This window comes from Somniosus microcephalus, chromosome 9 (assembly GCF_052327205.1).
Source record: "Somniosus microcephalus isolate GS21.2 chromosome 9, FLI_Smic_1.0, whole genome shotgun sequence".
Taxonomy (NCBI): Eukaryota; Metazoa; Chordata; class Chondrichthyes; order Squaliformes; family Somniosidae; genus Somniosus; species Somniosus microcephalus.
Window position 1 is genome coordinate 88,350,155 of NC_140995.1, and position 72,089 is coordinate 88,422,243.

Sequence of the window (72,089 nt, forward strand, 5' to 3'; positions counted from 1 at the left end):
ACTCTCGCTCTGTTACCTCTTCAAAAAATTCAATAAGGTTGGTCAAGCAAGACTTTCCCTTTTGAAATCCATGTTGACTATTAATTATTTTATTTTTGGTTTCTAGATATTCTTCTATTTTCTCCTTCAGTAGGGATTCCATTATTTTTCCTACCGCTGATGTTAAGCTGACTGGTCTATAATTCCCTGGACATGTTCTATCCCCCTTCTTAAATATCGGTATTAAGTTAGCTATCTGCCAGTCCTCTAGCACTACATCTTTTTCTAACAAATTATTAAATATCCGTAGTAATGCCTCTACTATCTCTTCCCTAGATTCTTTTAAAATGCATGGATGCAATCCATCTGGACCAGGGATTTTATCCTCTTTGAGTTTGATTAATTTATTTAATATATCCCCTTTTTAAATTTTAAATGCACTTATCTCATTACTAATCTCATCATCCAATGTCATGTCCACCTGTTCTATCTCCCTGGTAAATACTGAAGCAAAATAATTGTTTAGTATTTCTGCCATCTCTCTAGCGTTACCTGTGGTATTATCCTGACTATCCCTGAATGGCCCTATTCCCAACCTTCATTTTTTTATTGCTGTACCTATAAAATATTTTACTATTTTGTTTTATGTACCTTAATAATTGAATTTCATAGTTCCTCTTTGCCTCCCTAATTGTTTTTTTGACTTCTCTCCAAATCTTTTTGTATTTTCTCTGATCATGCACGCCCCTGCTGTCTATGAGACACATTTCTCTACTTTCCATGTCCTTGGGCTTACTAGGACATTATTTCTGATTTAATTACATTAAAAACATTATATATAGATATGACAGTCACACACTTCACCAGAGTTAAATATATTAATTTATAAACTTGCCCAAACTTATTGCAGTTAATTCAATCCCAATGAATACATTTTAAATTTGTATCATGCAATCAAAAATTTGTTGAGCAAAAGAGTAGCCAAGTGAACCAACTAAGTTACTCAAAAAAATTCTGAATAATTTTGTCTGACATTTCTTTCCTGAAATTTCTAATGCTTAAAATACGGTTTTTAAAACTTGCATATTTCATAATAACATGACTAAAATTACCTTTAAAGGGGTAATTTTCTCATCTAATGAGAGTGTGATTCTAGGATCTGGGAGTGGTGTTTGAGCTCCAGCAGTGTTGAGAAGGGGTTATGGAAGTGCTAGGAGAATAATCTTGGGGTCTGGGAAACTGGTGGAAAGGGTCAGGGTCTAGGAGTAATGCGAGGTGGATTGTAGACTATGGAGACAGCGGGCAGGAGTCAAGGAATGTGGGGGCAGGAGAGGGTAAGTACTGTGGCCCGTCATTAATGGGAGGGAGAGTCCTGGGGTGTGACAACAGTAAACCAAGTCAGGTGGGGGTTCCCCATTGCCAGGGAACCTTGGATGTCAAGGGATATACGAGAATGGATTAGGAAAAAAAGGGGGGCTTTTGGCAGATACAAAGGACTAAAGGCAGAGGAAGCCCTAGAGAGTATAAAAAGTGCAGGGGGATACTTAAAGAAATTAGGAGAGCGAGGAGGGGCCATGAAATAACACTGGCAAGCAAAATAAAGGAAAATCCTAAAAGGTGTTTTATAAGTATAATAAGGGCAAGAGGATAACTACGGAAAGAGTAGGGCCCATTAGGAACCAAAGTGGCAAACTGTGTGTAGAGCCAGAGGATGTAGGTGGGGTTTTAAATGAATTTTTTGCATCTGTGTTCACTATGGAGAAGGACGATGTGGACATAGAAATCGGGCAGGGGGACTGTGATATACTTGAACATATTAGCATCGAGAGGGAGGAGGTACTAGTGGTTTTAGCAGGCTTAAAAGTGGATAAATCCCCAGGCCCGGACGAGATGTATCCCAGGCTACTATGATTCTGTGATTCACAGAAACCCCACAGTGCAGATAGAGGCCATTTCGGCCCATCGAGCCTGCACCGACACATATCCCATCCGATCCCCGTAACCCCTACACCAACACATATCCCACCCTATCCCCGTAACCCCACGTATTTAATCCCCCTAACACTAAGGGTCAATTTTTATTTTTTAATTTTTTACCATAGCCAATCAACCTAACCCGCACATCTTTGGACTGTGGGAGGAAACCGGAGCACCCGGAGGAAACCCACGCAAACACGGAGAATGTGCAAACTCCACACAGTCACCCGAGGCCGGATTCGAACCCGGGTCCCTGGCGCTATGAGGCAACAGTGCTAACCACTATGCCACCGTGCTGCTGTGTGAGGCAAAGGAGGAGATTACAGGGGCTCTGACACAAATTTTCAGAACCTCTCTGGCCACAGGGGATGTGCCAGAGGACTGGAGAACAGCTAACTTAGTACCATTATTCAAGAAGGGTAGTAGGGATAAACCAGGGAATTACAGGCCAGTGAGCCTAACATCAGTGGTAGGGAAATTATTGGAAAAAATTCTGAGGGACAGAATTGGTCTCCACTTGGAGGCGCAGGGATTAGTTAGGGATAGCCAGCATGGCTTTGTCAAGGGAAGATCATGTCTGACCAATTTGATTGAATTTTGAGGGGTTGACTAGGTGTGTGGATGAGGGTAGTGCAGTGGATGTGGTTTACATGGATTTCAGTAATGCTTTTGATAAAGTCCTGCATAGGAGACTGGTCAGGAAGGTAAGAGCCCATGGGATCCAGGGTGCCTTGGCACATTCGATCCAAAACTGGCTTAGTGGCAGAAGGCAGAGGGTGATGGTGGAAGGTTGTTTTTGTGACTGGAAGCCTGTGTCCGGTGGGGTACCGCAGGGATCGGTGCTGGGTCCCTTGCTGTTTGTGGTCTATATTAATGATTTGGAGGTGAATGTAAAAGGTATGATCAGTAAGTTCGCAGATGACACGAAAATTGGTGGAGTAGTAAATAGCGAGGCGGGAAGCCTCAGGCTACAGGACGATATAGATGGGTTGGTCAGATGGGCGGAACAGTGGCAAATGGAATTTAACCCTGAAAAGTGTGAGGATGCATTTTGGACGGACTAACAAGGCAAGGGAATACACAATGAATGGTAAGACCCTAGGAAAGACAGAGGATCAGAGAGACCTTGGTGTGCATGTACATAGATCCCTGAAGGCAGCAGAACAGGTGGATAAGGTGGTTAAAAAGGCATATGGGATACTTATATTCTATGCCTCGGCTAATGAAGGCAAGAGCAGGGAGGTTATGATGGAGCTGTACAAAACGCTGGTAAGGCCACAGCTGGAGTACTGTGTGCAGTTCTGGTCGCCACACTATAGGAAGGATGTGATTGCTTTGGAGAGGGTGCAGAGGAGATTTACCAGGATGTTACCTGGGCTGGAGCGCTTCAGCTATGAAGAAAGACTGGACAGGCTGGGGTTGTTTTCCTTGGAGCAGAGAAGGCTGAGGGGGGACCTGATTGAGGTATACAAAATTATGAGGGGCATAGATAGGGTGGATAGAAAGGAACTTTTCCCCTTAGTAGAGGGGTCAATAACAAGGGGGCATAGATTCAAGGTAAGGGGCAGGAGGTTTAGAGGGGATTTGAGGAAAAACTTCTTCACCCAGAGGGTGGTTGGAATCTGGAACTCACTCCCTGAAAGGGTGGTAGAGGCAGGAACCCTCACAGCATTCAAGAAGCATTTGGATGAGCACTTGAAATGCCATAGCATACAAGGCTACGGACCAAATGCTGGAAAATGGGATTATATTAGACAGGACTTGATGGCTAGCGTGGACGCGATAGGCCGAAGGGCCTCTTTCTGTGCTGTATAACTCTATGACTCTATGACATTTTGAAGGTCATCCTAGAAGCTGGGAATCATAGAAAAAGGGTCAACAGTCTGGGGGCTCTGGAAACAGGTTCCAGGGAGCTGGGGAATCGACCCAGGTGAAGGAGTACTGGAGTGGGAGGACTGGGGAGGAGGCTCTGGGAGGAGAAAGGAGGGGGAAAAGAGAAAAAAAGAGAAAGACCATCAGCCTACATTTTGCAGTTTTTAACCAAAAAAAAAAAATGATCACCAAAATAATAAAGATCCTGGAAAATCCCCAATTCCATTTAATAAAAATTTAATTTGACAATCACTGGGCCTAATTATAAGGAAATAGTATATCATAATGTGTTCTCCCAAACATCTTGGAATGCCATCTAATAAAACTTAAATTTGACTATTTAATTATTGTAAATCAGTGGCCCCGATCATCATCATGTTAGCATTTGAAGCAGAGCTGAGCCATCGGTATTAGAAGTGTGATCAAGTACAACTTGTCAACTAATAAAACACACTGAATAGGTGATGCAAGGTGCTTTTGTTCTCTTAGTAAGAATGAGCCGAACCCTCTTCATGTGCCAAGCAAGATATAATAGACCTACCAATGTAAAAGTTTGCAGCCCTTATATGGCAATAATAAAGACAAGCTGTCATTTTAAATGAGAAATTTAAGATTACCTGAACACATGGGCAAATAATTTTCACATTAGCTTGCTCAAATCTAGATTCAATACCATGTCGAGACAATCTGAGGAACTAATTTTTTTGAGGCCCCCCTTCATAAAAACGTAGTTATTGTTGTATTACTTCATCCATCAAAAGGAAGGTGATGAGCAGAAAGAACAATTATTAGATGAAATTGTAATGAGATACTTATCAAGCACTATTTAATATATCAAAGACGTGTTAGCACATGACACATTTAAGAGTTAATGGGGCAGAATTTGCAGTGGGCATGACAGCATACTGAGTACGCCGTCATACTGCCTTCGAAATTGACCGCAAGTTCGGGGTTTGCGCATGCGCTAAATCCCGAACTTGCTATCGGTCAAGTTCTGACTTGACAGATCATCCGCTGCAACTGTGAAATCCTTATTACTGGTGCAGAGTTGGGCTAACTGCCCACCAACTGCCTAGCAATTATGCAGGAAAATGTTACAGCTGGTGCGAACAGGCGCAAGTGCAAACAGGTGCAGATGCCTGTTTGCACGCATAAGGGGAGGGGGGATATGCAGCAACTTGAAATATACACCTATCATGATAAAAAAAATTCAAAATAAATAGCTATATCCACCTAACTATCTCCTGATTGGAACACAACTCGTGGAAACAAACAGGCAAAGGGTGAAAACAATCTACCAAGAATGAGACACTGATTTATTTATTAATATAATAACTGGGGTGAGTGAGAGACTGATTTATTTAATATAACTGGGGCGAGTGAGACTAAAAAATTATGAATGGGCATTGGACATTTCAGTTTCCTGATTGAAGCACTGCCCCACGTGATCCCAGGTACGTTTATGCACACTGTGTGCCCCTGGGATCCGTGGGCCTCTACGCTGAAACATTGCAAGTTTTCGAAGGGGGCCTCGCACCAGCTAAGTGTGGATTTCTTTTGGAGGTCGACAGCGTACTCATTAGCTACACTGTGGACCACAATTTCAGGGCCATTGTGGTGCTCTTGATAACAATTGATGAAACAGTCATAAAATAATATTTGCTTGAAGGGTGTAAGTTTTCCTGACAGTAAGCAGAAGAATTAGTATCAATTGTACTGAGCCAGTTCTCTCCAGAGCCAAGTCATCAAATGGAAGTTCTGTGAGTCACTGTGCCACAATTGGCTCTTCGTCTGTGTCTTAGATGTTATGCAACAATGAAAAGGTGTCAACAGGGGCTGTCACTGGGAATGACTCATTGCATTTAGTGCAATTTTTAAAGCCAAGTGATCATACTGCCAAAGGTGTCTCTCTGTGAATTCTGGGCTCTGGAAGAAGTTCTGAATGTTATTTTAATAAACTGAGAATAATGATGAATTATGTATTAACCAACTTGATTTCAAAGTTTGATAAAATTTGGCACTGATACGACAACACAAATCCAGTTTATCCTGAGTGGATAAAAATCATAAAAAGTATTTCACCATCCCTACAGACTAATCTTTCACAAAGTTGAAACAACTACAAATTACAAACCAGGGTAATTGGCCTATTACACAATATGCTTTTTGTTTAATGCAGATGAAAAGTTTCATTTAGCAAAGTTGTTTTTTCAAACACCAGGATTTTAACAAGTACAGCCAATGATGATTTCCCCCCTTTTGTTGCCTGAAGAAAAAAAGTGCAATAAAAATTAGGCAAATAGCCTATACAAGTACACTTGTTAGTAAGCTATAAACATTGAAAAAATGTTTTAAATCTTCTGGAGTACAGTATGTCCCATTATGAAATATTAACTCATGACATTCTATTTCTTGATTACTACTCTTTCATGTAATTTATTCCAAAAAGCAGATCACTAGTTAGCCGGTTCTATAGAACTCTGGTTCAAAAAAAATTACTTTGAGAGCCAAAATTTGCAGAATGGCAATGGTACAAGACACAAGCCAGTTTAAATAATTTAATATTTCTCAAGAGAATGTTGTATACTGAAATAAAAGTACCCATTTACTGAAACAATTACATGCTAAATTTCTCAAACTTTGATCCTGTTTTGAGTAAGCCTACCTAAATACTGCATGAGAGAACACAACAGACATAAATGATCTACTTCATTATGAATATTCTTTCTTAGCACAAGCCTGTCCAGACCGACTGTCAGCCGACCATTATATTCTCGTCCTTACAAACGGTGCTTTCAGGCCACATAGATTTAATAAAAACATCCATCAAGTATTTGACAATAGTATTCTGGCCAACGGCACAGCAACCAGTCAAGCTGAGCATAGTAAAGTCCTAGGAGGAAAATTCTCAGGTGCTCTAATGTGATGTTGCCCCACTTCATTTGTGTAACCAACTGACTCGCCACCCGATTTGATATCTTGACATTGTTGTTTCTTTAAAGTTTTTCAAGGCCTATTTCCAAAGAATTAATGTACTTTACAAGGGAAAATGTATCTCAACAGTAATAATGGACTCCACCTGGTTTTCAAGCCAGCTTAAGGGGTCAGTCTGCAGTCTATTTCTTCAGATCAATCCACCTATCCAACTACCTAGAATAGGTCATTATACATTGTAAATAGGTCATTATACATTGTAAAAAGGTTACCCATTCAAATCGACAAAATATAGGAAACAAAGAGATTAAGAGCAGTTTAAGAATAACGGAGGTTGGCAAGGAGGGCAATGGTGAAGTCAAGTGTGAGGTAACAAAATTAAGGATAAGGGTTCAGTAGTGTTGGGAGTGAGGTAGCTGTGGGGGGACAGAATCTTTTATGGCTTGAATATAATGTTTGAAGCTCAGCTCAGGGTCAAAGTTGCATACAGGTGATCACCGAGGGGAGAGGATGGAGTTGGGAGCAATGGTACAGAGATTTTGGCAGCAGCCAAATTAAGAAACTTCAGTTTTCCCTATGTTCAACTTGAGGGACTTCTGGCTTACTGTCAGATAGGCAGTCTGTCAACACAGGGGTGGCTTGTGAAGGTGGCAGTGAAAAGGTAGGATTGGTATTGTTTAAAAAGGCTGGAAATATTTTTAATGCTTTTTTGAGCTTTTCCAAAGGCAAGTGTCAACTTGGCTCAGTGGTATCACGCTTCTCAGTTAAAAAAATTGTAGGTTCAATCCCCACATCTGAATTTGAGCACATAATCTAGGCCAACACTTTCATAGAATCCTACAGCACAGGAGGTGGCCATTTGGCCCATTGTGCTTGTACTGGTTCTTTGAAAGAGCTGTCCAAATTATTCCCAGACCTTGGCTTTTTCCTCCCATTGCCCTGCAAATTAGCCCTCTTCAAGTACATGTCCATTTGCCTTTCTGTGCAATTTTGAAGGAGCTCCCACAATATTGAGATTTCAGACTGGATGTTAAACCAATGCTTCATCTGCCCAAGTGGGTAGACATAGAATACTCACTACATCGCCTCCACAGTAGCATCAACTAACTCCATTGAGAAAATAACTGAACTGGATGTGAATTGTAAAATACATGTGCCAAGATCTGCCATAGCTAACTCAAAAAACAAGTTGCCTAGAGAGCATTAGAATTATTCAAAGAAAGTGGAGGTGAAAACATGACTACTATCCTATGTCTATTTAATTTAGTGTTGGGGGGTGGGGGGAAGCAACACTAAAAGTTTGGACAATAAGGAAGACAGAAGTGATTACATTTCTGGCATGGTATTACATCACTCTCTATCCCTGGTAAACTCTTCTGTACCGTTACCTTCAACAGAGTTAAGGTAGCCATTGATGGCAGACTCCAAGAATAGCAAGATAATTTTCGTCAAAACAGATCTTACACTGACCAGATCTTTAGGCTTTGTAATATGAATGAGCAAAGTAAATAATGGCAATTACCAGTGGTGCTAAATTTTGTTGACATGATCAACTGCCTTCAGAAAGTCAACAAAAATTCACTGACAGATTCTGCAAATGTATGGGTTACCTAGGAAAGTCATTAGCAGCAAGATTCTGTATCAAGAAACAGTGTGCAGTGAAAACAAACATTGAGGCACAATGTTGCAGCTTTTATTGCTGACCATGGCTAGCTACTGGGCAGCCACATCATGCTCTTATTACTACTCAGCAGGAAAGCAGATGAAACAGCCAGCTATGCTTCAGTTGGTTGTTTCACACATCTATGGGCATCATATTGATTGATAGCATGGAGGATACAGAAGCAAGCCTGGATGGAGGCAGAACCAAAGAAACTGAGTGCACTGGAAACCTTGCATATAGAACAGGTTGGCTGCAGGTGTCTTTGCAGCGTAATTTGATCACAGCCACCCTGGGTAATCAGCTTATGCAGACACGCTTGGACTAATCCAGTCCACCGCTTTCCATGTCTATAATTAGGAACGTGATAGCAGGTGCTCATAGTTCTCTGGTGCAATCTCATTAGTCTTGCATCACTCCTCCTGTAGAAAGCATAAATATAGCATGTTCCCATGGGGAAGCCTCGTCATGATTTGTGGGGCCTAATCAAAATATGACATTACCAGAACCTGTAGCACTAAACCTCATCACCAACTCCGTGTCAGACATGAAAGGTGTGGTTGGTTTCTCTTACTATGCCTGACCTTAAGATCATTAAACTTTATACTGCACTGACTAGTTATACTTGGGGCTTGGCACTCACTGCCCTGGCCAACTGGACATGAGCAGATCCATTTGGGACCTCCGTCACTCTGCCCGAATGAGGGCCTCTCTCTTCTGCTTCACTTGGTCCAGCAGCACTTGGATCATTTCCTCCAAGAAATAAAAAGACTGAAATTTAAATAGCACTTTTCACAACCTCAGGACGTTCCAAAGTGCATTACAGTATTTTTGAAGTGTAGTCACTGTTGTAATGTAGGAAATGCAGCAACTAATTTGCCCACAGCAACCTCCCACAAACAAGTGTTAGTTGAGAGATAACTTTTGGCAAGCCACCAGGAGAACTCCCCTGTTTTTTTTTTGAATAGCGTCCAGGGATTTTTACATCCACCAGAGGGCAGATGAGGCCTCAGATTAACCGAAAGACGGCACCTCTGGCAGTGCAACACACTCGCTCAGTACTGTAGCCAAACTTATGTACTCAATTCTTTGGAATGAGACTTGAAACCATGCCCTTCTGATTAAGAGGCAAGAGTGACTCAAGGCTGAAACCTGGGAATGTAGGGCAGTAGTCTGTCACAAATCTTCAGCCTCTGCTTGTAAGCGGCTTGTCAGTGTGCTTGGCCCTTTAAAGTTGCTCCAGTGTACACCTGGAGCAGACTATTAATTCCCACAAATTGTTGAGCTCCCAAATGAGAAGTATTTACAATTCTGGGAGCTCAACCGTATTATAATTAAATTATCCCATCAGGAAATCCAAGTTCAACAGTTTATTGCTTCAAAACAAACTTTTCTTCAAATCAAATGTGGTGTGGCACAGGGAAGTGACACCATCTACAAAGAGCCACTAGATGGCAGTGTCTGTTAAATTTTCAAAAGATCCATTTTAAAATGCTATAGGCCTTCAGCGGTAAGCATCTGATTGCAAATTCACCTTTTTTGCCTTATGGTAACTACACTTTAAAATAAGCAAAGGGAACCTGGATGATGCTCTTACTTGTGATTGGGCTGCTTAGATTCTTTCTGACTGCCTTAAGTTCATATCAGTCACATCAAACCACTACCTCAGCCAAAGTGTTCTTACTTTTGTGCTCCACTGTCATGTCATAAATTCAGCTGGGGCTCCTCTGCCATAGCCACCCCAGATCTCTCTTTAAATAGAGGGTCAGCAGAGGCTAATAGATGTTAGATGAAGTCAGTTGAAAAGTTTTAAGAACCACTCAATGAGATTGTTTTTCTAATATTTGTCACAGAAATCATAGAAGGTTGGAAAGAAAAAAAGACCTGCATTTATACAGCACCTTTCACGAACACTGAACATCTCAAGGCACTTTACAGCCAATGAAGTACCTTTTGAAATTTAGTCACTGTTGTAATGTAGGAAACGCAGCAGCCAATTTGCACACAAGCTCCCACAAACAGCAATGTGATAATGACTAGATAATGTTTTTTTTAGTGATGTTGATTGAGGGATAAATATTGGCCAGGAGACCAGGCATAATTCCCCTGCTCTTCTTTGAAATAGTGCCACGGGATCTATTACATCCACCTGAAAGAGCAGACGAGGCCTCAGTTTAACGTTTCATCCTCCAACAGTGCAGCACTCCCTCAGTACTGCACTGGAGTGTCAGCCTAGATTTTTGTGTTCAAGTCTCTGGAGTGGAACCTGAACCCACAACCTTCTGACTTCGAGGCGCGGGTGCGCCAACTGAGCCACAGAACACAAAACAGGCCATTCGACCCATCAAGTCTGTGCTTATTTAATTTATGGACTCTGCTTCAACAATGATGTGCGGTGGAGAATTCCATATTCTAATCACTATGTAAAGACACCCCTTGAATTCTTTGACATTGTGTGAATGAGCCACGAGGGAACGTAGGTATACAACATACATAAAAATATTCATTTACTCTCGATTTTCAGAGCTTTGCGCTAACACAATTAGGTGCGCTCTCCCTATTCCTCTGGTTTTACTTTCTCCTAAATTCAGATTTTAATAAACTTTCCATCTGAAATACAACAGTTTGAAATCAGAAATTAGGGTTTAAATCTGGATTTAATGTTGGAAGGAACCAATTAAAGCAAAAAGAAAAGATACTTACAATTGTCTTCACAACATGTAGTGCTAAAAAGAATCAATATGCATCATTAGCTGTTGCTTCTAGCCCTCTCCCCCATGGAGCTTTGTTCAGCTGCACAGGTGATCTAGGTCAGGCTAGGTCAATGTTGCCAGTCGGTATAGAGGGGAGATAACGTGCATCTGCACCAAAGAAGGAAAACAGCTGCGTGCATATGCAAACATTGACATTTCAGAGGTACAATTTCAGGTTTAATCTCAAAACCGGCTGGTGTATGAAGTAGACAAGAAAAGGCAGGTGCCCTTCATTGGAACTAAAGACCAAAGGATAAGCAGATACTTTATCCCACAACCTTACTAAAAAGGAAAACAGCAAGAATCAACAAATATGGCAAACACTGAAAGGGAGATAATGGCCCGGAATTTTCTGGAAAAAAATGGCGAATTCACAGCACGCACCATTGTTAGTACATAAAAAAATCCACCAATTTGTGGTGAGGAAGAGATATACTGTGAGCTGCAATTCGCCACAAATTGCTGGACGATTTGAGCCGCTCCGCTGTTAGCCTCTCAAAAATGGAAGCTCGCTGTCAATCTCCCCACGAGTGTCAAGGAGTTGCTGGATTTGCACCGTAAATACAAAATAAACTCCCTGCAGAAAGTTAGGGCTGCTATTTCACAATGCAAGGACCCTGCTAATGGGGTGATTTAGGGTTCGGACATGGAACTTGACCTTGAAGGTCCAGAAAGGGAACAATTTAAACTATGGAGTCTCACTTCTGCAGGTAGTAAATTGTTTCTAGAGGTTTTGTTTTAAAATTTAAATTAAGAAAAAAAACTTACTTTTCCATTCTGTCTCTTTTATTCCCTCTCTTAATCCAATTTGACTCTAATTCATCATATTTCCTTCGCCATCATTCGCTCCGTTTCTTTCTCTAACCTTTTGTTCAATTGGCTAAGGAGATAAGCTATTGGTCCGGATGTCCCGTTATCAACTCGCAATTCCAGTAATTTGCAGCACAAAAACAATTGGAGCTGAAGGGGAAGAAAAAAAAAAATCCAATTCAAAGCGAGTTGCCCCGCTTCACCAAATTCTGGGCCAATAGTTTGAATGACCTGCAAGGCTGCTTACTAGAAACTGTTGGATGAAATGAAGGTGGTGATGGGGATATAAAGAGTAAAATAACATTTAAATAGTAGAGGATGAAAAGACATTAAAAAATCCACACAAATAAAAAAGGTGATAAAATGGTGGGGAAAAAGTAAAGAAAAAAAGCAAACTGCAAACACAGATCTGAAATTAAAACAGAACATGCTGGCAAGGCACATTAGATCAGCCAATCCTGAGAAGAGAAAAAAAAGTCCACTACCACAGTCACCGCTGTGTTTTGACGAAGGGTCTCCACTACAAGCATTAACCTGCTTCCTGTCACCTTGGACTTGAAAGACTGATCCTACATCATAAGCATCCCCTCTGCTGTAAAATGGAGGTTATAGGCATGGTCTGATGTTATTCAAGTTAATGTTGAAACGAGACAGTTGAAGAGTGTCCAACAAGGGAAGGGGAGTTGGAAGTTGGGGTAGCAGAAGAGGGGAACAAGGTTATCCCTGAGGAACCTGTCCCTCTGGAAAGCTGCGACAGAAGTGGGACGTGCTTGGAGGGATGATGTTGTAGGTGATGGAAAATGATCTGGTGAATGCAAAGACTTGTGGGGTCCTGTCATTGTCAGTGGAGAAGTGGGTATGATCAGAGGCTTGGGAAATTAGGTGGACGTGGTCAAGAATCTAGTCGACCACTGTGGAGGGAAAGGAGTAAAATTCTGGTAAGTCAATGACCTTGTAATAATATATGTAGAAAGCCTACTGCAGAGAATGAGAGAGAAAAGTCCAAAAGTGAGAGAGCAAGAAGTCCAGGAAAAGAAAGGGTCAGAGATGGACCATGTAAAAGGGAGGGTCAGGTAGTAATTAGGAGCATGGGAAGTGAAATTGTACAAGCTAGAATGAGAATAGGAACCAACACCAACAAAGTTGTCAATGCAACTGAGGACGAGGTCAGGGAAAGAGTCCAAGTAGGATTCCACATATCCTATAAAAACAGAAGCATGCCTAGGACCCATGCAGGTTCATACTAACACATTTTATCTAGAGGAAGCAAGGGGAGATAAAAGAAAAGTTGTTCAAAGCAAGAAGTTCAGCCACATGAATGGGTACCAGTTGATCTGTTATTCAAGGAAGAGGAGAAAGGTCTGGAGATCATTCTGGTGAGGAGGTATAAAGGGACAGTACATCCAGAACGAGAAGATGACGGCAGTGGTCAGAGAACCTGAAATTGTTAAAAGCTCAAGAGTTATGGACATAGGTGAGCAGGAACTGGGCAGGTGGTTGAGAAAGAAAGAAGAAAATAAGGAAAAGCAAAAAGTAAGAGAAGGACTGAAAGAGCAAGCGTAAGAAATACATTGCATTTATATAGTACTTTCATGACCTCAGGAAGCCCAAAGTGCTTTACAGCCAATGAAGTCTTTTTGTAGTGTAGTCATTGTTATAATGTAGGAAATGGGACAGCTAATGTATGCACAGCAAGCTCCCACAAACAGCAATGAATTAACTGACTAGATATTTCTTGCTGATTCTTGTTGAGGAATAACTTTGGCCACTATATCAGGAGAACTCCTCTGACCATCTTCAAATAATGCCATGGGATCTTTACGTACACCTGATAGGGCAGACAGGGGCTCGTTTCAACGTCGCATCCAAAAATGCAGCACTCCCTCATTATTGCACTGAAGTGCCAGCCCAGATTATGTGCTCAAATCTCGAGAGTGGGGCTTGAAACTACGACCTTCTGACTCAGAGATGAGAGTGCTACCATTGAGTCAAGGAGAAGATGGATAAAGAGAATAGAACAGGCCGAAACTCAGTCTGCTGAGAGTGTCCCACTTGTGTATCTTGGAGATAATAAAGAAATGGGCTGTGCAATTACGAGATTGGAGGAAGTGGGAGGTGGACAAGGGACGTTCTCTAGAAGAGATAAGGTCCATTAAGAGCCTGGGAAATGATTGCTCGGTATTCAGTAGTGGGGTTTGTGGTCAGGAGGGAGCGAGGAAATGTCAGATACTTGGCATTTAGTCTCAACCAGGCAGTGGTCGTCTCCCATACAACAAAGCCTCTTGTCAGAAGATATGATGACAACGTCAGGGTTGGAGCACAGGGAATGCAAAGCTACAAGTTCGGAGGAAGAGAGATGGAGTAAAGATTGGTAAGGAGAGTGTCGGTTGGTGTCACACAGCAGTCCTCGATGAAAAGATCAAGAGATGTCACGAGGCCACAGGGAGAGGCCTAAGAGGATTAAGAAGGCTGGAGATAGGAGAATGGGTCAGATTCACAGATAGTGTCTCCTCTGGTTGAAATAGACATGAAAGTTGAGGAAGAGGAAGTGCTCAGACAGGAAAAGTGATCAGATTACAATGGGGCAAGGGTGTCTCAACCAAAAGACAGCATGGAGGCAGCTTTGTATTTGTTGAGGTAGGGGCATAGAGGAATGATACAAAGTCTCTTGCTGAGGACAGATGGTTCAGGATCAAAAGGGGAAAGTCAGAGGGCATGATGAAAACCCAGCAAGGAGACTAGGAGATATTCATAGAAACTTACAGCACAGGAAGCACCCATCCGGCCCATCGTGCCTGTGCTGGCTCTTTGAAAGAGCAGTCGTGATTAGTCCCACATCCCCGCTTTTTGTCCGTAACCCTGGAAGTTGCTTATCCTCAAGTAACTGTCCAATTCTGTTAAAATTATTTATGGAATCAGCTTCCACCACTTTTTCAGGTAAGAGCGTTCCAGATCCCGACAACGGAGTGAAAACTTTCTCCTCATCTCCCCACTAGATCTTTTTCAAATGATTTTGAATCCATGACCTCTAATTATTGACCCACTCGCCAGAGGGAATATTTTTCCCCTATTTGCTCTATCAAAATTCATCAACTTGAAAACCTCTATTAGGTCACCTCTTAACCTTTTCTGTTCCAAGGAGAACAGTCCTAACTTTTAGAACTCTCTTCATAACTGAAGTCCCTCATCCCTAGTAACATCCTGGTAAACCTCCTCTGTACCCTTTGTTGAGTCTGTGTCCCAGTTATGCTTATTATAAATCACTGGACACAGACAACAAGAATAACTTGAACAGGTCTTTACTATTCGGAGGTCAGGGCTGAACTGCCCAGCAATTCACTACACAACGTTTATATACCGGTGTGGTCACCACCGGTATTACAGTATACAGCAGCCAAGAGAAAGTAGTATATCGCTTAAGGTAGTTCTCTTAAGGTGGAACAGGTTACATACACCACAATCCTCCCTTTTTAGCTTAACAGTGTATATCCCCATTTAAAACAGTTCAAAGATTCAGTCTCTGAGGAGGCCTCCTGATCCGAGTTGGATAACGCCTTTCAGGGGTCTCTGATTCTCGTTGCTGGGGTGACTCATCTAGTTGATCTCTTATGGATTGGACATCATCATCAGGTACATTCACTTCTGAGGTAGATGCTTCAGGTTCACTAACTTCTTCCACGGTTGTCTCTGCCGTAACCATGGGTTCGACCCTTGTTCTCGATTCTACCAGTTGGTCAGCATGACGTCGTATTACATTTTCACCAATATCTACCATGTACATCAGGGGTCCTTGTCTGGCCCGAATTGTTCCAGATTGCCATTTCTCATTTTTATAGTCCCGGGCTAACACTGGTTGTCCTATTTCGAAACTCCGAGTGGTCTTGTTATTTATATGCTGGAATTGTTTGTTTTCGACTTCCCTCCGCACATTTGGTTTTAACAAGTCCAACCTGGACCGCAACCTCCTGTTATAGAACATCATGGCAGGACTTTGGTTTGTCACTGCATGAGTGGCGTTTCGATATGCCAGTAGGAATTTGTCCACCTTGTGTTGTAGTGGAATCTGATCTTCGCTCATGGCCTTTATTGCTTTTTTGAACGTTTGTACAAATCTCTCGGCCAACCCGTTTGTAGCCGGATGATATGGGGCAGAGGTATAATGTTTCACCCCATTCTTCTTCATGAATTTCTGGAATTCTTCTGACACGAACTACGGTCCGTTGTCTGAACATATTTGTTCTGGCAATCCATTTCTTGCAAATATTGTTCTTAGCACCGCGATCGTCTTTTCCGAGGTAGTGGTAGTCATCTTAATCACTTCTGGCCATTTAGAATGTGCGTCCACCGCAATTAAAAACATGGAGTCCATGAATGGACCAGCAAAGTCAATATGTACACGTTGCCATGGGGTTGAAGGCCATTCCCATGGATGCAGCGGTGCAATCGGAGGTGCATTTTGAACTTTTTGGCACCCTGAGCAGCTTTTCGTCAGATCCTCTATCTGTTGGTCGATACCCGGCCACCACACAAGCCCTAGCAAGGCTTTTCATCTTGACTCCCCCCAGGTGACCTTCATGCAGTTCCTTTAGAACTCTCTCTCTTAACTTAGGAGGAATAATCACCCTTGTTCCATACATCAATGTTCCTTGACAGACGGACAGCTGTTCTTGTCTTGCTGAGAATGCCGATAACAGTGGATCACCATGTGCTGGCCATCCCTTCACTGTCAATTCGTAGACCCGGGACAGTGTCGGGTCGTTCCTGGTTTCTCTTTCAATACTTGCATTGGTGACTGGTAAACATTCGATGATGGTCGAGTGAAATAACTCAACAGGGTCAACCGTCGGTGCCTCCTCCGCTGTAGGTAGTGGCAGGCGCGACAGCCCATCAGCATTACCATGCTGCTTTGTACCTTTGAATTCAATCTGATATTGATGTGCCCCTAGGAAAAGGGACCATCTCTGGAGCCTCTGTGCTGTCATCACCGAAACACCCTTCTTAGGGTTAAAAATGGATACCAGCGGCTGGTGGTCTGTCAGTAGCGTAAACTTTTGGCCCTGCAGGTAATGATTAAACTTCTTTACTCCCCACACAAGGCTGAGAGCCTCCCTATCTATCTGAGCATAGTTGCGCTCAGCGGAGGTCAATGATCTGGATGTGAAGGCGACTGGCCTCTCCAAGCCATTTGACAACTTGTGAGAGTACTGCCCCAATACCATATGGAGAAGCATCACAAGCCAAACGAATAGGCAGCATTGGGTTGAAGTGAGCCAACACTTCCTGAGGTGATCAATGCCTTGCTTTTGCGAAAGGCCCTCTTACAGTCCTCGCTCCACTTCCATGGTACTCCCTTCTGCAAAAGAGCGTTCAGCGGGTGCAGCACCGTGGATAAATTTGGCAGAAACTTATGGTAATAGTTAATCAACCCTAGGAACGACCTCAACTGGGATACATTATCCGGAGCGGGAGCTTTCACTACAGCTTTGATCTTGTCAGGAGACTTATGAAGCCCCTCCTGGTCAATGACATGACCACAGTACGAGATTCGCTTCTGAAAAAAACTCACATTTCTGGCGATTAACTCGAAGTCCATATTCTTTCAATCTGGTGAGCACCAGTTCCAAATTTGCAAGGTGTTCCTCATTATCATCTCCTGTAATCAGAATATCGTCCAGGTAACATTGTGTGCCTGGAATTCCCTGTAATACCTGCTCCATGGCCCTCTGCCAAATTGCTGGAGCCGATGCCACTCCAAAAACCAGTATATTATACCGATACAAGCCTCTATGCGTGTTGATCGTGAGATACTGGCGTGACTCTTCCTCAACTTCCATCTGTAAGTACGCCTGCGCCAGGTCTATCTTGGTGAAGTGTTTCCCGCCAGACAACGAAGCGAAGATATCCTCAATCTGCGGAAGCGGATATTGCACCGTGTGAAGCACCAGATTAACAGTGATCTTGAAATCTCCACAGATGCGAACCTTCCCCGGTTCCCCCGGCTTGTTGCTCGATGAACGCTTCATGACGGGAACAATGGGCATGGCCCACTCACTCCAGTCCACCTTAGACAGTACTCCTGAACGTTCTAGCCCTTCCAGCTCAGCTTCCACAGCAGGTCGTATCGCATAAGGTACTGGTCTGGCTTTGAAAAATTTCGGGTTTGCATGTTCTTCAACCTTGATGTTTGCCGTAATTCCTCTCAGTGTTCCCAGTCCCTGTTGGAACACCTCTTTAGCATCGTCCAATATTCTGGACAATCGTTTAGGTTTGACATCTTTTTTACCGGAATCTACCGTTAGTGCTTTTAAGGAATGCCAGTCCATATTTATTCTCCTGATCCACTCCTGTCCCAGTAGTGGTGGACCTCCCTCAGGTAACACATATAAGTCCATTCCTCGGCTTTCCTTGCCCTTGTGGACCACCTTTACCTTTATCTTTCCGATGGGGTATACTCTTTGCCCCGTGTATGTTTTCAATACAATCTCCATATCCCGTAGGGGAATATGTGGGAATAACCTTTCGTAATCTTGCTTATTCATGACCGTCAATGCCGATCCAGTGTCCAATTCCATCTTCACTTGGACTCCTGCTATCTGAAGTGTGACCCAGATAGTTTGGAGGTCTGCTTCATTACCCACATTGTGTACTCTTAGACAACCCAGTTCCTTACTGCTGGAGTCTGAATCTGACTTCTGTTCATCCGAACTGTTCTGTCGCCTTGTGTGCCTTTCTGCACTTTTCCTGCGGTGACTTTTTGTTGCTGGTCTTCTTTCCTGACCGGCATACTTTAGCTATGTGACCAAGCCTGCCACATTTTCTGCATTCCTGATTTTTGAACCAGCACTGGTTCTGATCGTGCGTTGTCTTTCCACAACGATAACACTTTACTGCACCCAAGGCCATTTGATTGGTGCTGAGTTCCGATGACCTTAGCTGCATTTCCGCAGTGCCTCTCGCGCAGCTTCGTGCGATGCTGCAATAGTGACAGCTTTATCAAGCGGAAGATCATTCTCCTCTAGCAGTCGCTTTTGTGTTCCTTCTTTTAACAATCCACACACAAATTTATCTCTCAGCGCATCTGCTAGTCCTGTTCCAAACTGACAAAGTACTTTGATAGCTTACGCAGTTCAATTAAGAATTCAGCGTTGCTTTCTTCTTTCAGCTGCGTTCTTCTGTAAAATTTAAATCGTTCCACTATCAGCAGCGGCGTGGGGTTTAAATGATTTTTCAGGACAGTAACAATATTCGTGAAAGTCTGATCCGCCGGTTTATCTGGTGATACAAGGTGCTTCAATAGCCCGTACGTCTTCGCACCCATTGAGTTTAATAAGGTTAGTGCTTTATCATCTGGTACCTCATTTGCTTTACAATAAACTTCCATGCGTTCTACATACGTGGCCCAATCTTCGACATCGCTATCAAAAGCATTGATGTTACCATGTTTAGGCATCCTTGCAAGTTTCTTTAAATTTTCTTTTTCCCAAAATGGCGGCTTCCCGCGCTTGTCTTCTTCCCCCGCCTACTAAAATGGCGGCTTCCTGCGCTTGGCGGTTTTCCCGCGCTCGTCTTCTTCCCCCGCCGACTACAATGGCGGCTTCCCGCGTTTGCCTTCTTCCCCCGCTGGCTGCAATGGCGATTGCCATGCTGCTGCCGTTCTCGTCTCCCCAGCGGTTCTCAATTCCCCGACGCTGCTTTTTTTTTTTTCCTCCCCCGCGGGCATTCACGTTTCCCCTGCTGTTGCGCCTCTCAGCCCCGCTTGCAGGCCGGTCCTTTACACCGGCTGCGGTTGAGTTCTCCGCGGTTCTCGTGGCCTTAACGCTGCCCCAGTCGCTGCGCCTCTCGGCCCCGATTGCAGCCCGGCCCTTTTCACCAGTCGCGGTCGAGTTCTCCGCCCTTTTTCCTCCGTTTTCCCTCCCCTACTCCACAGCCAACGCGGCCGACTTTCTGCTCGTGTCGCTGATCGGCTTACCCACCACCGTGGTAGAAGGGATGATCACTGCCTGTCGCTGATGGAGGGCTTCGTGGTCAGAATTTTTCTTTTTAACCCGGGTTCTCGATGCCTCCCGTGCGATGTGGTGCTCAGCAGGATGATGAGGGCGGATGCCTCTTCTCGACGCCCGTTCTGAGGACGAAGCTGCCTTGGATGTAAAACTGCCGCAGGGTAAGATCGGACTCGTCGCCACTGTTGAGTCTGTGTGTCCCAGTTATGCTTATTATAAATCACTGGGCACAGACAACAAGAATAACTAACAGGTCTTTACTATTCGGAGGTCAGGGCTGAACTGCCCAGCAAATCACTACACAACGTTTATATACCGGTGTGGTCACCACCGGTATTACAGTATACAGCAGCCAAGAGAAAGTAGTATATCTCTTAAGGTAGTTCTCTTAAGGTGGAACAGGTTACATACACCACACCTTTTCTATTGCTTTTACATCTTTACTGAAATGTGGTGCCCAGAATTGTCCACAATACTCCAGCTGAGACCTAACCAGTGATTTATAAAGTTCTAGCATGATCTCTGCTTTTCTATTCTATTCCTCTATCTATAAAACCAAGTAACCTATATGCTTTTTTAACCACGTTATCAACTTGCCCTGCCACCTTTAAGGATTTGTGTATATAGACACCAAGGTCTCTCTGCTCATCTATACATTTCCAAAAGTGTGCCATTCAATGTTCCCTCATTTTTTTTTGGGTGCGCAGTCCCTTTAAGTGGCTGTGCGGCTCATTCAAATTTTCAGGCATGCGCGGTTTCTCCCACATAAAAGCCAGTAATCGGCCTGCACAGGACCTCCGGATTGCTGCGCAGCCGCACAGCTTAGCGGGAATGCTGGTGCCATTTGTAGTATACGGTCTTTCCATATTAGTCCTCCCAAAGTGCATCACTTCACACTTCTCTCCATTGAACTCCATTTGTCATACTTCTGCCCATTTCACCATCCTGTCACCTATAACTATCCTCATCATTATCTACTACTTTGCTAAGTTTTGTATCATCTGCAAACTTTGTAATGCTGCTCCCTACACCCGAGTCTAGGTCGTTTATAAAAATTGCAGAGTAATGGACCCAAAACTGACCCTTGGGGAACACCACTGCATACCAACCCCCAGTCTGAAACAAATCCATCCACCACCACCCTTTGCTTCCTGCCACTGAGCCAATTTTGTATCCATACCACCACTTTCCATCTTCTTAGCAAGCCTCCAGTGTGACACACTGTTGAATGCCTTCCGAAAGTCCATATATACACATCTACTGCACCACCTTGATCAACCTTCTCTGTTACCTCGTCAAAGAATTCAATCAAGTTCTTCAGACATGATTTACTTTTAACAAATCCATGCTGGCTCTCCTTTATTAACCCATGCCTTTCCAAATGAAAGTTTATTTTGTGCCTGATAATGGTTTACAATAACTTCCCCACCACCAATGTTAGGCTGACTGGCCTGCAGTGTCCTGGTTTATCCCTCTCCCCTTTCTTGAATAGTGGTATAACATTAGCAGTCCTCCAGCACTACTCCTGTATCCAATGAAGATTCAAAGATTGTGACCAACGCCTCTGCTATTTCTACCTTTTTGCTTCCTTCAGCAACCTAGGTTGCAGTCCATCTGGATCAGGTGACTTATCAACTTTCAGTAATGCTAATCCTTTTAGCAAGTCTTCTCCATCTATTATCATCTTGTCCATAACTTCCCTCTCATCTTTTAGTGTAACCTTCACATCATCTGCTTCCTTTCTGAAGACAGATGCAAAGTACTCATTTAATACTTCTGCCATGTCCTCTGCCTCCACATGAAGATTTCCCTTTGGGTCCTTAATAGGCTCAACTTTTTCTCTAGCAAACCACTTACACTTTATATGTTGTAAAAAAAAAAATTTAGGGTTCAATTTAATGTTGCCTGCTAATGTTTTCTCAACCTCTCTTTGCCTCCAGTATTAACTTTTTCAATTCCCTCCTGTACTTTCTCTAATCGTCCTGGTTTTAACTGAATCTAGCTCTTGACATTTGTCATAAGCCTTGGCTTTATTTGAACTTATATTTCTTTTGTCATCCAGGGCACTTTAGCTTTGGATGTTCTACTTTTTCTCATCAAAGGAATATGCCTATTTTGTACCTGAACTATCTCTTCCCTGAATATCCTCCATTGTTCTGTTACTGCTTTACCCTTCAATCGCCTTTTCCAATCTACCTGTGCATTGGTCCCTTCTTAAATCACTGAAACTAGCTCTTCCCCAGTTTAGCATTTTTACCTTCAATATTTTCTGGTCGCTTTCCATAATTACTTTAAACTGAATATAATTAGAAGATAGCAAAGGAAAAATAGGAATCAAGAGGCAGGTTAGCATTCAAGAGTTGTTCAAGTTTCTAGTTCTTAATACCTAAAAAGAAAAATAATTTTTTGTTAAATGTAAGATGAGACTAAGGATGATGTGGAACTGCGGACGAAGACAGCTATAGTATAGATTTGTGCCAAAGCTTTTGAAGAAAGGTTGATAGCGGGGCACAGTAGAGAGGGTGGACTGTTCTTCAATGCAGTATTCCCATCCAACTTGCAACATTCATGCATATTGGACAGTGCTAAACATGAAAGAACTTAGAAACATAGAAACTAGGAGCAGGAGTAGGCCATTCGGCCCTTCGAGCCTGCTCCGCCATTCAACGAGATCATGGCTGATCATCCAAACCCTAGCACCCGGTCCCTACACCGACAGCCATCCCACAGAAGCCCTATCCCCGTAACCCCACGTATTTAATCCCCCCCTAACACTAAGGGCCAATTTTTGTCATGGCCAATCAACCTAACCCGCACATCTTTGGACTGTGGGAGGAAACCGGAGCACCCGGAGAAAACCCACGCAAACACGGGGAGAATGTGCAAACTCCACACAGACAGTCACCCGAGGCCGGATTTGAACCCGGGTCCCTGGCGCTGTGAGGCAACAGTGCTAACCACTATGCCACTGTGCTGCTTGGGAATAAGGTAGTATCCTAATTTGTCATTTAGAAGCCTCAGTACACCAAGACCCACCAATATCTAGAGACTGAAAACAGATTCAGAATTAATGAAGTTGGTTATTGCTTCCATAAAATGACTACGTGAAACAAAATACATTTTTCTGCAATCTTTGTTATTTATGACCAGGTCTACCTCCCAGAGCAACTGAATATTACAAAAATGTAATAAATGCAGTGACAATTAGCATTATAATCCTAAAGGAGTATGTTTCATGGGATACATTTCCAGCCAAATAAAGATAAATAGCCATTAAGTGGCATTTATATTGCTTAAAAAAAATGGATGAGAGAATACATTCAGGTACTAATAACTGACTGTTGTTACGAAAAAGCTGCTGGGTCATCAAAGAATAGTTTAACCACCTGTGTTATATTAGAAAAAAGCAACATTAAGATACAGACTCAGAAATTCAAGAACAGAAGTAAGCCATTCAGCCCCTCGAGCTTGTTCTGCCATTCAATTAGATCATGGTTGATCTGTAGCTCAACTCTATTTACCCAGCTTTGATCCATATCCCTAGATACCCTTACTTAACAAAAATCTGTCGTTCAGTTTTGAAAAGTTCAATTGATCCAGAATCCACAACATTTTGGGGAAAAGAATTCCAAATTTTCACTATGCTTCGTTTGATAAAAATGCTTTCAGATTTTATTCCTGAATAGCCTCTCTAATCTTAAAATTGTGACCCCCTGTTCTTTATTTCCCCACCAGAGAAATTAGCTAATCTGCATCTACCCTATAGAATCCTTTTTGCATTTTAAACACCTCAATTAGATAATCTCTCAAGAGCACCCAAATTTGGTAAGCTGGGTCATTTGTATGGCTAGGTCACACCCTAGGTGCAAGTCTGTGTGGGGGGTCAGAACATAAACACAGCTGCAGGCCTATGAGGCCTACAATTGCTTCAGGGTCTACCAGCTGCTGTTGGAGAACAGCAGACAGAAGGCTCCAGGCCAAAAGATCATAGGGAGGCTACAAAAGATGCTACTTGCCAAGTTTGCAGATGATATGAAGATTTGTGCACGCGTTGGGACTGTGAAGATCAAGGGAAATGGGCCCGCGTTTGGCAAATTACATTTAACTTAGAGAATTGCAGTGTTATGCACGAGGGTAGGACCAATGCGAAGCATACCTACACCTTACAAGGATTAGAACTGAAAACTGCAGTAAAAGAAAAAAATCTTGGTATCATAGTTCACAACTCTCTAAAGGTTCACAACCAATGCAGTGAAACCATGACTAAAGCAAATAGAGGCCTGGGTTGCACTCACAGGACTATCCATTACAAAACAAAACATACCATTTTGTCCTTGTACAAGAACTTGGTCAAGACCGAATTTAGAATACGGTGTCAGTTTTGGGCCCCCTTATATGGTTGGCAATATAGCGGCTTTGGCAAAACATCAGAAGAGGGCCACAAGAATGATTCCCCATTTAAAACACCTTAGCTACCCAGATAGGCTTAAAGTGCTGGGTCCATAAACTTTAGTAAAGCGTAGACTCAGGAACAATTTGATTGTGGTCTACAAAATAATGAAAGAATTAGACTGTGCACACTGACGAATTATTTCAATTAGATCGGTTGGAGTGCACCTGGGGTTATCTGTATAAATTACACAAGGGAAGAAATAAGTTAAATGTTAGGCAGTTCTTCTTTTCCCCAGAGAATAGCAGATCTATGAAACAAGTTACTGGCTTGGGCGGTGAGTGCTGAATCTCTGTGTAGCTTCAAGAGCAAGCTGGATCGGTTGCTGGCTGGGGCGGAGATCGCATCATACAAGAGGTAGGTACTAAATAATAGAAGTCATGGTCAATTGTGGTCTCCTGGACTAGTTTTGATTGTTAAAGGGATGGGAGAGGAATTTTCCAGATTTTTTCCCCCTAATTGGCCCTGGGTTTTTGATCTGGTTTTCCACCTCTCCCAGGAAAATACATGGCACCTACAACAACAACAACAACTTGCATTTATATAGCACATTTTAACATAGTAAAACATCCCAAGGCATGTCATCAGACAAAATTCGGCACCTGGAAATGGGGGGGGGGGGGGGAGAAAGAGGCGGGGGTAAAGAGTCTCCTCACGTGATGCATCAGGCATCACCAACTGTATTGACCAGCTGGTCATCTTCTATCAGATGTTTTTATGTTTTCAAGCCTCCCATCTCCTCAAAATGGAGACAAGTCATAAATGATTGTGAAATGGAAGGGCAAGGAACACCTCCTTACACTTCTCTCCATGGCTGACCTTGTTGTAGGCCCAGTCCACTTCTTTAGGGAAGTACTATAAATCTTAAAGCAACATAAAAGGTGTTTGCTGGGGGGGGGGGGGGGGGGCCGGGGGGGTGGTGGCGCGGAAACCCAACATGGCTGGTTTCCACCCAATTTTCCTCTCCATAACACTTGGGAATTGAGCTTCCCCAGGTGCTATTGAAAGGAATAATAGGGAAATGAAGTTTACTACCTTTAGAACTTTCATGTAACTCAGAAGATCTTCCTTATTTGTGCAATAAATTTTCAAAATAAGTTGAATTAAGTACACCAAAGACATTGCTACATTTTAAATTATAAAAACATCTCAAAATTTGAAAAGGTATTTCTATTACAGTTACAAAACAAACATCAGAATGCCATTTATTACAAAATAAACATTTTAGAGAATCAATACTCACATTTGTTGCTGAATAACTGGATTCAAATCTCAGTGATGGACTCTTCATTTGGTAAAACAACTGTAAGGTCATCACTGTTTTTATGAAATTGTCGATCTAAAATGAGTCCAGTCAGTACTTGAAAGATCTCCACAGAACTGATAACAGAGTCTTTAGTGGAAGAGTTGTCAATTCCTTTCAGAAAAGCAGCATGTCCTGCAGAAACCAAATCTTCTGCTACACTCTTGTTATTTATGACAAGGTCTACCTCCCAGAGCAGCTCAGCAATACGCTGTCTGAAAAATACAGTCAAATTTTGCTTGTTTAAGGATTTTTGAAAGAAAATGATAGCTTCATCTGTCCAGTTATGTCCCATTGAAGGCACAATACCACTTAAACTGCAGGGATTAGTCAAGCGTGGCACTTCCGCAAGCTCTTTAGGAAGTGCCCTTAGTCTGCTCAAATCTGAAGATGGTATGAAGATATAATGTCCGTAATCAACAGCTCTAGCAAGAACAAACTGTTGAGAGACTTCATAAATTTCCACTCTAGACCACTGCTCATCCGTGGCACACTTGATTAGACAACTTATACCAGGATTCAATACGTCTTCAGGTAGAGGATGAAAATTCTCTGATAGTTTAGCCAGAAGTAAAGATAGTGTTTCCATTGTCTCAAATGTATCTTCAAGCTGAATGTAGAATTCTGAGGGGTCAATCACAGAAGTAGCAAAGCCAATGTACTCTGTTCTAGCCTGGATAGGGCCACACAAAATGGTGTTCAATGATGATAAGCATCTCATGCTGTTATCAACAGAAAGCAAAGTTTCTGATAACTCCAAACATTGTTTGTTTGCTATATTGATCTCCATTTCTGTAAAAGTCATCTTATTCATCCATCCATCCAAATCAGGTAAACAATCTTGCGATGCAGTATTTTCATAGACCATTGCTTGATGTTTTTCAGCAGCGGAGATAGCATCTTGGCTAACCTCAACCTCCCAAACTCCAGAATCCAACTTTCTAAGCAATCTGATAAATTTCTGGTCAATTAATAGAATCACAGGAGATATTATATATTCTTTTAATAGCTGCTTAACATTTTCAATGGTATTCCATGGACATATAATGACTTGTTCAATAGAGTTCAAAATGTCATCATTTAGTATTTTACACTGTTGCAATAAAAAATTCTCAGCACTACCATAGTCCATCAACAGCACCATTTCACCTCCCCAGTAAAGAAGTTTGATTGTACATTTGTCCTGCTCAAAACATTGTTTGGACTTTACTAAAAATCTTCTTTCAATTGCATTCAGAGGCAGAATTCTTCCTCTTTCTACATCTTCATCAACAGCCAAAGTCAAGGGAAACAGCTCCTCAGGACTGGCATTAAGTTTAATACTGAAGTCTCCATTGTTTGACACACTTACTAAATTGAAAGCTTTAATGAGCCAAACAATTATTCTTGAACACATGGGCCTCTTAAGTAAATTTTTATCTATCCAAAATTCAAGTTCTTTGTTGGTTTTATACTGTTGCTCACAAGACATAAATTTTGTAGTTTTGTTTTTTATCCTGAACATCAATTTTCTCAGGTACATTCCTTATATCCTGTGAAGACAGACCCAGCTCAGGAAGATACGTTTGTATTTCTGAAGCTTTGTGGAGCGCCAAAGCCCCCTGGCTGAAAGACATGCTAGCTGCCAACTCACTTCCTAAGAATTTGCCAGCTGACGATCTAGTGCTATGACTAAAATGTACCTTCCACAACTGACTAGAATGTTGCACAAACTCACAAACTATATTTTTCCTAGTTAGCTCATTTGTAAAAAATGAAACAGCTCCAGAGCACCATAGGCCATCAGATAGTTTACCCTGCAATACTCGCTTTGGTAAGAATTTCTTCTCAAACAGGTCTGATTTAGAATAAGTCAAATCAATATCTGTTATGTTAGCAAGATCAATGAATTTTATATGCAATGGGTTTAATTTGATTTCTTTTACAACACAATACAAAGCATCATTTTCTATAAACTCATCATTAACATCTCTTACTTGTGTATTCTGAAAATTCTCAAGTCTAGCTTCAGCAATTGCTGCACCACTTATCTCTTTTGGAAGATCTGGGGTTCTATGCTCATGTGCTAGTTGTATGAAGTCAGAAGAACTATTTACATGTGAAATACATTTTTCAAACTTTAACCTGGTCGTCAGCCCAGGTTGAGGCAAATCTATCAGTTTCTGAAGAAGCCATTTGTCCCAACGGTGCTTCCTCATTCTACAAATCATTTGAAAACTGTCCCTTGCATTTTGTGCTGCAGCACAGTTTTGCACAAGACGACAAAATATAGTAAGTGTCAATGTTTCCTTGGAGGTAATCACATCATGAGATGCCATGTTAGTCTTCCTTCGATGGAATGTAGTTTTGCCTGCATGGACTGTTTCACTACAGTTCTTTTTGTTACATGTTTTTTTTAACATTGGTAGATGTGAAGTAAATTTAGGGGCAATTTTGTTTTGGCAATACTTAAAGTTTTTATTTGTGCAATGTTTTCTTGTCCTGCATGGTATATTTTCTTTAAGACTGCAGTTCTGGTCTCTATTTTTATGTCCCATATAATATAGGTCTGTTCTCAAAAAGGAACGGATCAGTCTGTTTGTTTCTTTGATCAAGGGTACTAAGTAATCAGGTTGCTTACTTATCAGTTGTTCTGAGGAAGGAACTATTTTTGTTGGGTGGAGAGAATTATCACTTTGCCATTTTGTTTCACCAAGGCAGCTTATCTCTCTTCCATAATGATATGGCATGTGCTCGGTTATTTGAGCATTGATTTTCACACTTCCATCATAAAGCTCAAGAACCAACTGACCATCAGACTTCTTTGCTACTACAAAGGCTTTCAGAGGTTTTCCCACCACAGTCTCTTTAAATAAGGTGATAACTTTATCTGGCAGTTCATCTGGCAGTTTCTGAAGATGAAGGGACAAACAGCACTTAACTGCTTGCATCGGTATCAAAATCAGCTCTTTTGCTTCTTCAGGAATTGGAACCACATCATTTTTATTAACAATCTCTGTGTTTCCATAGTCTATGAAAAACACTTTAAAATGTGCAGGCGATTGCACAGAACGGGCTATAGCACGATACCATTGACCATCTTCAAAATATTTTGCTAAGCACATACTGGTTTTGCACAAGTCTAATTTTTGTTCTTGCATTTGTTTACTAATAAGGTTGACCTCAGTCATAAGTGTATTCACAACTACAGTGTTCTTCTCAAGTTGACAATAGAATTTTGACAGACCAGACACATGAGTTACATACACCTTCTCTTCACTTCCAATTTTTATACCATGGGCACTGTAATAATGCGTGTATAACTGAACTGAGGGACTAAATGCACATGTTGATTCAACGGATGTGGCTAGGCCCATGTCCAAAAGTAACTGGCATACATTAATAAATGGAGTGTGAAGGTCTACCACATTGCACAGACGCTTTCCGTCCATCAGAGCCATTGCAAATATTGTACATTTAAGATCCACGCCAGAGGTCAAAGTATCGTCAATGAATTGCTTAAATTTATTGCAGGAAACTTGATCCCAAATAGTAGGGTCATGGTTTACAGGTTGAATTATGTTGTTAAGAGTGCATCTAAATGCCTGTCCTTCTAGTTGAACAAATTCTGGATTAATAGCACAAAGATTCCTCATAGCTATCTTTTGTTGGATACCATAATCAACAAACAATATAGTAACCTCTTCTTTTGGAAAATTCCTTTGAATAACTGATGCTCTATACCACTGGCCATCCTTGGTGTATTTTGCAACACACCCAATATGTTCAAGTTGAAAAGCATCCCTTGGAGTACTGTAATAATGTTGGATATTACTCATAAGCAACTGAAGTTGATTTGATTTGCTTTGCAGTTGGCACCAAAATTCTGCTGGAGAATTTACATGAGAAACTCTCACATCGAGAACAGATCCAAGTTTAAACACTTGTTGTCGATATGGGGATGTTACCGTGGACTCTCTAGTCCATGCTGACATGGTAATATGTGCACATGGAAAACTATTTTTCATTTTAACAGCTGGAAAGAAAGCAGTAGAAACCTGGATGTGTGAAACTGGAATACTGCATGAATTTTTGAACTTCGAGTTTTTATCTGTGCATATCCTTTTCTCACTTGTGGATGATTTTGTTCTAGTTCCTGAAAACTTCAGTTTACATCTTTGTTGAGGCAAAGTAACATTTGGTTGTACATTCCAAAAATCAGCATACCCAGCATTAAGCAGCAGCGTACTAATAGATGACAACTCTATGCACTCTGTATCTTGCATATCAATTATATATCTGCTGCCCTGTTTTGAGATTACTTCAATAAAAAGTTGTTTGTTGAATACAGCTTTCTTGAAGAAGTTATTGGCATCTTTAGTCCACACTTCTTCGATAGGAAAAACATGAGCAACAGAACAGTTCATAGCCAAAGCGGGCAGATATGTGTACTCAGGAAGCAGGGATTTAACAGTATTAAAATCTACAACTTCAGCATTTCCAAAATCAACAAAAAAAACTCTGAGTTGGTTGTCAAGTACTTCAGTAATAACCGCTCTGTAGTAATGTAGGTCTTTGCTATACCTAGCACAGCAAAATAAACCAGGTGCTGGTTTCTGAATCAGTTCTTCACTTATGCCAATTTTGCTGTAGTGGTCTGCAATGCTGTTCATTAAACATTCAAATTCATGATTGTATTCCGATGTTCGAATCCAAAAGTCAGATGGGTTAATTACATATTCAACAAATCCAACATAGGAAGCATTTACTTTCATCTCATCAGATCTTAAATTATGATGTGTTGATTTACATGTTACTTTCCCAGTTGCTGCCATCTTAGTTTCTGAACCTTTTCCAAATTGTCCTTTGATATCCTTATTTTCCTCCTCCTTTGGGCCACACTCAATCTTTGGATTTACTTCTGATAACATTCCAGACATCTGATGGATGTTAATATTTTTGTGATTGTAGAGTGTAACATAGTATAAATGTTCTTTACAGGAGTAGGAATCGATGCAAATACTTAATGTTTCCTCAAACAACGATTCCTTGAAAATTTCAGTCTGCAAACTTATCCATTGTTTTGTTTGGTTTGGTAAGCCAGTTAGTGCACAAGGAAATGACATCAGAGGCATCATAAAAAAAATTGGCATCAATTTTTTAATATGATGAGGAAATACAACTTCGGTATTTCCATAATCCATGAACCAAACTTCTACCTGGCCAGAAGTTAAGAGTTGATTTACAACTCCCCTGTACCATCTTCCATCTTTACCTTTTGCAGCACAGAGTGCACCAGAATTATCAACAGGTTCATCACTTAATTCTTTCCCTTCTCTTTCATAGTAACAATGCATGTCTCTAGTCATTGCTTCTAGCTCTGAAGCCAGTCTTTTCAACTGGCAGTAAAAGTTATGAAGTCCTGAAGCACATGTTATTTTTACTGTCTCTATAATACCAGTTTGCAAACTTGGGCTCAAAACATCCAAGATACGTTGGAAACTAGGAGATAATATAATGGCTTCATCCAGCACAGGCCTCCAGCATTGTTTATTTGTGCACTTAAGTTTAGTATTTTCATAACCAGGGCATCCTGGTAAATCTTCTGATATGTTCAACACAAAATGGAAAGTATTACCATCAAGAATTTTTGCAAAACCAAGTTCAAAGAGCTTTTGGTTAACATTGGGGACTTCTACTAGAACAATTTGGTTCATTAAGATACCTTCAACGTAACCTTTGATTTGAGAAGTTGCCAATGATGAAAAACATTGAACTGCTATTGGGGACCATATTCCTTTTACTGGCACTATATTGGCAAATATGCCACATACTACTTTTGGAGGCAGTTGAAACAAATTCTCATATGCAGGAGCAATATGTCTAGCATTAACTGTCAACACCGTCCCAACATCTATGAGAAATACTTCGTATGATTCTTCATCTTTTCTTATTACCCTTCCTCGATGCCACACCCCATTGTAAACATCCTCTGCAAAACAACACTCATCAATTGCAATGTTGGCTCTAGTCTTTGTTGCATTCTGTACTTCATTATGCAATATATGATAGTCCAATTCACTTATGTTGTTGTACCGACCCCAAAAATGTACTAATGTTTTTTCTGGATGACATTCCACACGGGTTATATTCAGATCGACGTGCAAGGTGTAATCAGGTGAAGCAAAGGTTGAACACATAAGGCCTGTAAAACAAAGATTAAAAAAAAAACATTTAAAAAGTAGGCCATAGCAAGGAGTATAATAGGGGCAACTTCATTAGACATTTGACAGTCTCTTAGGTTGAAAATATCAGACAATTGGATTTTTGATTGTGTTGGATATATAGATTTGAACAAAGCAAATGCCAGGGTAAATGGCTAAGAGCACGCACGCACGCACGCACACACGCACACACGCACACACGCACACACGCACACACCTACATGGCTATTCTTAAGTAGCCTGCAATCTATTGAAAGAACTTCCATTGATATCACAACTTTCACTTCGACTTCCCACAGGTGCAGGCACTGTTTCTAGATAGGAAAACATGACATTACGCTTACACACAAGTTCCCACATACAGCAAATGCAATGAGTGACCAGTTAATCTATTTTGGTTGAGGAATAAATGCTGGCCAGGACAATGGGAGAACTCTCCTGCTCTTCGTTGGATAGCAGGTGGACAGGGCCTCGATTTAACATATTATCTCAAAAGAAAGTACTCTCTGAATACTGTGCTGGAGTATCAACCTAGATTATATGCTCAAGTCCTGAAATGAGGCTTGAACCTTCTAAGTCAATGGTGAAAATGCCGTCACGGAGTCAAGATACACTTAGGTGTCTAAATGTCATCTTGGCTCAGTTTTAAAAAAAGTTGTAAAACTACATGAACAAAGACAGACAGACACACAACCTTCACAGGTCATCCTAATGTACCTTACATATTAAGATTATTAAAGATGTATTTAACTATGCAATATTTTTTCTGTGATTAGGATCTATCACTAGGAGTGGTTTTGTGATATGGCTTCAAAATGATTCTGCTTTGAATGTTCTGTTCAAAAACAAAATTACTCAAAACAGGCATAACCTCAGTGCCTCCATTTTCAGGCACTACTGTCCTGCTCTCTGGAATTCTCTTCCTAAACTTCCCTGTCCTGCTTAATTTCTCCCCACATTCAAAAGCCTCCTCAAAAGTTACCCCTTTGATCCTGCAATCAGACACCTCCTCTTAACTTCTGTTTGTTGTCTGAATTTCCCTCTACATTCTTGTCAAGCACATTGGGATGTTTTGTTACGTTAAAGCCACTATAGAAAAGTAAGCTGCTGTACCATAGTAAAACTGTTTCAGTAGTTAGATGTGATGATATCTGGACAAATATGAAAAATAATTAATGGACATGATGCCATCTTTGCATAAACAGTACATTAAAAATTTTCAAGTTTTATAAACTATGGAAGAGATAGTTTAAAGCGGTTTAAAACTAATACCCCTTTGATGTAGTTTGGTTGGTTTACAAAATGAAATTCTCAATGAGCACGATGGTTAAAAGATCATTTAGATATAGATCATTTGCATATACATACATTCGGTTAACTAAGTTATTATTATTATTGGTATATATAGGAGCATGCATGAATACTTTTCCAATTTCCTATTTGGCATTAAACTCATTCCTCAAAAATATTGTAGGTTATCAAATACAAGGAAAATAAAATCCTCCATTTAAATACATCTACTCTTCTTAGGCAGTCCCTCGGAACCGAGGATGACTTGCTTCCACGTTAAAAATGAGTTCTCAGGTGACTGATGAGTCCAATGCAGGACCTACAGTCTCTGTCACAGGTGGGGCAGACGGTGGTTGAAGGGGCGGGTGGGTGGATGTGCGCTCCTTCTGCTGTTTGTGCTTGGCTTCCGCTTGCTCCCGGCGAAGAGACTCGGGGTGTTCAGCGCCTTCCCGGATGCTTCTCCACTTTGTACGGTCTTCGGCCAGGGATTCCCAGGTGTCGGTAGAGATGTTACCCTCAAATTCTCCTTGGAAAAAGTGTGTCTTTGAAGCGTTTCCTCTGCCCACCTGGGGCTCTCTTGCCGTGTCGGAGCTCCGACTAGAGCGCTTGTTTTCAGAGTCTCGTATCGGGCATGCAGACGATGTGACCCATCCATCGGAGCTGATCAATCATGGTTAAATCGTTGATGCTGGGGATGTTGGCCTGAGCAAGAACACGGACGTTGGTGTGCCTATCCTGCCAATGGATTTGCAGGATCTTGCAGAGGCAGCGTTGGTGGTACCTCTCCAGTGCTTTGAGGTGCCTGCTGTACACGGTCCATGTCTGAGGCATACAGCAGGGCGAGTATCACTGCTGCTCTGTAGACCATGAGCTTAGCGCCGGGTTTGAGATCCTGGTCTTCAAATACTCTCTTCCTCAGGCCACCGAAGGCTGCACTGGCACACAGAAGGCGGTGTTAAGACTTCATCATCGACGTCTGCCCTTGTTGACAGTAGGCTCCCGAGGTATGGAAAACGGTTTACGTTGTCAAAGGTCTTCACAGAATCCCCACAGTGCAGATAGAGGCCATTTCGGCCCATCGAGCCTGCACCGACACATATCCCACCCTATCCCTGTAACCCCACGTATTTAATCCCCTAACACTAAGGGTCAATTTATCATAGCCAAATCAACCTAACCCGCACATCTTTGGACTGTGGGAGGAAACCGGAGCACCCGGAGGAAACCCACGCAGACACAGGGAGAATGTGCAAACTCCACACAGACAGTCGCCTGAGGCCAGATTTGAACCCGGGTCCCTGGCGCTGTGAGGCAACAGTGCTAACCACTATGCCACCGTGCCCCCCTTGTCGTGGATTTTGATAATCGGGGGGGCAGTACTGTGTGGCGGGGGCAGGTTGGTAGAGGACCTATGTCTTACGGATGTTTAGTGTAAGGCCTATGCTCTCGTGCGCTTCGGTGAAGGTGTTGACGATGGTTTGGAGTTCGACCTCCAAGTGAGCACAGATGCAAGCATCGTCTGCATACTGTAAATTGACAACAGAGGATGGGACAACCTTGGATTTGGGCTGGAGGCAACGGAAATTGAACAGTTTCCCGTTTGTTCTGTAAATTAGCTCCACTCCAGCGGGGATCTTACTGAGGGCGAGATGGAGCATTGCAGCAAGGAAGATCGAGAAGAGCGTTGGTGCGATGACACAGCCTTGCTTGACCCCGGTCCGTACGTGAATTGGGTCTGTGGTGAAACCGTTGGTCAGGATCACGGCTTGCATGTCATCGTGAAGTAGGCGGAAGATGGTGACAAACTTTTGAGTAGGGTTGTGAAGGGGTGGAAAGTTTCCGGTAAATTTCTAGAAATTTTCCACAGGAAGTTTAGCTTGGGAATTTTGCCCAAAAAAGCACATGCTAGCATAATATTGTTTTTCTTTGTATTTATTTCTTTTCCCCCCCCCCACCCCCCCACAGGTCCCCTCTTAAAATTACTAAGAGATGGAATCTTAATTATTAAGGAATTTCTTAATCAATATAGGTTTATCTTCTTACTTGGCTTGTTTTAATAATTACAAGTTGTGTGTGTGACTGTGAACAAATGTGTCCCGATTGGTTGGATAAGTGGATGAACGATTAGCTCCCTCTATTGGTGATGTAGTGTCGTGCGTGCACAGGTCATGCTTCCATCACATGGAGCATCAGGAAAATTTACTCACCCTGTTGCAATCGTGCTGATCGACCGCAGTTCGACACAGACGAATGCCCTTTATTTCCCTGCATAGAACAATGCGACGTTTACCGTCGGATGTGTGGAAGCATTTTACCCCAGGCATTAAAGATGGAAAGACTGCGTACATGTGCAAACAATGTACAGAGCCATATGTAAAGAATGCCACAAAGATGCAGCAGCATTTATCCCAATACAACAACTTTACTCAAAGCTCACAGCAGTCAGCCCAGAGCTCCTCTGCTTCCATTCAAGAAGATGATGGTTCACATTCAGCATCAGGCTCCTTATCAGCAGCAACTCCTGGCCCACTTGGAAGGTTCTTTGATACAATGGATAACCATAGCCAGAAGAATGCAGATGAGTGCCTTGCGCGAGCTGTATATGCGACAGGCTCACCCCTCATGCTCACAGCCAATGTGTACTGGAAGAGATTTTTCAATGTTATTCGCCCTGCATACTGTCCTCCCACCAGACATGCTTTGTTATACTCAGCCTCCAGCAAGTAAGTAGACAGAGTCCAAGGAAAGCTCAAAGAAACGATAGCGATGGCAGACTGTGTTGCAGTTATCTCAGATGGGTGGTCAAATGTACGAGGGGAGGGCATCATAAACTACATCGTCTCCACTCCTCTCCCAGTGTTCTTCAAGAGCAGAGATACGAAGGACAACAGACACATACATTGCTGATGAGCTGAAAGTGGTCAACAACGATCTTGAATCACAAAAGGTCTTTGCAGTAGTTACTGACAATGCTGCGAATATGAAGGCTGCTTGGGCTCAAGTGGAGGAGGCCTACCCTCATATTACGTCTATTGGGTGCGCAGCTCATGGGCTCAACCTGCTCCTCAAGGACATCATGGGTTTGAGAACCATGGAAACACTGTACAAGAGAGCCAAGCAAGTTGTTAAGTATGTCAGGGGAAAACAGGTAGTTGCAGCAACCTACAACTCCAAGCAAACGACAAAATACAACACCACACTGAAGCCGCCTAGCAACACTAGATGGGGTGGCGTTGTCATAACATACAACAGCCTTCTGGAGGGTAAGGAGTCGCTGCAAGAAATGGCAATATCCCAGTCTGGGGATATGGAAACCACCATCAAGAAAATACTGCTGGATGATGTGTTTTGGGAGAGAGTGGTTAGCAGCCTTAAACTACTCTCACTAGTAGCATCTGCAATTGCTCAGATTGAAGGAGATGACGCTGTCTCGTCAAATGTTCTCAGGCTTTTTGCCGATTTAAAAGAACAAATCAGCATTGCCCTACCCACATCCCTGCTGCTCAAAGCAGAGGAGAAGGCAATTGTTCAATTCATACAGACGCGTCAAGAATTTTGTGTCAAGCCGATTCATGCTGCAGCATACATGCTGGACCCAAAGCATGTTGGGAGACCAATACTTTCCGCAACAGATCAACAGTGCTTACAGTGTGATTTCTACCCTCTCACGCCACCTCAATCTGGACGTGGGCAAAGTTCTGGGAAGTCTGGCAAAGTTCTCTACCAAGCAAGGTCTTTGGAATGGGGACGGGATATGGGAATCATGCAAGCATATCAGTGCACATACCTGGTGGAAGGGACTCTGTGCATCTGAGGCCCTGTCACCCATTGCATCGGTGATACTCCAAATCCCACCTTCATCAGCGGCCTCTGAACGAAACTGGTCACTTTTTGGGAATACGCATACAAAGGTGTGACTAACAAGAGAGTGGAGAAACCGGTGGCTATCCGGGCGAACCTACAACTTATTGAGCCAGATACAGAAGTGTCCACCACACAGCTAGACAGTGACACAGAGGAGGAAATGGACACATCAGAGCCAGAGTCAGAGAATCAGGAGGAGCAATGATGAGTAGAAGACTCAGAAGGGACAAAATAAGGACAAATTACAGGCTAAATAAGCTGACGCTCTTTTTATTTTATTTTAGATGGGTCTTTTTTGTGGGGGGTTCAATGAAGTCCAAAATTATACCCTAAATAAAGTTTTGAAAGCCTGTTTTTATTTGTATGGAACAGTATATCTATTTTGATGACAAAGATAATAAGGGTCAGAGACAAAAACCATCAGTGTACAAAAAAACTCAAAATTCCCAAAAATTCCCATGGAAAGTTTCCTCTTAAAAATTCCCAGAATTTTGCAACCCTAAATCTATCCCAGTCTTAAAAGCTCAAATTGACCCAGCTTCCACAGCCTTTTGGGAAAACAGAGTTCCAAATTTCTACTATCCTTTGTGTGAAAAAGTGCTTCCCAATTTTGCTTCCGAATGGCCTAGCTTTACTTTTAAGATTATTTCCCATTATTCTTGATTCACCCAGTTTCTCTGTATCTACCCTCTCAAATCCTCTTAACATTTTAAACACCTCGATAAAAATCACTCCCTCAATCTCCTATACTCAAGTGAACACAAGCCAAGTTTATGCAATCTGTCCTCAATTTGACCCGTGAAGCCCTGGTATCATTGCAGATCCAGCATTGACTCTCTCCTCGGAGGCATACAAACATACTGCTTGAGCAAGGAGTCCCGCACACATTTTAGGAATACCATTCTCTTTTCTTCATTTATTCTCTCCCTATCCCAATCAATGAGCAATGAGTGGGTAATTAAAATTTTTGAGAATAGTTTTGTTTATTCCTACTCATTTCCCTGATCTAATTACAGATTTCCTCTTCCATTTTCCTCCCAGAACTAGGGGGTCTGTAGTACAACTCTATTAATGTAACTATCCTTTTTTATCCTTGATCTTAATTCTTATTTTGTGTTGTAAATTTAAAAAGCCAGGTAGAATAGTCACAATATCTTGATGTACACCACTCTTATTCCCTCTAAGTTACAATTCTGCACGCCAATATGCTCTTCCAATATCCTCACTGCTGAAATTGCAATTCATTGCAGTGTCCTACTGCAACTCATTCTTTTCTAGGACCTCAAATCCTCCCTCAGTTCTTTAAAACAAAAATGTCAGTGATGAGATGCAGATAGGTTATTGACGGTTTGGTTAAGCCAGATACATTAGTGCCACAGCTGCATTCATTTTTGCTGCATGTTTTCAGAAGTGGCTCTGACTCAAAGGCCTATGCTATGTTCTTCTATTAAACTTATATAAATTGCAATTTTGAGTTTCTCAACAAGGTAGATGCTTGAAGCAAGTCTGAGGTAATTTAATTTCATCCATAATAAAGTTAAAAGAAGTTTGCCACTTTTGAATGGATTCGATGTGGTGAGTTTTGTGGGTAGAAATTGTATTATAAAGAGGACAAAGGTCAGACTGTCTTAGATTTGTTGCAATTTTGAAATTGCTATTGTGTATGTTTACAAAAACAACAAAATAAAAGCAGTGATCACAAAACATGTGCATGATAGTTTGACATTTGGTTACTATGATTTCCAGGTCAAGGAGGTAGAAGCAGAAAGTTAAGTTTAGAAGGGAAACAAGTAGGTGAGGACAGACATATACATTTTAGATGCATTAAAGTAGTATGAGGGTGACATTTTTTGGTGGAGCTAGTAGTAAAAAGTTGTGCGAATTACTAAATTGGATTGCTTTAGCTTTTATTTGTTGTCAAAAATGAAATGCCGCAGGAGAAAGCCACAGGCAAATGTGGCTCAATAAAGACACTTTACAGCAAAATTAAATGTACCGAACGCAGCAAAATTAAATGTGCACACGCACTACCCACTTGGTATTCATAGAATCAGAAGTTTACAGCACAGAAGGAGGTCATTCAGTCCATCGTGTCTGTGTCGGCCGAAAAAGTGCTATCCAGCTTAATCCCACTTTCCAGCTCTTGTTCCGTAGTCTTGGATATGCACTTGAAGTGCCGTAACCGACAAGCACTTTTTAAATGCGATGAGGGTCTCTGCCTCTACCACCCTTTCAGGCAGCAAATTCCAGACCTCCACCACCCTCTGCATCACCGTCGGGTGGTCATGAAAGGCACTATATAAATGCAAGTCTTTCTTCTTTCTATGAAAAAGTTTCTCAACTCCCCTCTAACCCTTCTACTAATTACTTTAAATCTATGCCCCCTGCTTCTTGAGCTCGCCAAGGGAAATAGGTCCTTCCTATCCACTATCTAGGCCTCAATTTTATACACCTCAATTAAATCTTCCCTCAGCCTTCTCTGTTCCAAAGAAAACAACCCCAGCCTATCCAAACTTTCCTCATAGCTATAATTCTCCAGTCCTGGCAACATCCTCGTAAATCTCCACTGTACCCTCTAGTGCAATCACATCTTTCCTGTAATGTAGTGACCAGAACTGCATGCAGTATTCTAGATGTGGCCTAACTAGTGTTTTATACAGTTCAAGCATAACCTCTCTGCTCTTATATTCTATGCCTCGGCTAATAAAGGCAAGTATCCCATATGCTTTCTTAACCACCTTATCTACCTGTCCTGCTACCTTCAGGGATCTGTGGACATGCACTCCAAGGTCCCTCTGATCTTCTGCGCTTCTGTGTCCTAACATTTATAGTTTATTCCCTTGCCTTGTTAGCCCTCCTCAAATGCATTACCTCACACTTCTCTGGATTGAATGCTATTTGCCACTTTTCTGCCCACCTGACCAGTCCATTGATATCTTCCTGCAGCCTACAGCTTTCTTCCTCACTATCAACCACATGGTCAACTTTTGTATCATCTGCAAACTTCTTAATCATACCCCCTACATTGAAGTCTAAATCATTGTATATAGCAGAAAAAGCAAGGGACCGAGTACTGAGCCCTGCAGAGCCCCACTGGAAACAGCCTTCCAGTCACAAAAACACCCGTCAACCATTACCCTTTGCTTCCTGCCACTGAGCCAACTTTGGATCCAGCTTGCCACTTTCCCTTGGATTCCAAGAGCTTTTACTTTTCTGACCAGTCTGCCATGTGGGATCTTGTCAAAAGCCTTGCTAAAATCCATGTAGACTACATCAACTACACTAACCTCATCGACCCTCGTTACCTCCTCAAAAATGTAATCAAGTTATTCAGACACAGCCTTCCCTTAACAAGTTCCCTTAATACACATTGAGTTCAACAATTTCAGATAATTATCCCTGCCCCCATTTTTCATGCAGTATGATTTTTGCCATTCCCATTTGCAATATTTTATGTTTCCTGCCTCTTACAAAAGTACAGGGTGTTCTTTCAATTCCTTCCTCCCCTCCTAAATCACACCCCCCCCAAAACCGGGTCTCTGCACCTGCTTAATATCTATTACATCTCCAGCTTTTTCCAGTTCTGATGAAGGGTCCCAGACCTGAAACGTTAACTCTGTTTCTCTCTCCACGTATGCTGCCGGGCCTGCTGAGTATTCCCAGCATTTTCTGTTGTTATTCCCTTAATACACACCTTTCTAAATGACGATTAATACTGTCCCTCAGAATTTTTCCAATAATTTGCCCACCACTGAGGTTAGGCTGACTGGCCTGTAATTACTCGGTCTATCCCTTTCTCCCTTTTTAAACAATGGTTAGCAACGTTAGCAGTCCTCCAGGACCACACCTGTAGCCAGGCAGGACTGGGAAATTATGGTCAGAGCCTCCACTATTTCCTCCCTTGCTTCTCTCAACATTTTTATTTGGGTCTGGCGATTCAGTATAGAACAATTCACAATGTGGTTAACTGCATAGATTCTACTTCCTTCCACCACTTCCAGTACAGAACGTCAGCTCGAATATTGCACCAGTTTAAACGTGAAGAAAATAATTAATTTAAAAGGGATTGGGGGGGGGGGGGGGGGAATGTGGAATAGTTGACAAGATCCGCCACCATTTGAAATGTCTTCAGAGATGACGCCGGGCCAGTTGGGCCCAGGGGTCTGGCCTGCTTGTAGAGCTTCACTCACTCTTTCCCTTCCTGCCCTTTTCACGGTACTCTTTCCAGCTCACTGTTCCCGCCCTGCTGTTGTTAACTTGTGCCTGGCGCGCACTCCTCTCTCAGCAGCCTGCCGGCTCTGTGTGTGTGTTTTTGTTTTTTCCCCCTCCCTGTGGACACGGATTCCGCGCACCATCCCTCCGCCCCCCCAACAACAAAAAAAAACATCTGCACGCGGCCGCCTTCGTACCTGTTGGCGCGCTCACCACTCCATTCATGACCAGCTCCGGCCGGCAGCTACTCCAAGCCACGCGCGCAGCCCGTTAAGTGGCCAAACGGCACCGGCGCGTGATTGCGCATGCGTTCACTCGCGCGCGCGGTCAGGACAGCTGGAAGTTCAATGCCAGAGCGCCTCGCCTCAAGCGGGAGACATGCAGCACCTGTCTTTTTTTTAAACCCCCCCATCAGAAGTACCAACAAAGCAGAGATAAGAGTCAATATCAAGATTATGCAAAAGCAAAATACTGCGGGTGCTGGAAATCTGATATAAAAACAACAACTGCACAAAATACTCAGCAGGTCAGGCAGCATCTGTGGAGAGAGAAAAGCGAAGTTAACATTTCAGAATTCTGACGAAAGATCATCATCGACCTGAAACGTTGGGGGCGGGTCAGGTGGCCGGTGGGTTCCGATCCCGCCTCCGCTGTCAGGCGAGAAAAAATTGCGATTTTGCCCTAATTGGGCAAATGATTCCCAGCGTGTGCGAACCCCTGGCCCAATTCGTTTTTTGGGCCTGAAACTCGCCTCTGATGATGTAATTTCTCCAGCTGCATTTAAGGGCTCCAAGCAGCCTTGGTTCATTTTCAGCCTAAACGCTTGTGTTTGTGTAGTAACCTGGGAGGTTATGAGTAACCTGATCCACCAGGTGGTGCTGTGGCAATTGGTCTCCTGAGTTAAGTCTGGTCTGCACTGGTTGTACTCTTTGTTCTTGCTGCCTCATGGCAGAAGCTTTTATGTGCAAGTGTTGATTAAACCATGTTACGGAGTTAACCTGTGTCCGTCTCCATCTATGGCCACCTCAAGATACCACATATGGCGACGAGAATAAAGCACGGAAAAGTTTTGGTGGATCAGTCATAGTTATGGAGTATTCGGAAGAGGTGCTCGGGTTGGTTAGCAAACTAGTCGGAAAAGCACGAGGCTAGGCCGCGGGAGTCGAAACGGAGTTTGATTTTTTGGCTGAAGTGACCGGACTCCAAGGATGGCAGGAACGGTAGGCTCCGTGGCACCTTTTGACAGCAAGTCGCAGTCTTGGGAGGAGTATTGTGAAATACTGAGCCATTTCTTTATGACAAACGAGGTGGACAGTGCTGAAAAGAAAAGGGCCATTTTACTGAGTTGTGTGGGAGCGCAAACCTATACACGGATGAGGAATCTGCTGAGCACGGAGCGGCCAGGAGAAAAATCTTTTGACGAGTTGGTGAGTCTACTAAAGAATCATTTCAATCCGAAACCTAGTGAAATAGTACAGAGATGGAAATTCAACTCGAGGATTAGGAGGCCGGAAGAAAGTGTTACTGAGTATGTGGAGGAGCTTCGGAAGCTCGCACAGGACTGTAATTTTGGAAATACGCTCACAGTCATGTTAAGGGACAGACTAGTATGCGGAGTTAACGACGACAGTATACAGCAAAGGTTGCTGTCAGAAGAAGGATTAACGTTTGAGACGGCACTTAAAAAAGCATAAGCCATGGAGACGGCTAACAAGGACATTAAGGATTTAAACAGTATGAGCAAGGAGAAATGGAGTAAACCAGTGGGAGGAGCTGTTTTCAAGATGGAAGCTGGCGCGAAAAGTCCACCAGTCGGGGTTGGGGATTGCTACCAATGTGGCGGGATGAGCCATTATGCAAAGGACTGCAGGTTTGCAAAGGCAAAGTGCCACAATTGTGGAAAAATAGGGCACTTAAAGAAAATCTGTAAAAGGGCAGTGAGTGAGAGAAGCAGTGCTAAAGGGGCAAAGCATGCTAAAGGGGGGAGGGAGAAGTACACAAAGCGGGCAAACTACATACAAGAGGAGGAAGAGTCTAGTGAGGAGGTTTTCACTATATACAGTATAGACACTTCAAGGCCCAATGTACCCCCTCTCACTTAGTATTTGATAGTGAACGGAGGTCAAGTAAAGTTTGAGATTGACACCGGATGTAGTGTAACCATAATGTCACAGACTGAGTACGCCAAGCTATGGGGGGAAGCAAAAGTACCAGAGCTAGGTACATGCCCCATTAGTCTCAAAACCTACACAGGACAGAAGGTGGACATTTTGGGGGCAGCTGAAGTACAAATGGAACACAAAGGAGTCACCAAAGAGCTTACGGTGGTAGTGGTAGCAGGGTCAGGGCCAAACCTGTTAGGGCGAGGGTGGATCAGTGAGTTGAGTGTGGACTGGCAGGCAATGAATAAAATGGAGGACAGTACAGAGGCACTGCAAGAAGTGCTGATGAAGCATGAGTTAGTGTTCAAGGACGAACTGGGCACCTTAAGGGGAGCCATAGCCAAGATTCAGGTAGCCAGTGATGCCACGCCTCGTTTCTTTAAACCAAGGTCGGTACCTTTTGCAATGAAAACCAAGGTTGAGGCGGAACTAGATCGCCTGCTAAAGGACAAAGTAATAGAACCAGTGAAATTTTCAGACTGGGCGGCACCAATAGTCCCGGTATTGAAGCCCGACGGTAACGTAAGGGTGTGTGGTGACTATAAGTTAACAGTGAACAGAGTATCATCACTGGAACAGTACCCCATTCCGAGAATGGAGGACATGTTAACATCGCTCGCTGGGGGAGAAAGATTCAGCAAACTGGACATGAGTCATGCGTATCAGCAGATATTGCTAGATGAAGAATCAAAAAAGTTTGTCACAGTGAACACGCACAAGGGGCTGTTCACGTATGCCAGGTTACCATTTGGTGTCAGTTCTAGCCCAGCAATATTCCAACGGACTATGGAGGGCATTCTGCAGGGCATTCCAAAGGTGGCCGTGTACTTAGATGATATTCTGCTAACAGGAAGTGACGATCAGGATCACGTAAAAACACTGGACAAAGTGCTACAGCGGCTGGAAGAGGCGGGGCTACACCTGAAACGGAGTAAGTGTAGTTTCATGGAGAAGGAAGTTACATTCCTGGGACATCGGGTGGATGCCACAGGCCTCCATCCATTACCAGGGAAAGTGCGGGCAGTGCAGGATGCACCTGCACCCACCTCAGTGACTGAACTGAAAGCCTATCTAGGGCTCCTGAATTATCATAACCAGTTTCTTCCAAACTTATCGATGTTGCTGGCACCCCTGCACAAACTGCTGAGAAAGGAGGAGCCATGGCGTTGGGGGCCAGAGCAAGCGAAAGCATTTCAGCAGTCAAAGGAGCTACTTCAGTCCAGCAGGGTGTTAGTGCATTACGACGAGAAGAAGGAGCTGATAATGTCCTGCGACGCATCACCCTATGGAGTGGGGGCAGTGTTGGCCCACCGCATGCCAGATGGAGCGGAAAGGCCCATCGGGTTTGTTTCACGCACACTCACAGCTGTGGAAAAGAACTATTCACAGCTTGATAAAGAGGGGTTAGCCATTATATTTGGAGTAAAGAAATTCCATAAGTACATATATGGAAGGAAGTTTGTAATCAGTACTGACCACAAGCCTCTTGTTAGCTTACTGAATGAGATGAAAGTGGTGCCGCAAATGGCATCACAGAGAATAATGAGATGGGCAGTAATACTAAGAGCCTATGAATATGTGATCACGTACAGAGCCGGCAAGGAAAACGGGAACGCTGATGCTCTCAGCCGCCTGCCCCTCTCAAAATCTCCTCGCAGTACTTCCCCTGAGGAGCACGTCCTGATGCTGGATCAGGAGATCAGTCCCCTGATGACTTCAGCACAAATCCAGGGCTGGACAGCCAAGGACCCCGTTCTGTCAAGGGTCCGTGAGTATGTGTTGAAAGGCTGGCCAGATCACCGTGAGGGACCGGAGTTCGCGCCGTACAGACAGAGACAGCACGAGCTCAGTGTCCAAGATGGATGTGTGCTATGGGGAGCACGCATCATAGTCCCAGAGCGGGGACACTCTACTTTGATGGAACAGTTGCATCAATCGCACCCAGGAATGACTAGAATGAAAGGACTGGCTAGGAGCTACATGTGGTGGCCTAACTTGGATGCTGAAATTGAGTCAAAGGTAAAGTCATGCACTATATGTAAGGAACAGAGGAAAGCACCTGCCGGGGCACCACTCCATCCCTGGAAGTGGCCCAGCAAACCCTGGAGGAGAATTCACATAGACTATGCGGGACCTTTAATGGGCAAAATGTTTTTGGTGCTGGTAGACGCTCACTCAAAGTGGATCGACGTTTATCCAGTGAGCTCTGCAACGACTGATGCCACACTGGATTGTCTCAGGAACAGCTTCAGCACGCATGGTATTCCAGAAATGATTGTATCCGACAATGCACAGTGTTTTGTTAGTGAAGGGAGCAAAGAATTCATGGTAAGGAATGGAATCACACATGTCACCTCGGCTCCATATCACCCAGCCTCAAATGGGTTAGCCGAGCGAGCCGTGCAGACTTTTAAGGAGCTCATGAGGAAGAGCTCAGGTGACACCCTGGAGACCAAGCTCAATAGAGCCTTGTTTAGTTATCGTATAACACCCCAAGCTACCACGGGGCTTTCTCCGGCTGAGTTGATGATGGGGAGAAAGTTGCGGTGCACTGGGTGATACACCCAGATCTGAAAAGCAAGGTTGAGACAAAACAAACAAACCAAAAAGCGTACCATGACAAACATACTAAAGCTAGCCATTTCGCCATTGGGGACTCTGTGTACACCCAGAACTTCGGCTATGGACCTAAATGGATACCAGGACTAATCCAGGACATTACAGGACCTGTGTCGTACTCTGTGTTACTAGGGGATGGTCGAGGGGTTTGTCGGCATGTGGATCAGCTTTTCAGCCGGCAGCAGGGGGAACTGCCTCAGATGGAACAAAGGGCAGTAGAGGAGGCTGTTCCAGAACCCAGCACGGCTTATAAGGTGCCAGTGGACACTGGTACTGCCAGGCCACAGCAGGACAGAGTAAAACCAACATCAGAGACTACTCCAATCTCAAGTGCGAGTGAATCTGAGAATCCACCACAAGTGGAATTAAGATGTTCACAAAGGATTCGCAAGCAACCAGAAAGACTTATACAAACCTGTTAAATTAGTCAGGGGTTAACCATGGTTAGAGCATACTGGTTAATTAAAATGTAGTACCTAGTAAGGGTTATTGTTTAAGAATTGCATACGGCAATCTTAAGTGGGGAGGAGTGTAGCAACCTGGGAGGTTATGAGTAACCTGATCCACCAGGTGGTGCTGTGGCAATTGGTCTCCTGAGTTAAGTCTGGTCTGTACTGGTTGTACTCTTTGTTTTTGCTGCCTCATGGCAGAAGCTTTTATGTGCAAGTGTTGATTAAACCATGTTACGGAGTTAACCTGTGTCCGCCTCCATCTATGGCCACCTCAAGACACCACAGTTTGCTTCTGTTCATAATAGTTTTTTGGAGCTAGTGGAATGTTGACTTCAAGGCCCAAGGCATCACCACACTTTAATGATGACTCACTCCATGCTCTGGTGGAGGGAGCCAGAGCACAAAAGGAGGTGCTGTTTCCATCCTCTGGGAGGAACAAACCTCCCCAGCAGACCAAAGCTGTGTGGCTGCAAGTTGCCCAGGAGGTCAGTTCCAGATCGACGTGCAGCAGAGCCTGGCTGCAGTGCCGAAAGAGGTTCAATGACCTTGTCCGAACAGGCAAAGTGAGTGTACCATCACATTTACCCTCACTCTGCTCCCCAGCTCCTCTCAGCACCATCACTCTGCATTGTCAACCTATTCCTGCACATCCCACTTTACCCTTACATCCCTTGCACCCTTAACCAGTCCCTCTCTCTATATGCACAATCACTTCACTATTCGACTATGCTGCCCTCACACTACCTATCACTGTTATGCTATGACAACAACTAACAATACACGGGGAGGGCCCTTAGTATTGGGACCTCACTCCATCTTTGTGTCCTTCTAAGCATCTATGGATTATCTACACTCACTCCATCATTCTCACTCAAACTCCACTTGTGTCCCTCATTGCAGGAAAAGAGAGCCCACAATAAGAGGGAAAGGGCGAAGACCGGAGGAGGGCCAGCCTCAATAGCCCATCTTACTAGCGCAGAGGAGGTGCGCTAGAGATCGTTGGCGCCAAGGAGGATGTAGAAGTGGGGGACGGACAGACGGACACATCAGAGCAAGCTGGTGACAGAATAGTTTTGCATCTCTCTCATTGACATTGCATGAGTGACTGATATGGCTTCTGAAGCTCAAACAGATTGACTTATGATCATCTGTACTATTCCATGTGCATGCTATGTTTATATTACATGTCTAACTCATGCCTTTACTCCCCCACAGGACCATCGACAGACCCCCTCCCCACTGTCCAGGAGGAAGAGCCTGACCCAGAAGACTCCTCAGAGGAACTTGCAACCTCTGACGGTGCAGCGTCAGCAGAATTAAGTGCACCCAGCACCAGTGCGGATACACACACCTCGGTGGGACCTTCGGAACATAGAGTAGTGTTGTCACCTGGTGTATCACAGTTCACAAGTGAGCATCAGCAGATGGTGGAGATAGGAACAGCAGTGGAAAGTCCTCGTCGGAGGCCGCAGGGCACTTCCAGCTCTGCTCAGCTGCATGTCGACTCTGTGCCTTCGGGTCCATCCAGAAGGAGAGCGGTGCTGGAACTCCAGGAACAGGTGCAGGCGTCTCTGGCAGGTTTTACCTCCAGGGTCACGGCGAGTGTGGAGCGGATGGAGGAGTCCAACGCTAACATGAGCAGAGCCTTTGTGGAGGCATTGGCGAATGAACACATCACTGCAGAAAGGATGGCAACCTCTGTGGAAAGGATGGCTACCTTTGTGGAAAGGATGGCTACGGTAGAGGAGAGGATGGCTACGGCCATGGAGGAGCTAATTCGCCAGAGTGTGGAAAACATGGTGAATGTTCAGAATAGACTGACATCTCTGGAGGAGCAATGGACAGCTATTGATCAGAGAAACCAGACCTTCATGGAAGTCCTCTGGAGTAGGACTGCCAGTGCAGAAACAGGTCCTCATGGCCCCCCTGATGTGCAGCAAGGTGCTGTCAAGCCACTTGCTAGCTCTGAAGTGGGGCTGACCCATGAGAGGGATGTTGGTGGCAGAGAACAAGGAAGTGGGGGCTCCTCTCCAAGCGCTCACAGCCCCATGCCACTGTGGAGCCCTCGGTCAGAGTCCTCACCCAACTGAGATGGGCGTCTCAGCCCCTGCACAGCCGCAGGAGGAGCAGACTGTTGACGAGCCCTCACAGGCTCGCAACCCCAGAGGACGCCCGCCAAAGGTGTCAAAGCAGGAGCAGCATGAGAGAGAGCAAGGAGCCTCCACATCTGCTGAAGCCACAGGAGAAGCACCACGTAGGAGCACTCGTAAGAGGAAGATAAAGCACAAGTAGTCACAAGGGTAGTCACTTGGGTGTTCTGTTGTGTTTAATTGTTAAATGTCATCCTTTAGTCAATGTATTAAAATTAAGTGATGGCAAACTGTTGAAGTTCTGGACTCTCATTTCGGAAATGGAAGTTCCACATTGAGGGCTCAGGGCGAATTGTATTTGTCATGATGGTGGTCAGAGTGATAGGAAGCCACAGGTTCTTGTCCATTGTCTATGGTGTGGTAAGAAGGTGCCAGGCACATGTATTTGAATGGGCAACTTAAGCAAATCTGGCCAAGATGAGTGTATCCCTTGCATCCCGGGCAGCAATGTGCTCGCGTGCTGCTGCAGCTGGTTTACGCGCATCCGCAAGGTCCTTGTTCTCGTTCTCCTCCTCATCTGAGGAGGCTATGCGCTGAGCCATTTGTTCCTCAGGCAGCTGCAAGCCATGATGCTGTGCGATGATGATTCTGGAGACCCTGGCTGCTGAGTACTGCAGGGCTCCACCTGATCTGTCAAGGTGTCTGAATCGCATCTTCAGCAAGCCAATGGTTTGCTCTATGATGGATCTGGTCGAAATGTGGCTGGTGTTATAGCGCTCCTCAGCTTCATTGGATGGCCTCCTGAATGGTGTCATTAGCCACATCTTCAGGGGATAGCCCTTGTCTCCAAGTAGCCATCCGCAAAGTTGGTTTGGCAGACTCCAGACTGGAAGCACACTAGACTGCCACAGGATGAACGAGTCATGGCAACTGCCAGGATACTTGGCGCAAACATGCAAATGTACTTCTTGTGGTTACACACCAGCTGCACGTTGAGGGAGTGGAAGCCCTTGCGGTTGACAAAAAGAGCTGGGTTGTGATGGGGTGCCTTAAGGGCCACATGTGTGCAGTCTATGACACCCTGCACCCTTGGCAAGTCTGCCATATTTGCAAAGCCAACCGCATGCGAGGTTATACTTGCTTGATCCATGGAGAAGTGTATGTAATTGTGCGTCTTTGCAAAGGGGGCATCGGTAACCTGTGTGATGCAAGTGTGTGCGGCCGACTGGGACATGCCGCTGATGTCTGCTGATGATCCCTGGAAGGAGCCTGAAGCAAAAAAGTTGAGTGCGGTGGTGACTTTGACAGCCACTGGTGAGGGGTGTCCACCTGCTCCTCTGGGCTCCAGGTGTTGGTGCAGCTTTGTGCAGATGTCAGCGACTACCTCTCGCGAAAGTCTCAGCCTCCTTTGCCACTGCTGCTCAGTCATGTTGAGGAAGCTCATCCTCATCCTGCAAACCCTGTTTTGGGGGTATCTCCTGCAGCAATGTGCTTCCCTGCGCTGGCGCCTTCTGCCTTGTGCACCATCAGGTGGGTGAGCAGCAGGTTGGCATTCCTGTTGTTGCTGCTGTTAGTGTTGCTGTTGTGCCTGGTTCTGCTGCTGCCGCGGCTGCTCATCCTCCGAATCTGAGGACCAGGGTGAAAAGAAATAAATGGTTCCCATGCTGCTGGTAGATATCTCCATTGAGGAAATGCTCAGTTAATGTGGGGAGAGGGTTTTCCCAGGAGGTCACAGTGGAGATGGATCTCAGCTTCACCACTTCCAAGATCAGTGGACCTGCAAAAAGTTCTCCCAAGACCTGAAAAAACAAAGTTCTGCCACCTGCAACTGATCCTTGATGATATTACATCCGTGAATGATTGAGACACGGACAGCAGGAGTTGAACAAAACAAGTCTTTACTGATGGAAGTCAATAGTGAAACTGAAAACAACAGAGGCTCACTAGCGCCTTTTATACAGGGGTGGTCACTGCCGGTACTGCAGTCTGAGACCAGTTATTCTCTTAAAGGTACATACACAACAATTCCTCCCCTTTTAGATGAACAGTGCATAACATTCATTTAACAACGAAATGATAATTAATTACAATCACAATTACGGTTGCTAGATACATTGGTTAAGTTTAAGCAATTATAAGTTCAGTCTTTGAGGAGGCTTCCTGATTCTGTCTGAATAACGCCTCTTTGGGGTATCAGGTTCTTCTGGCAAGGTTGAGTCGGGATCAATGTCGTTGTTTGGTTCATCTGCTTCCAATATTACCGGTTCTGCAGTAGCTGCAATTGGAACGTCGATTTCATTACCAGGTGTATCAGATCGTGGTGTGGAGTTGACGTTTTCCAGTGACTCTAGAATCTGGTCAGCATGGCGTCTTACAATGCTCTCCCCAACGTCCACGGTATACATGAGAGGTCCTTGTCATGTACAAATCGTTCCTGGCTGCCATTTCTCAGTGCAGTAGTCCCGGGCCAAAACTGGTTGACCTATCTTAAAACTCCTGGTCGGCCTTTCATTCATATTCTGAAACTGCCTGTTCTCCACATCTCTTCTGATGTTTGGCTCAACCAAATCCAAGCGGCATCATAGTCTTCGATTGAAGAACATCATGGCTGGAGTTTGATTGGTAACCGCATGTGTCGCATTCCGGTAGGCAAACAAGAAGTTGTCCACCTTGTGTTGTAGGGGTATATCTTCATTACACATTGCCTTGATAGCCTTCTTGAATGTTTGGACAAACCTCTCGGCCAATCCATTAGTGGCTGGATGATATGGGGCAGATGTGTAATGCTTAACACCATTGTTCTTTAAGAACCTCCGGAACTCTTCAGACACAAACTGTGGTCCATTGTCAGAGCAAATCTGTTCAGGCAGCCCATTCCTGGTGAATATGGTTCGTAAAACTGTGATAGTTTTTTCCGTGGTGGTTGAGGACATTTTTATTACCTCTGGCCACTTTGAATGTGCATCCACCGCAATTAAAAACATCGAGTCCATGAAGGGACCAGCAAAATCAATGTGCACCCTTTGCCATGAAGATGAGGGCCACTCCCATGGATGCAGAGGAGCTTGTGGTGGGGCGTTTTGGACCTTCTGGCATCCTGCACAGCTCTTGGTCATCTCTTCGATTTCTCTATCGATTCCCGGCCACCACACAAACGCTCTGGCTAAGTTCTTCATTTTTACCCCACCCAGATGACCCTCATGAAGCTCATTGAGCACTCTATCTGTCAAATTAGGTGGAATTACTACTCTGGATCCACACATCAAGGTTCCTCTGCACACTGACAGTTGCTCTCTTCTCGGCGAGAATGCTGGCAGCAGTGGTTCGCCATGTGCTGGCCATCCCTTCACCGTTAAATCATAGACCCGTGATAGTGTCGGGTCATTCCGTGTTTCCTTTTCTATGTTTGCATTCGTCACAGGGAGACATTTGACTATGGTTGAGTGGAATAACTCCATTGGATCCACTGCAAGGTCTTCTTCTTCCACCATCGGCAACGGTAGGCGTGACAATCCATCAGCGTTTCCATGCTGTTTAGTTCCATTGTACTCGATGTCATATTGGTCTGCCCCTAGGAAAAGGGACCACCTCTGCAGCCGTTGTGCTGTCATTATCGGTACGCCCTTCTGAGAGTCGAAAATGGAGACAAGAGGTTGATGATCGGTTAGTAGAGTAAATTATTGACCGTGCAGGTAGTGATTGAACTTCTTCACCCCCCACACTAGGCTGAGGGCCTCTCTGTCAATCTGGGCGTAGTTACGCTCGGCAGAAGTTAACGAGCGTGACGCAAAAGCTATCGGCCTCTCCAAACCATCAAGGAATTTATGTGACAGTACCGCCCCAATGCCGTAGGGAGACGCATCACACGCCAGTCTGATTGGCAGTGCTGGGTTGTAGTGAGCCAATACTTCCCTTGAAGTGATTAAGTCCTTACTCTTCTGAAAGGCCTGCTTACAATCATCGCTCCATTTCCATGCTACCCCCATTCGTAGCAGGGCATTCAGTGGGTGCAGAATTGTTGACAAATTCGGCAAAAACTTATGGTAGTAATTCACCAATCCGAGGAATGACCTCAGTTGCGACACATTTTCAGGCGCTGGGGCCATAACAACCGCTTCAATTTTGTCAGGGGACTTATGTAACCCCTCTTCATCAATCACGTGGCCACAATACGATATCTGTTTCTTAAAAAATTCGCACTTGGGGTGGTTGGCTCGCAGCCCATGTTCCCGTAGTCTAGTGAGCACCTGTTCTAGGTTGTTAAGCTGTTCACTGTCATCTTCACCTGTCACAAGGATGTCGTCCAAGTAACACTAAGTCCCCAGAATCCCTTGCAGGACTTGTTCCATCGCTCTTTGCCATATCGCCGGAGCCGATGCTACTCCGAATACCAATCGATGATACTGGTAAAGACCTTTGTGAGTGTTTATCATGAGATACTTCCTAGAGGACTCTTCAACCTCCATCTGCAAATATGCTTGTGCTAGGTCAATTTTTGTAAAACGCTTCCCTCCAGACAGTGAGGCGAAGATGTCTTCTATCCTTGGAAGAGGATATTGTACTGTGTGAAGGACTGGGTTCACCGTCACCTTGAAATCCCCACCGATGCGAATCTTCCTTGGCTCCCCGGACTTATTGCTTAACGTTTTCTTCATGACAGGAACGATGGGTGTTGCCCACTCGCTCCAGTCGACCTTAGACAACACGCCTGCCTTCTCCAGATTCTCCAGCTCTGCCTCGACGGCTGGACAAATTGCATATGGTACCGGTCTTGCTTTGAAAAACTTGGGAACTGCATTCTCTTCTATTTTTATCAAGGCGGTTACGCCTTTAAGCGTGCCCAGTTCTTGTTGAAATACCTCTTTGGCGTTAGCTAAGATTGTTGACAATCGTCCAGGAGTGACGTCTTCATCTTTTTTACCGTCCACCGTCATTGCATGAATGGAGTGCCAATCTAAGTTTATCTTCCTGATCCATTCCCGTCCCAATAACGGTGGTCCACCATTTGGCAGTATGTAGAGATACAATTTCCGTATATTCTTGCCGTTGTATTCGACAGGCACCCTTATTTTTCCTCTGGGGTATACTTTTTGCCCCGTATACGTCGTCAAGACGATGGATGTCTCTCTCAAGGGTATGTGTGAAAATAGCCGCTCATAGTCTCGTCGATTCATGACGGTTAGCGCTGATCCTGTATCCAATTCCATTTTAACTTGGGACCCTGCTATTGTGAGGGTGACCCAAATGGTTCGGTGATCCTCTTTTGCGATTACATTGTGAAGTTTGAGACAGCTTAGTCTCCTGTTCCCGGATTCACTATCGCTCATCTGGTCTTCGGAACTACTGTCCGTCATCTTTTGTACTTTCTTGTACGGTTCCTTAGTAGCCTTTTTGTTGTCACTGGTCTTCTTCCCAGACCTGCAAACTCGTGCAATGTGTCCCATCTTCCCGCATTGCCTGCATATTTTGTCTTTGGACCAGCAGTCCTTCTGGTCATGGTTAGTTCTGCCGCAGCAATAACATTTTGCAAATCCCCGTGTCATTTCGTGGGTGCCGTATTCCTGTGGTTTTTGTTGAATTTCTGCAGCTCCCCTGGCTGCTGCTTCATATGATACTGCAACGCTGAAAGCCTTATCTAGCGTCAGCTCTTTCTCTGAGAGTAACTTCTTCTGTGTTCCTTCACTCCGGAGTCCACAGACAAATTTGTCCCGTAGGGTATCTGCCAGTCCTGCTCCGAACTGGCAGTGCTTTGATAGCTTGCATAGTTCCATAAGGTACTCAGCATTGCTCTCATCTTTATGCTGAGTTCTCCTGTGGAATTTAAATCTTTCTGCTATCAACAGCAGTGCAGGGTTTAGGTGTTCCTGTAGGACAGCAACAATTTCGTTAAAACTCTTCGCCTTCGGTTTGGCTGGAGTAATCAGGTCCCGCAATAGGCCGTACGTTCTAGCGCCCATTAAGTTTAGCAATATCGATGCCTTTTTCTCCTCCGCTATTTCGTTTGCCTCGAAATATACCTCGACTCTTTCCACATACGTGGTCCAGTCCTCTATTGTATTATCAAAAGCAGTGATACAGCCAGTCTTCGGCATCTTGCAAATCTAAAATGGCGCCTCCCGCGCTTTGCCTTCTTCCCCGATTTAACAAAATGGCGCCTCCCGCGCTTTGCCTTCTTCCCCGCTGATTAAGATGGCGCCTCCCGCGCTTTGCCTTCTTCCCCGCTGTTGTTAGCGCTGCTTTCTGCGGTTCCCGTTGCAACCTGCAGCTCCTCGCGGTTTCTTGCGCGTTTAATATTTCTTTTTTTTATTATCTTCCCGTTGTGGAACAACCCTGTGGGACTCTTGCCTCCCTCTTCGCGGGTCTATACGCAGCCCGGCTTCGTAGCACCGGCCGCGCCCTGTGTGCTCCACCCTCTCTCTCTCTTCTTCCCGACAACGCTGCTCGGCCCCGTTGCAAACCACCCGCTCGAGTTCGCGACTGCCGCAGCCCAGGAAGGATCAGTGCACTACCTGCCACCAGCCCGATTAGCTGAAGCACCGTCGACAGGAACCAGGCCCCGCTTCCGACAGCTTCTCCAGCAATCTTCAACTCCGCAACACAGAGCGGATGCCCACGGTCGATGCCCGTTTCTACTGCCTCTTATTTTCTTTTCTTTCTGGCCTTGACCTCTGCTCACTTCGCTGTAGGAATGGATCCCAGGAGGTGGTGCAGACTGTAGGTAGGTTCGTATCTGCTCGTCGCCAGTATTACGTCCGCGAATGATTGAGACACGGACAGCAGGAGTTGAACAAAACAAGTCTTTACTGATGGAAGTCAATAGTGAAACTGAAAACAACAAAGGCTCACTAGCGCCTTTTATACAGGGGTGGTCACTGCCGGTACTGCAGTCTGAGACCAGTTATTCTCTTAAAGGTGCATACACAACAGATGAGAGCTCTGTTTTTATGGTGGAGCTGCAGCTGTTAGGAAGCCAGCCACTTGTGAACCCGACAGGATTAGCTGGCGTGTTTCAGGAGAGATGTGCAACATGCTGGAAATGTGGGAAAATTTGAAAGGCCTCTCAAAATGGGATTAAAGAGGTACTTAAGTAGTAGTTAAGTGCCTTAAGCGCCTATCCTGCCACCTGGAGGCACGACTGAAACGGACTTTGCAAAGTTGCGCGGAGGCGGGTTGACGGCGGGATCGGAATCCGACGTGATTTTTTTCAAATTTTCCCATCAGTCCCGCCTCCAAACCCTCCTCATCAGGGCTGGTAAAATCAGCCCGTTAACTCTGTTTCTCTCTCCGCAGATGCTGCCTGACCTGCTGAGTATTTCCTGCATTTTCTGTTTTTGTTTGAGATTATGTATCACAGAATCACAGAATCTACAGTGCAGATAGAGGCCATTTTCGGCCCATCGAGCCTGCACCGACACATATCCCACCCTATCCCCGTAACCCCATGTATTTAATCCCCTAACACTAAGGGTCAATTTTATCATAGCCAAATCAACCTAACCTGCACATCTTTGGACTGTGGGAGGAAACCGGAGCACCCGGAGGAAACCCACACAGACACAGGGAGAATGTGCAAACTCCACACAGACAGTCGCCCACGGCCAGATTTGAACCCGGGTCCCTGGCGCTGTGAGGCAACAGTGCTAACCATTATGCCACCGTGCCCCCCAGTTACCTGTTCAGTGTCGATCACAGTAAATGATCGAGGGGAGGAAGAGACGCACGAAGCTGCCTACATGGATATTGCCAACCAAATACTGCTCTATTTAAAAAAAAAACTTTGTATTCCTTGATTTCACACGGTTGGACTCTGTGGTTACGTAATTCTTTCTTTCCGATTGCCTCTTCATTCCCCGTGCTTAAAATTTAAAATTCCTTAAAATCTGCCTCTTTGTCGAAGGTTTTGGTCATCTGTCCTAATATCTCTTTATGTGGCTCGGTGTCAAGTTTGTGTCTGATAATCGTTCCTGTGAAGCATCTTGGAACATTTTACTACATTAAAAGCGCTATATAAATGCAAGTTGTTGCTGCTGCTGTTGTAATAATACAAATAATATGGCGCCACTTTTCCCTGTTCGGCATACCGGCATCCTGCTACTGCAAAGACAGACAGGCAGTAGCTACCCTGGAGACTAGTAAAAAGTATTGTACATGGTATTTTACAATGACAATGTTGGATTTCAACCAACCAAAGAGAAAAAAAGTCAATATCTCATGTTATACAATTTTGAAACCACTACAGCTAAGTTAGAAGTTGATTTTCCATACTGAACTTCAAATTGGAGACCAGAGTCAGGTGGTCTGATTGGTTCCTATATAAACTGGTGACGATGCAGAAACTTGGTTCCAGGTACAAATCAAATGGTTGGAAGTCTGAAGGACAGTGGGTATTTGATATGTAAACTCCAGCTACTGCCCATCAGACAAAGATGTGGTTTCATTTGTTGGCAAATATTTAAGGAGGAAAAATTCAGTTGATTAGCGCCTCCAGTTAGTGCCCTAAGAGGGCGTAAACAGGGCGCAAAGCAACTAACGCCCAAGCGCGGCGATGTTTGCGCTGCTCGCGAAATTAAGCAGACATTTTGTGGCGGCGTTAAACACTACCGCCACGCTCTCCTGCGCCCGCAGATTGTGACATCAGTCAAGCGTGCAACGCCCCAGTAGTGCCGCGGACCGGATATTGAGTGGCGCCCCCTGCCTTTCCGACTGCTGCTAGCAACGTTTTGCAGTCAGGAAGGGGCTGGGGGGAACGCTATTTAAAGGCATCCGCTTCCTGCCTTTTCTTGTCAGCAAAATTTTTGCACCATGCATTCTGAGAGAGAGAGAGACTTCTGGAGAGATTCAATGCTGTGCGAAGGAGTTTTGGATACTGAGCAGCGCTTTGCAGGTTCATTTTGATTTGACCTTCATTGCAACGATTTAGAAGAGACTTTGGGGGCTGCACTGATTCGGGGCGTCGTCCTGCACCTGCAGAATCGGAGGCAGCAGAGATGCAGAGAGAGAGTGGCAAACATGGCCAGAGGGAGGAGGGCCAACAGGCCTCTGCACAGGAGACCTTACCCTCCCAGGGTATTCCAGGAGCAATTCTCCTACATTCATTTGGCTGAGGAGCAGTGTTTGCGCAGGCTGCACTTCAGCAAGGAGGTGGTCACTGAGTTCTGCCATCTGCTGCAACCAGATCTGCAGCCTCAACTGAGGACCAGGACGTCTCTGTCATGGCAGTGAAGGTGACAGTGGCTCTGAATTTCTTTGCCAGCGGCTCCTTTCAAGCATCTGCTGGGGACATCGCCAATATCTCCCAGTTCGCTGCCCATTGTTGTATCCGGGAGGTGACAAATGCCCTGTATAAAAGCAGACACCAGTACATCTCTTTCCTCATGGCCCGGGCCAAACAGCATGAACGCGCATGTGGCTTTGCTAGGATAGCGGGTTTCCCCCTGGTGCAGGGCGCCATTGACTGCACGCATGTGGCATTGTGGGCACCGCATGAAAATGCAGAGGTATTCCGAAACTGCAAGGGCTACCACTCCTTAAATGTGATATTGGTCTGTGACCACAGACAGCTCATACTCGCCGTCAATGCCCACTATCCTGGCAGCAGCCACGATGCTTTCATCCTGCGCCAAACTAGTGTGCTAGACCTTTTCCAGGCATGGCATCACCCAAGTGAATGGCTCCTCGGGGACAAGGGTTATCCACTCTGCACCTGGCTGATGACACCGCTCCCTAACCCCAACGCCCCTGCCAAGCTGCGGTATAATGAGAGCCATATCGCCACCAGGAACATAATTGAGCAGATGATCGGCATGCTCAAGCAATGGTTCCGCTGCCTGGACCACTCAGGAGGAGCCCTGCAGTACTTTCCTGAGCGAGTCTCCCTCTTCATAGTTGTGTGCTGCATGCTTCACAACCTGGCAATCCTGAGGAGCCAGCCAATGCCACCAGGGATTGGTGCACCACCAGAGGAGGAGGAGGAGAAGGAAGAGAAGGAGGAGGAAGAGCAGGATGAGGAGGATGATCAGCAGCAGCACCAACGTGGGAGGGAGGCGCACAATGTTGCCACTGCAAGGGCTGTCTGTAAACGGCTGATAAGAAGCCGCTTCTAGGCCCCTACTCAGAAGATGGCTTCTGGCATGGAGAAGAACATCATGGAAAGCAACCCGCACCCCATATTGCCGGCCAAAGCTGGAATGATTGCAAAGGCCAAAAATGTAAATTTTGAATACAACAACTTTTTTATTTTGTGTGTGTCATTTATCCAGGACAAACAATTAGAAACAAACACAACAAATCATGAACTAACAGAACTGGTTCTCACAAGATGGAGATAAATGGCAAAACAGTAAATAAATGTAATCACACGAACCTTGACCTTTACTGCAAACATTCCCACCATTTAGTTAGACCTCCTACTGTTTGCCCTTCGAGGGTGAACTCCATCCCCTGCGCACTTCCCACCCTACTGCTCCTCCGTAATGGGGCCCCAGTGGCTGCAGCAAGGCTGGTGGAAGGTTGCTTAATGTCAGATGCTGAGACTACAGATGCCCTTGAAGGATACCCTCGACCAGCTCTGGGCCTGAAGACCCCGGCTGCAGACTGCATCAACTTTGCATGAACGGCAGCAGTCTGGGCTGGCTGTGTTGCAGGTGGTGGCAAGTGCAATGGGGAAGTGCCAGTGGTGGGGGTACAGATTGCTGGCCTGCTGCGGCACTCCGGAGCAATGTGGCTGATCCAACGAGGATGGCAGCAGTCAGTGCTTGCGTGACATCAATCTGAGACTGCATGAGAGTAGTCTGAGACTGGATGGCACCAGCCAATGACTGAATTGCAGCACTAAGCCATTGTGTTGCGTCGGCCTGTCCTGCAGCGGACTGCTCCACAGTCCTAGCCAGTCCATCAATGCTTTCGGGCACCCTTGCTGTAGTGTATGTACCCGTCTACCTTTAAGAGAACTATTGTATGTAACCGTCCACCTTTAAGAGAACTACTTTAGGTGTTGCACTACTTTGTTGGCTTCTGTATACTGTAATACTGACGGTGACCACACCGGTATATAAGTGCTGTGTCAGGATTTATTGGGCAGATTCGCCCTGACCTTCGAATAGTAAAGTCCTGTTTTAAGTTACTCTTGGAGTCTGTGTATTAATTAACTAAACAACCCACAGACTTTACAGTGGCGACGAGTCCGATCGTACCCTGCGGCAACAATACTTCCGAAGCAGTTAACGAGCGTCGAGAAGAGGCAACTGCCCTCGTCATTCTGCTGGGAGAAAACTCGAGTCTGCAGAGCTGGAAAGGAGGAAGAATTCAGAGACAAAGACTTCCATCAGCAACAGGCACTGACTGTCCCTTCTGCCACGGTGAGGAGTGAGCCGATCAGCACGAGAAGCAAGGCGGCCACGGTGACTGTGAGTAAGGGAAAGTAAAAAGAATAACCGGAGGATAAGGGCGGTGCACTCGACCACGGTCGAGGGGGAAAGGAGCCGGACAGAAGTCGGGTCCAGAGGCGCTGAGACTGGGGCAGTGCGGAGCAAGGAAGCCGCGGTACAGACAGGCTGGGGGACGCAACGACGTCGTGAGACAGCTAGACCACGACCGGCGAAAAAGGCCAGGCAGCGACCGAAGCCACGAAGCGCTGCGACCGGGAATGTAGGCGCGGCAAGAGATAAACTCAGCCGCAGCCGGGGAGGGAAGCACCGGACTGCGAGAGGGCTGGGAGGCGCGATTGGGAGCCGAGCGAGCGGGAGAGGCAGAGCCGACCAAGGGAGACTGAGCAAAAGCCAGTCCAGCGGCTGAAACTGTTCTCCGTCAACGGGGTGTACCCAGCGCCGGTAGAGCCGAGCGAGCGAGAGAGAGACAGAGCCCGAGCAAGGGGAACTGAGCGAGAGCCAGCCCAGCGGCTGAAACTGTTCGCCGTCAACGGGGTGTACCCAGCGCCGGTTGCCCTGCCGAGAAAAGGGAAAGCACTGAAGCCAGCGCGCAGGCTGTGAACCTGAAAGCCAGCGGCCATCGCCCGTGGGGAAAGTGTACCCCTCCCGCCAGGGGAAGAAACGCGGGAAGCCGCCATTAGGCGGAGAAGAAGACAGAAGCGGGGAACCGCCATTGAAGTGGGTGGGGAGAGAAGATAAGCGCGGGAAACCGCCATTTTCGCGAGAACCGCCATCTTGGAAAAAAAAAAGAAAATTTAAAGAAATAATTCGTGGTGTTATCAGGAAGAGAGGAAGATGCCTAAGCGTGGTAACATCAACGATTTTAATTCCGAGGTAGAAGACTGGGCCACATATGTGGAACGCATTGAGATCTATTGTGAGGCCAATAAAATAGAAGAAGATGACAAAGCTATAACCTTGCTAAACTCGATGGGCGCGAAGACATACGAGCTCTTGAAGCATCTATTAGCACCAGCTAAACCGGCGGATCAGACTTTCGATGATATTGTGACTGTTCTGAAGGATCACTTGAACCCCACACCGTTGATGTTGGCGGAACGATTCAAATTCTATGCGAGAACGCAAAGGAAAGACGAAAGCAACGCAGAATACTTGGTCGAACTGCGTAGACTAGCGAAACACTGCCAGTTTGGAGGGAATCTGACAGAGGTGTTGCGAGACAAATTCGTGTGCGGAATGCCGAAGGAAGAAACACAAAAACGACTGCTCGAAGAGAACGATCTTACACTTGAGAAGGCTGTCCTTATTGCTGCATCGAACGAAGCCGCAGTGAAAGGAACGGCGGAAATGCAGCTAAAGGCAGCGGCACTCAGGGTGCAGCAAATTACTTCGGGTACAACGAAATGCTATCGTTGTGGGAAGACAACACACGACCAGAACCAATGCTGGTTTAAAAACCAGGAATGTAGGAAATGTGGCAAGCTCGGTCACATAGCTAAGGTATGCTGGTCAGGAAAGAAGACCAACAATAATGAGTCACCACAAAAGAGGTACAGAAAGGTACATGAGGTGACTAGGAAGAGTCCGGAAGAACAGAATTCGGACTCACACTCCAACTGCAAGGAACTGGATAGTCTGAGAATTCACAATGTGAGTAATGAAGCTGACCGACAAGCTATCTGGATCACACTACAGATTGCAAAAGTCCAAGTGAAAATGGAAGTGGACACCGGATCGGCGTTGACGGTCATGAATAAGCATGATTATAAAAAGTTATTCAAGCATATTCCCCTACGGGATACGGAACTAGTATTGAAGACATACACGGGGCACAAAGTATACCCCATCGGAAAGATAGAAGTCAAGGTGAGATACAAGGACAAAGAGCACCAAAGGATGGACCTGTATGTGTTGCCTGAGGGAGGTCCACCACTTCTGGGACGGGAGTGGATCAGGAAAATAAAGATAGACTGGCATTCACTAAACACCATGACGGTAGATTCCGGAAAGGAAGATGTCAAACCTGAACGGTTGTCCAGAATATTAGACGAAGCTAAAGAGGTATTCCAGCAAGGACTGGGAACACTGCGAGGAATTAAAGCAAAGGTTAAGATTGCAGAACATGCAAGCCCAAAATTTTTCAAAGCCAGATCGGTACCTTACGCGATACGACCTGCTGTGGAGGCAGAACTGGAAGAACTTGAACGATCAGGGGTACTGTCAAAAGTGGACTGGAGTGAGTGGGCCACGCCCATTGTTCCCGTCATGAAGTCTTCACCAAGTAACAAGCCAGGGGGACCAGGGAAAGTCCGCATCTGCGGAGACTTCAAGATCACAGTGAATCCGGTGCTTCACACAGTACAATACCCGCTTCCGCGGATTGAAGATATCTTTGCTTCGTTGGCTGGAGGGAAACACTTCACCAAGATAGACCTGGCACAGGCATACTTACAAATGGAAGTCGAGGAAGAGTCGCGTCAGTACCTCACCATCAACACACACAGAGGCTTGTATCGTTATAATAGACTGGTTTTTGGGGTAGCTTCGGCTCCAGCAATTTGGCAGAGGGCCATGGAGCAGGTATTACAAGGAATTCCAAGCACGCAGTGTTACTTAGACGATATCCTGATTACGGGAGAAGACGAGGAAGAACACCTCACAAATTTGAAACTGGTGCTCACTAGGTTGAAGGAATATGGCCTTCGAGTTAATCGCAAGAAATGTGAGTTCTTCCAAAAACGGATCTCGTACTGCGGTCATGTCATTGACCGAGAGGGGCTGCACAAGTCACCTGACAAGATAGAAGCTGTCGTGAAGGCCCCCGCTCCGGAAAACGTATCACAGTTAAGATCATTCTTGGGGTTGATTAATTATTATCACAAGTTTCTGCCGAATCTATCCACGGTGCTGCATCCGCTGAATGCTCTGTTGCAGAAAGAAGTACCATGGAAGTGGAGTGAGGAATGTAAAAAGGCCTTTCGCGGAAGCAAGGCGTTGATTACCTCTGAAGAAGTGTTGGTTCATTTCAACCCAACGTTACCTCTTCGTCTAGCTTGTGATGCTTCCCCCTATGGAATTGGAGCAGTACTTTCACACAAGTTACCAAATGGCTCGGAAAGGCCAGTGGCATTCGCGTCCCGATCATTGACCTCCGCGGAGCGAAATTATGCTCAAATAGATAGGGGGGCCCTCAGCCTTGTGTGGGGCGTAAAGAAATTCAATCATTACCTGCAGGGCAAGAAGTTCACATTACTGACAGACCACCAGCCGTTGGTGTCCATATTCAACCCTAACAAGGCCGTTTCCACCATGACAGCGCAAAGGTTATAGAGGTGGTCCGTGTTACTTGGGGCACACCAATATGACATCGAATACAAAAGGTCCAAACAGCATGGAAATGCTGATGGGTTATCGCGCTTGCCATTGCCGATAGTAGAAGAAGCGACTACAGTGGACCCGGGAGAGCTGTTCCACTCATCCATAGTGGAATGTCTACCAGTAACAAATTCGATGATCGAAAACGAAACAAGAAATGACCCGACTCTCTCACGAGTCTATGATTTAACGGTGGAGGGATGGCCAGCACAGGGCGAACCAACGCTGCCAGCATTTTCGCAGAGAAAAGAACAGCTGTCAGTGTGTCGAGGAACCCTGATGTGTGGATCTAGAGTGGTGATTCCACCCAAACTTCAACAGAAGGTGTTAAAGGAGCTGCACGAGGGACATCTGGGTGGAGTGAAAATGAAGAACCTAGCAAGAGCGTTCGTGTGGTGGCCAGGCATTGATGGGGACATCGAAGAAATCACTAAGAGCTGTCTAGGATGCCAGAAGGTCCAAAACGCGCCACCACAGGCTCCTCTGCATCCATGGGAGTGGCCCTCATCTCCTTGGCAAAGGGTACACATCGACTTTGCTGGTCCATTTATGGACTCAATGTTTCTAATAGCGGTGGATGCACACTCCAAGTGGCCGGAGGTAATAAAGATGTCCACCACCACCACGGAAAAAACCATCACAGTGTTAAGGACCATGTTTGCTAGGAATGGGCTGCTGGAACAGATCTGTTCTGATAATGGACCGCAATTTGTGTCCGAAGAATTCAAGAAATTCTTAAAGAGCAATGGGGTTAAGCACTACACGTCAGCCCCATACCATCCCGCCTCCAATGGATTGGCTGAAAGGTTTGTCCAGGCCTTCAAGAAGGCCATAAAGGCCATGGGTAATGAAGCCATTAACTTACAACATAAGGTGGATAGCTTCTTGTTGGCGTACAGGAATGCAACACATGCGGTCACAAATCAAACTCCCGCCATGATGTTTTTTAATAGACGACTAAGATGCCGGCTGGATTTGCTTAAGCCAAACGTCAGAAGGGACGTAGAGAACCAGCAATTCCAGGGCATGAATGAAAGGCCAACTAGATCTTTTCAGATAGGTCAACAAGTTTTGGCCCGGGACTACCGTACCGAGAAATGGCAGCCTGGAACTATTGGAAAAAGGCTAGGGCCATTGATGTATACAGTGGACATTGGGGACAGTATAATAAGGCGCCATGTTGACCAGATCATAGGGTCAGCCACAAATGGCCAACCTACTCCACCACCTTACACGGTTAATGTTGAGACAGAGATACCCAGAACACCTACCTCCGATCTGGTAATACTAGAATCAGATGAACCTGACACTGTCCTTCAAGCCGAATTGACCTTGCCAGAAGCACCTGCTACCCCGCCGGGAGTTACGACACCACTGAGGCGTTATCCGGACAGAGTCCGGAAACCTCCAGAGAGACTGAATCTGTGAACTGTCTTGCATAAAGTTGTATATAGGTTATAATGTATGTTTAATGGGGAATCAGTATGTTGTAAGCTAAAAAGGGAGGATTGTAGTGTATGTACCCGTCTACCTTTAAGAGAACTATTGTATGTAACCGTCCACCTTTAAGAGAACTACTTTAGGTGTTGCACTACTTTGTTGGCTTCTGTATACTGTAATACCGACGGTGACCACACCGGTATATAAGTGCTGTGTCAGGATTTATTGGGCAGATTCGCCCTGACCTTCGAATAGTAAAGTCCTGTTTTAAGTTACTCTTGGAGTCTGTGTATTAATTAACTAAACAACCCACAGACTTTACACTTGCCATTGCACCCATGAGCTCAGTGTGCATGCTCAAGGCCTGGCTATTCATGGCCGCGATGACGCGGTCCTCCTCTGACTCCAGTGCAGCAGAACTCGCTTGCCTACTCGCCCTCCGGAGAGATGGCCCCCAAGCTTCCCTACCCCCATGGTGTTGCTGCAGCCCGCTGGGTCCCGGAGCTTTGCCTTCATTAGACCCTACTCCCCTGCTCCCCTCCAGGGAAGGCGTGGTCCCAGTGTCGGCATGGGCTCCCTCGGGAGACGCAGGTGGTGAGGCTCCGGCTTCCTCTTCCTCCTCGCCTGGGGCGTCGCTGCCACTGGTAGGTTGAGGGGCAGGCTGGTCAGCTGATGGTTGTAGGGGGTGGCGTGTGCCCAGTCAGCTCTGCCCCTGACTGTCTCTGAGCGGTTCGAATCGCTCCCACACCTCTGGGTTCTAGACACCGGACTTATGTACAGGCGGCGATACAGAATTAGAGTAGACAACTGGTTTGGTGCAAGAAAACCGTATTTTTATTAAAGGCACAGTAAGATTACAACACTGGAAATTACTAGAATAATTACAGACATATAAAAGTACACTTAGTTGGGAATGGGGAACACACGGCACAACGAGGGAACAATCACATTAATAATCCCCCTACCCTTGTCCCACCCCCAATACCTAACTAGATTGAGCTAAGAGGGGCCAGGGATTTATGCTCACCAATGGGGTTTCCTTGACAGTTCGAAACCTGTCAATTAAGCCGGTTGCAGTTTTGGGGTTCGCTCTTTGTGTTCTTTGGGGCCTGCCGTCCCCACGTGGTCTCAGTCTTGGGAACTGCAAAGGTCCCTCAGTTGGGTTGAGTCCGCCGATGCGGTAAGGGCGCGGCTATGGATTTGTCCGGTAAGTCCCCTTTTCTTTTGCTAGAAATAGGGATAGTAAATAGGGATAGGGAGAGCAAGTTATTATCTAAATGGAGAGAAACTGCAAAGTGCTACAGTACAAAGGGATCTGGGGGTCCTGGTGCATGAAACACAGAAGGTTAGTATGCAGGTACAGCAGGTGATCAGGAAGGCCAATGGAACCTTGGCTTTTATTGCAAGGGGGATGGAGTATAAAAGCAGGGAAGTCTTGCTTCAGTTATACAGGGTACTGGTGAGGCCACACCTGGAATACTGCGTACAGTTTTGGTTTCCATATTTAAGAAAAGATATACTTGCTCTGAGAGGCAGTTCAGAGAAGGTTCACTCGGTTGATTCCAGAGATGAGAGGATTGACTTATGAGGAAAGGTTGAGTAGGTTGGGCCTCTACTCATTGGAGTTCAGAAGAATGAGAGGCGACCTTATCAAAACATATAAGATTGTGAGGGGGCTTGATCGGGTGGATGCGGGGAGGATGTTTCCACTGATGGGTGAGACTAGAACTAGGGGGCATAATCTTAGAATAAGGGGCTGCCGTTTCAAAACTGAGATGAGGAGAAACTTCTTCACTCAGAGGGTAGTAAATCTATGGAATTTGCTACCCCAGAGAGCTGTGGAAGCTGCAACATTGAATAAATTTAAAACGGAGATAGACAGTTTCCTTGCTGATAAGGGAATTAGGGGTTACGGGGAACGGCAGGGAAGTGGACGTGAGTCTAGGTTCGGATCAGCCATGATCCTATTGAATGGCGGAGCAGGCCCGAGGGGCCGTATGGCCTACTCCTGCTCCTACTTCTTATGTTCTTATGTTCCAAAGTCTTTTGTTGGATACCTTAGGTTGTAGAGTGGAAACTTCGGGTTTTGTTCTTCTTGTGGTGGTTTGGTCGTCGGGTTTCATTGTGGCTGGGGCTCGGTTAGTGGTCTTCGGTGTAGGCTTGGTCTTTTGTGGCCTAGTTGTCTTTGGTTGAGCCTGCCCCGCCGTGCTGTGACGTTGATCTTGCTGTTTGGCTCCGTTCCTCACACCGTGCCCCGATGGCTCGCCCTCTTCTGCTGCACGTTTGGCCCCCAGTGTTATGGTGGGCGTCCTCCGTGTCAGAGCGGGAAGAGAAGAGAAGAGACCTTGGCTACCGGTGGGCCTACAATTATACAGGTCTTTCCTCCCTTATCTGCGTGCCAAATCAGGTCGAGTTCTTTGTTTAATTTTGGCGGGCTCATCTAAGGTGATTACAGTCATTCACCTTAACTGCTTTTGGGGTGGTTGTCTCCTTGCTTAATGGCTTCAATGTCCTGGCTGTTTGTTATTTATGAAGTTTAATCGGCGTTTTCCTGGCTTGGTAGCTACTTCGAGCTGTAACCAATTATTTATGCAAAAAGTTAATGGCCTCAAGATTAGGTCTATCCTGAGTTGATCTGTTTCAAGATGAAGGATGCTTATTCTGTGTTTATCTAGCTGTCTGGCTTTAGAAATGACAAAGTTTTTCACAGGTCCGTGCATGTCAGGTTTCTTTTCAAAGCTTTGAATGGATCTGCCTTTGCAGGGCCTTGCTTTTTAAAATCCTGCAGGCTTCTGTCACGAGGTTCAGAAGCCATTTTCATTTGGGTACCCTTTTTAATAACTTGTCCAAAATCAGGGTCCCTTTCTTAGCAATTTTTGGGAAATGTGGGAATTTTGAGAACCCTACACGATTCACTCTCTGAAAGCAGGGAGGTACAAGAGTGGCTTTAGCGTCAGGACATGGTGGCATGAGGGAGCAAGGACCGGAGACATTTAGTAAGTTGGATTGAAAGTGTAAAAGGCTGGTGTTGTGAGGGGCAAGTGGAATGAGAGAGGAGAGAAAGCTGATGAACATACCATTGCTTTCCCAAAGGGGGCCGACCTCTCCAGCAGCCACGGCACCTATGGTTGGCTGGCAACGATCCTGTGCACGCGCGCCTCCAAATCGCTGAGGGTGTGTAGGTCAGCTGGTCCTTCTCCTGTGCGTTGCTGCAGGCGCCTGCTATGAGATAGCTTGGCCTGCAAGAAAAAGGACAGCGTCTGAGTGAATGTGCAGTCATGCGCTTGCCTGATGTGCCTCCCATAGTTGAATAGCACTTAATGTATGCACGGTGTGGAATGTGCATGTGTGTTTTATGAGATGGCCATAGGTCTTGGATGAGTGTTGGGCATTTGGGGTTTTTAAACCCTCTGGGCACAGAATGAAATTGAGATGGAGGGATGTAGAGGTATTGAAAAGCAGCCACTCACCCTGACCACCCGAGTGAGGTCGTTGAACTTTTTCCGACATTGGGTGTGGGTCCTTGGCACCATGCTCCTCGAGGAGACGTGCTGAGCCACCTCCCTCCAGACTCTTCTGTATTTGCGGGACAATGGTCTCCTGCCACTCTGTGGATAGAGAACTGCCCGTCACTGCGCCACAGCGCCAACCAGAGCCATCAAGGCCCGGTCGCTGAAGCGCTGAGCTCTTTCCCTGGACCTATCCATTGTTGGTTCCAGCACAATTGATGTACAGGTCTCTCCAGGCCGAGATTCAAGGCTGCAATGAGCAGGGTGTGGCTGGACAGCAACATCAACCCTCCCCTTTAAGAACTGGCCAGCGCCAGTCTGTCTGTGTTCCATTGCTAACTGACATCACCTGAGCTTCGCCAGTGCTTTGCTCTTTGGCGTTAGTGCCTTAAGACAGGTGTGTAGCAGCTGATTTAGCGCTCCAGTCACTTCCAGGGGAGATAGAGGCCAAGTTTGCAGTCGGAGGCGATAATTAGCGGCGGGCGCTAAACTTTGCGCCCGGCCGATAATAGCGTCCCAAACGGGGCAATACCGAATTTCTCCCCCTATGAGGTTAACTCATTACATCTTAAGTGGCTGAACCATCAAGCAAGCTTTCTTCCAAGAGGAGCTTCGATTGTACATTGAAAGGTTTGCAGACACCAGCAGTAAATGGACTGCCTCTGCCTCAAAAAATTACATCCAGGAAAATCTTTAACTCTGAGCATTCAGTTCCCTGCTTTGCACTGCCTAAACCATATGAGGCATCTAAGGGCTCCATGGAGTCATATATATACAATATAAAGCCCACAGAGGTCCAGAAACTTCGAGAATGACTGCCTCTTGTTTTGCAACAATTTTGAGAAGGGTAAATAATGCGATCATAGAGTACACACCCATATAAAATGAATGCTGCAAGGGAGCCTTTACTCTTTTTTGGTGTGTCTGTTTGCAAATCACTATTTCTGTACTATATTGCTGTTACTAGACAAAAAAAAGTTAGGAAACACCTTGGAGCCATCCTCATAGCTTCTTAAAGCTGCTCTGCATCTGTCATCTATGCCTGTCCAGTGAATAGTGTTAATGTGCTGATTTTGGGGAAGCTATGGGCTCCTCTGTGTTTGAAGATTTTGAAAGAGAAGGATCAGAAGAGGCTTGCACCTTAAATGCTCCTTTAGGATCCATCCTTCTAATAGCAGCACCCTGTGTATAGGGCCAGCTCCTTGCACCTGGACATGCAGAGAATAAGATTCCTGAAGAAGGCTGTAACAGCAGTCCTGCAGCTAGCCTTGGGAACCACTTCTAGGGCAAACACCAGTTTGTCAGTGGCTGTGAAGGTGACAGCAATGTTGAATTTTATGTGGGAGATTGTTTCTAAGCAACCACGGGTGATCTCTGTCACATCTTTCAACCTTCAGAACACACTTGCATCATTTCAGGTCACTGACACATTGTTTGCTGAGCCAATAAATTCACCATTTCCTTTTGGAAAACAGCCAGAAACAGAAACACTTGTACTAAGTGACAGAATTCCCAAAGTTCAGGGCATAATTGACTTTTTGTTCAGCGTATAGGCCCTTACACCCCACCCCCACTGCCCACCACCCTGGTGCTACTCCATTCATGAACAGAAAGGGCTACCACTCCATGAGCATGTCTGCCACCGTAGGAATAAATTATGCAAATGTAAATTAGCCTGGCAGCTCATGTGATTCCTTAATTCTTTGGGCCAAAGATATGGGGCTGAAATTTGTGGTTGGAGGCGTACCTCCAGAGTACGCCTCCGACCTAAAAAAAAATACAAACCTACATGCTGGCTCCCGGGTTTTGGAGTCTTTGTACACCTGCGTAAAGGCCCACGGATCTCAGGGACGCAGGTGGTTCAGAAGCGTCCCTGGGATCACGTGGGCCCAGTCCTCCTATCGGAAAGAAGGATTCCTCATAATCTTATGAGGAATCTCCAAATAAATAAATAATTTATACAACGGAAATAAAAATAAAATTTGCCATTTTCAAAATTAATTAAAAGTCCCTTTAATGAAGCATTTAAAATTAAAATTTATATTTTTTGAAAAATAATTTTAAACATTTTAATCCGGGCCAAAATTTACATAAATTAATTTTAAGTGTTTGTGTATTTTTTTTACTTTTTTAATTTTAATTTGACATTTATATTAACCCGTGCACCTGCCTTTACCACTTTTACTGGACAGTAATTGGGCAAGTAGCCAGCAAAAGTGTTTTTTGGTCACAGGCGGACGATCTGTCAAGGCGAACCTTGACAGATTGCAAGTTCTGGGTTTCCGCGCATGCACAGTGCATGCTGCAACCCAGAACTTGCGGGGCCAATCTGAGGGCTTATGATGTGTGCGTATGCCGTCATCGGCCCCGCAAAATCTGGGCCATGCGCTATAAGCTGTGGCTGATCCATTGTCGATCCCAAGAAGATTTGAAAGGTACAATGTGGGGCAGGCTTCCACCGGGGTTTAGTTGAGCATACCATTGGTATTCTCGAGGAGTGATTTAGCTGCTTGGATGGATTAAAAGGAGTGCTGCAGTATAGTTCAACCAATATGTCAAATATTATTGTAGCCTGCTATGTCCTGCAGAATCGCCTCCTACAATGATGGGAATATGTCATATGATATTTCCTGTCACTTGTAACCTCGCATAACTGGGTGCAAGGGATTCATACCGAGTGTCCAGAGTTGGGTGATTGCATCGTCTATGGTGCTTTTTTTGAAAAGAGAAAATAAAATATTGAACAACTTCAGGCAGAATAGAGGCCACCGGCCATGCGACAGTGCGGTATGTCTTTGAGGATTGTAATTGACAATCTTGAATACCTCAGTACAAGTGTACTTGCATAACATCCATCACTGCAGCTGGGAGGAGTGAGCATCTGCTTAAAATGTCCACTTTCAGGGGACTATGGAATGCTGTTTGTTTTGAGCTTCAGGAAGAGTTGCAGATGGAAAGGCTATAGTCAGTTGGTGCTACAAAAGGAGGTGGATTTGAACTGAGGTAGTTGGAATAATTTTGTCTACCCAAATGGGAAAGTTTTTGAAGTTATATTCGCTATCTGCTCTTTGAAACTTGTTGCAAATGTTTTTGTGCTAAAGGCAAAGCGCCACATCTGCAGATTGTAAGATTCGCAATTTTCAGCAAAAATCACGCAAGAAAACTGGATAAAATAAGACTGTTTATTGACCAAAGTAAGCTTGCACAGAAAAACCTTTGATAAAAGGGCATACAAAATGGCCGCCAGGCCCCGTGATCAGTTTATGAACCATTTTATTTCTGTTACTGCAAGCCAGACAGGCTTGTGGATTGAAGACAGTGAGCCCACGAAAGCCAGTCTCTGGGAACCGAAACTCAGAGCAACAGCATACATATTCAATGGATTATAAGTACAGGATGGGGCCCATCAAGATATGGGCGGACAATGTAAAAACACTTATACCCATTTATCGTACAAAGGAAAAACCGTTTAGCAGCCATCAAGGAAAATGTCCGGACCGATCAATATGCGAACCGAGCCACGGTGACAATGCAAAAGACATTGAAAGACATTATCGGCCAGGAAGGCCAGTTTAAGTTATCACCGGCTCCGTTACAAGACAAAGCGCCCCTGCAGAGATTTCTGCCCGCCAAAATTAATACAAAGACAGGACTATGATTTGGCGGGAGATAAGACTGTCCCAAAAGAGTATAACTAAGGTACTTCGGACTTCGGGTTACTTGAACAACTTCTTCTTCACTGCCACGG

The 72,089-nt window shown here is 44.9% G+C and overlaps 1 protein-coding gene across 1 annotated transcript; it reads right to left on the minus strand.

The window, feature by feature from the left end:
- Positions 1-22,338: 22,338 nt before the first annotated feature.
- tdrd15 (tudor domain containing 15) lies at positions 22,339-41,704 on the minus strand. Its single transcript, XM_085998188.1, is given in 5 exon segments — positions 22,339-22,371; positions 25,679-25,706; positions 25,708-27,219; positions 27,221-31,922; positions 41,505-41,704. Coding segments are annotated over 5 exon segments (6,303 nt in total). The 5' UTR covers positions 41,533-41,704.
- Positions 41,705-72,089: the final 30,385 nt, after the last annotated feature.